Source organism: Tasmannia lanceolata, unplaced genomic scaffold, assembly GCF_043159265.1.
Source record: "Tasmannia lanceolata isolate RefF3 unplaced genomic scaffold, GAP_Taslan_0.1 ptg000024l, whole genome shotgun sequence".
Lineage (NCBI taxonomy): Eukaryota > Viridiplantae > Streptophyta > Magnoliopsida > Canellales > Winteraceae > Tasmannia > Tasmannia lanceolata.
The window spans coordinates 6,776,420-6,848,508 of record NW_027518701.1 but is presented as its reverse complement, the minus strand read 5'-3'; the positions used below and the strand labels follow the sequence as shown (position 1 = coordinate 6,848,508).

The 72,089-nt window shown below is 40.8% G+C and overlaps 3 protein-coding genes and 1 long non-coding RNA gene across 14 annotated transcripts; 1 reads left to right on the top strand and 3 right to left on the bottom strand.

Moving 5' to 3' along the window:
• The first annotated feature begins 27,235 nt into the window (after positions 1-27,235).
• On the top strand, positions 27,236-35,681 carry LOC143857306 (uncharacterized). 11 transcript variants are annotated; one of them, XR_013238589.1, is made up of 9 exons: positions 27,236-27,423; positions 31,374-31,454; positions 31,627-31,841; positions 31,933-32,098; positions 32,311-32,353; positions 33,908-33,953; positions 34,476-34,541; positions 35,095-35,340; positions 35,412-35,681. It is a non-coding gene; the product is annotated as an uncharacterized LOC143857306 (long non-coding RNA). The 11 variants fall into 11 exon arrangements; XR_013238596.1 differs by having other exon boundaries at positions 27,236-30,054; positions 31,952-32,098; positions 34,407-34,541; XR_013238590.1 differs by having other exon boundaries at positions 27,236-30,054; positions 35,095-35,197.
• A 4,111-nt stretch (positions 35,682-39,792) lies between these two features.
• On the bottom strand, positions 39,793-42,674 carry LOC143857216 (carnosic acid synthase-like). The gene is made up of 2 exons (XM_077367633.1): positions 41,719-42,674; positions 39,793-40,682 (listed from the first exon to the last, which is right to left on the bottom strand). Exons 1-2 carry the CDS (start codon positions 42,649-42,651, stop codon positions 40,053-40,055), a joined length of 1,563 nt encoding a protein of 520 aa, XP_077223748.1. The 5' UTR covers positions 42,652-42,674; the 3' UTR covers positions 39,793-40,052.
• Positions 42,675-57,236: 14,562 nt separating this feature from the next.
• LOC143856966 (uncharacterized) lies at positions 57,237-59,184 on the bottom strand. Its single transcript, XM_077367248.1, has 4 exons — positions 58,722-59,184; positions 58,348-58,613; positions 57,742-58,265; positions 57,237-57,483 (listed from the first exon to the last, which is right to left on the bottom strand). The coding sequence occupies exons 1-4, from the start codon at positions 59,182-59,184 to the stop codon at positions 57,237-57,239; spliced, it is 1,500 nt and encodes a 499-aa protein (XP_077223363.1).
• A 2,095-nt stretch (positions 59,185-61,279) lies between these two features.
• Positions 61,280-63,319, bottom strand: LOC143856965 (uncharacterized). Its single transcript, XM_077367247.1, has 2 exons — positions 61,655-63,319; positions 61,280-61,570 (listed from the first exon to the last, which is right to left on the bottom strand). The coding sequence occupies exons 1-2, from the start codon at positions 63,317-63,319 to the stop codon at positions 61,280-61,282; spliced, it is 1,956 nt and encodes a 651-aa protein (XP_077223362.1).
• Positions 63,320-72,089: the final 8,770 nt, after the last annotated feature.

The window sequence follows — 72,089 nt, the reverse complement described above, 5'->3', positions numbered from 1 at the left end:
TGATGAACCTTACAAGAGAGGTGTCTTCCCTAAAGGAAGAGGTTACTCAGTTGAAGAGCGAGAAAGCCGCTACCTCGAAGGCACCTGTCGTCCCAAATCCTCCCAATGTGATTCCAGGCTTTGTTCGGTCTGTCATCTCCCCTGAGGATGATTTCTTTGACGAGCAGTATGTAGAGGAGAACTGTCTCCCACAGTCAGTCAAGCCAGGCAAGGAGAAGGAGTTGGTTGACAAAGTTGAAAAATTGACCCAACAAGTAGAAAGCCTGCAAGTTAAGGGCCCAAAGAAGATCAATATGTCCGATTTTTCCCTTTTCCCTGGTGTCACCCTTCCTCCAAAATTCAGAATGCCAGACTTTGATAAATATGATGGAATGGGGTGCCCGTGGAGTCATCTGAGGTCGTTCATTTCAAATTTAGAAGGGTATGGGCTGTCTCTAGAGCAGATCGCCAAGGTGTTTCCGATGTCTCTAACAGGAGTAGCTAAGAAGTGGTTCCTTCATCTGAAACCCGAGAACTCGGAACTTTAGACGAAATTGCCAACAAGTTTGTGGAACAATTTTCGATGGAAGAAGGGATAGAAGTTACGAAGAGGGATCTAAAAGCAATCAAACAAGGACCTTAGGAAGCATTTACATCTTTTGTAAGAAGATGGAGGAGAAAAGCGGCCCAGATGACTAACCGCCCTTCTGAAAAAGATCAGATCAAAATTGTGGTCAAGAATTTGTCTCCGCAGTATTACCACTTCATGGCGACGCAGTATTATTCTGATTTCAATCACTTGATCAGGATAGGAACCATAACTGAAGATGCGTTGTTGAAGGGTTCTCTGGCGAAGTCATCTTTTGATCTGCGGAATGGAAAGAAGCCAATGGTAGTTTCAAAGCCTGAAGTTAACAATGTGGTTGCTGTACGCCCTATGAGAAGAGTTGTAGCAGAAACAGAGCAGCCAGCGAAGAAAGCGCCAAGCAATTTTGATCCGCTACCTTACCCTTTATCCGTCGCTCTCAAGAAGTTACTAAGAGACAAAAAGATCACTCTCTTAGAACCGAGACCTCCACCACCTATTCTCCCCAGACATTGGTGTGAAGATCAGCATTGTGCATATCATCAAGGAACAGGGCACCTAACAGATAACTGGATGGCCTTGAGGCATAAAATTCAGGATATGATAGAAGCGAAAAAAATTGCTGTATTTATGTCAAGCACTACCCGGAATCCATTACCAGCTCACGCTGCGAGCCCTCCACCTACAGTTGGGGTAGTTTTTGCTGAAGAGCCTATTCTTGACCCTGCTTCCTTGATTTGCGTTATCGCTTCCGATTCACCGACTGTCTTAGCATTTGGCGAGGAAGTTGAAGAAGTAGAGGAAGAAAAACCTTATGTGCTGGGCGGAGATGAAGATGACTATGCCGAGTCTTCTGTTGGTCCTTATATTCTTCAATGTGATGAAGAGGAAGTCCGAGATGTGGCTCCATATGTTCTTAGCTTTGACGACGATGACTTTGATTTTTTGAACGATCAATGTGACGAGGTCCGCCATGTTACTCGAGGTGGGCGAATTTTCAAACCCGCCGAGTTAAGAGCTGAGAACCCAGCTGAAGTGGTAAGTGTAACGCCCCGGATTTTTGGAAATACCAACTCGGTGCGTAGAAGAATATTACATCATCTTTCTCAAAAAATTTCATTATTCCCAAGATCTCAAATACAACAACTACGTTTAGAGGGTTTACAGAAATTAGGTCTAACTTATTACATCTTAATTCAAGACATAGTTGATACATATTTAAAACATATTTGTCCTTTAGAACAGTTCTGGATTCAACTCTAGCATTCCTCATCTTTCATCTATACTTCACCTGGGGGTTGGAACAATAAAACAAGGAAAAAAAGGGGTGAGCTCAAATAGCCCAGTAGGGTATAAACAACAAGTGATGTAGAATTGTCAAGCTCATAAGAACATGATATTTTGCAGATAGGACATCTCACATTATAAACATGGAAAGAAAGAATAAACACAATATACTTTCCAAACGTATAGAGAAAACTTACAGAACTTGATATCAAGAATTATATATAGAATTATATATATAGACTTCATTAAGCATAGATGCTTTCATTCATAGCCATATCTCGGCCCATTCATAGCCATACCTCGGCTCATAATCCTCTAGATTTACAATCTCTAGAGTCGTCTTTACCCACGTGCACATGGAGGACTATAACGCGTCCACCCGTCATCATATCATAACTCAGTCCATATTCAGAATTAGGGTATCACAAGATAAACTCTAAACATAAACATATCTCACGGAAACAAGTTTCGAGAATACAAAATATAATTATAGCTTTATCAGTAAAATCATTTATCTGAAAGAAATGGGGTCTGAAAGAAAGGATCCCCCTTGGATTCTCATCAGTTGTGGATCTTAGAAGGATAGAAACTCTTATAGCAATTGCGTATAAAGAGAATCAAAGAATATGAAATATTCGCATCCAGTATATCAAAAGAGAATCAATGGAAGAAAACCCTTACATATAGCAAAAGAGAATCAATGGAAGAAAATCCTTACATATAGCAAAAGAGAATCAATGGAAGAAAACCCTTACATATAGCAAAAGAGAATCAATGGAAGAAAACCCTTACATATAGCAAAAGAGAATCAATGGAAGAAAACCCTTACATATAGTTTTCCGGTCACAGGTTTGTTTGAGCTTACACCTTGGAGTGGATAACCTGTAAATATATTCTAATTTTATCAAATTCATGTTTTAAGGCAGTGTCCTTTCTGTCCAGGTAATGTCCATCTATGTCCAAAATAATGTTCCCTGTGTTCAGTGTTATTTCTATTAAATTTTTAAGATCATGGGGCCCAGCATGCACTATTCATATGGACCCCACATGTTACTATTCATATGGACCCCACAGGTTACTATGCTCAGCAGTTCATCATTCTTTGATTTAGTTTATTTCTTGGCTACTATGCTCAGCAGTTCGCCTTTCTTTGATTAAAGTTTACTTTACGGTTACTATGCTAGAATTTCACCGTTCAAATAAGATGGGCTACTATGTTCAGCAGTTCGCCTTTCTTTGATTAAAGTTTACTTTACGGTTACTCTGCTAGCATTTCACCGTTCAAATAAGATGATAAAACTTGCATAATCTATAGCGAGTTATCGCCTCTTATGCATGCTTTATCCTAATATTTACATAGGTGGTAGAACCAACCATAATAAATACTTTAACTATCTATATGAAAGACTTACCTTGGTAGTGATGAAGTGGATTTCCTTTTCCTTCTCCTCTCTCTCTTTTTCCCTCTCTCTCTTACTCTTTCTTCTCTCTCGTTCTCTTTTCTCTCTCTTTTTTTTATATTTTTCTTCTTCTTCTCTTCCTCTATTTATAGGTATTTTTTTTTCAACTACAGTTTTAAATTCACAACTACTCTCTTAAATGCTTTTACAAAAATATAGGAATAGTAAAGGTATAAATAAATGAATAGTAAAGGCTGCTTGAATAGTAACGGGATGATTAATATTATTTAATTATTATTTTCGTCGGTGTAGCGCAACTACTCATTAATGATAGTGGTTGTGGAGTGACACGCTTAACCAATGAGTTAATGAAAGTGGTTGCGGTGTGTCCTTCTAGTAGTGGTTCCCACTAGTGATGGGTCCCGCTGGCGTTGGGTCCCGCTATTTGTGGGTCCCACTGGTGGTAGGACCCGCTTGTGTGGGGCCCCCTGATGTGGGACCCACTGTTGGTGGGACCCGCTTGTGAATAGTACTCGGTGGGTCCTACTGTGAATAGTAATTTTGAATAGTTTATCTCAATAGTGAACTTGCATAGTATTTCTGCATAGTAATCTTACGTAGTATTTCTGCATAGTAATCTTGCACAGTGACTATTGTGAATAGTAATTATGAATAGTGACTATTGGTAATTTTTAATATGTGTAAGTATCTACTCATTTTTAGTTGACATCTGGGGCGGTGGTTTAGTGGTAGGAAGCCGTTCAATCCTCGCTCAGCGTTGGGTTCGAATCGCGTACGCCCCATTATGCCAGATGTCCTCATGCCTGATTAACTCGGGGAAAAATGAGTAATGGCCGATGATTACCCACCTATGAGGCCATTTTTATTTATTTGTATATATATATATATATATATATATATATATATATATATTTTACCGGTTATTACAGTAAGAGCCGCAGAAGCGCAGAAGCAGAGCAAGCCAAGTTGCAAAGAAGATGATGAGAATCTTTTACGTCAACTTAAAAAGACCCAGGCTAATATTTCAATTTGGGGTTTGCTTATGGCTTCCTCAAAGCACCGTCAAGTTGTACTAAGAGAGTTGAATGCTGCACAGGTATCTGTAGATATTACATCTGATGAGCTGGCTGGTTTAGTAGCGATGGCTAGGGTGTCTAAGACTCTTTCTTTCACTGATGAAGATCTGACATCTGAGGGTTGCAATCATGCACGTCCATTGAAAATCACTGTTATCTGTAACGGTAAGAAGGTCCCAGATGTATTAGTTGACAACGGGTCCGCACTGAACGTATGTCCATTAGCCACTGCTACTGTCCTGGGATTTGGGCCGAATGACTTTATCCCTTCTGAGCAAGGAATTTTGGCGTATGACGGTACGAGACGTGATGTTATTGGAACAGTAGCAACCGAAATTCTGATAGGAGGAGAAATCTTTGAAGTAGAGTTCCAAGTGCTCAATATCAAAGCGTCTTTCCTTCTCTTGCTTGGCCGACCTTGGCTCCATAAGGTTGGAGTTATCCCTTCTTCACTGCACCAGAAGCTGAAGTTCATCAGAAACAATAGGGTGATAACAGTCAAGGGTGATCGTGATTTAGAGGTAGGCCAGATTTCGCAAGAGGGTACCTCAGAAAAGAAAGGTGATGTTAGTCTAACCGGGTTCTCTGTAGAAATCACAACCATATCATTTGAGAAAGCAAAGAATGAAGAGATTTTGTTCCTCACCAGCACTAATCCCCGGATTGTAAAGATGATGCGTAAACAGGGGTACCTTCCTGTGGGACCCGATCCCGCGAGAGGGGTGGGGCGCGAGCCGCCACGCTCCCTCTTGGTCTCTCGTACCCACGCGATTGGCGTGTGCTCTTTTATTATTGATTTTAATTCATCTTTTATGTGAACTTGGGATCATTAAGGCAATCCGAATTCCACACAAAAGAGACTGACAGAGTCGCCACCTAGATGTGGGATTTAGGACCCATAATTAACCAGAAATCTAGACTCGCTACCTGGTTACAAGAATGGAAGGTATGGGGAGTTATCCACCACATGCACCATTCCTGCCCGATAATCGGTCTTCAATTCCAAAATTTAACTCTTTTAAATTTATTTTAAATGGCTCATTCAACTCTTTGTTAGTGTGCGAACTATGTGACATGCATCCTATGATCTAATTTCAGTGTAGATCCTAAATGTGTATCTTGATTTCTTAATTTGTCTGGATTCAATCTAGGTGAAAGTTCTCTTAAAATTCTAATTTCATGGAAAATCCTAAGTGATTTAATTAAGAATTTACAAGAAAATTAATATACAAAACCCCACAATTTGTTGTGGAGCCAACTCGCGGTTGGTATGCCATCAGACATCCAAGCTGCCTACGTACCCAAGCCTCACTGGGATCAGAGTCGACGTAGTTCGGTGCACCTAAGCTAAGTTACTTATGCCTAACTCAACTAAGACACCGACCTAGACGGGATTGACTGTTTCAACAGTTTTAGGAGAAGTTATTTAATTCAAGTTGAAGATTTTATTATCCTAGGATTTCATCTAAGATGCTATAAGATTCTTATCTAAATGCAAGTTGTTCCTTAGACTAATGCAGGTTAGCCTACATCCTAGTTTACTAGGCTTATCCTAGGAAAAGATTGGGTGACTAGTGTAACTAGACCTATGGAACGGTTGCTATCCATAGTAAGCGTCCGTGATGAGGCTGGACTCCTAACTCTAGGACTCCCTAAAACCTAAGACTCCCTAAAACTTAGGACACGTCACGACACCAGTGTTCCTAAATTGGGCTCTAATGGTTCTTACGACGGAAACCATAATCTAATGGTTCCGAGAGACACGAGATGAATCGATTTCAGTTCTTGAAGTTAATGAATTTTAGATTTAAAGGATTTTCAGTTTATGGACAATTAAGGAATACCAATGGTTCTAGGGTTCACCAATTTCGGCCCAGAATGGCATCCAAGGGAGGGAATCGTGCGCTTCCTTGTGCAATTTAATACTTAAGTTATAGCACCTTATTGCCTGGCATATCTCAGGATTTCTGTGGACAGTAACCTCGGAGCCAACAACATGCTATAGCTTAAATATTCAAATTGTCAAAGATCGAGTGCAATTGGGATACGATTATGGATGCACTGGTCATTTTTCCAGGGAAATCTAAAGATTCTAAAATTTCTGTTTCAATGGATTAAGGAATTAATGTGTGACAGAATTTTAAGGTTCTTTAGAAACTTTTGTGATGATTTTTAATTAATTTCGGATTTTCAATGAATCTTATCAATTTTAAACCATATGAGTGATTTTACAAGTGAAATTATTGTAAACGAATTTGAAATGAGTTGAAACTTCTACAGCAGCAAGATATGATGAGATGTATCTTACTGGAAGATTTTTACAGATTTTTACATTAAGCTCATATTTAATTTTGATTTAACAATTAATTGACCAGATTGTAAAAATAACACAGAAACTACTAGAAATAGAAATCTAAATTCATTGAAACTTCTACAGTAGTAAGATATAAGTAAACATAGCATGCTGTGAGATTTTCATGAATTTTATAAACTATTTACTATCAATTTCGGATTTTTCAATTTTCAGACTAGATTATGAATTAACACTACATCTCATAAGAAACAAGATCCAAATCATTTGAAACTTTTACAGAAATAAGAAATATGAAATATAAGACTATTGTTAAAATTTTGAGAATTGTATCTGTGATCTGATGTCAGTAAAAAGTCTCCCAAAATCTGATAATTTTCAAAGAAAGCATAAACTAATATACAAAAAAAAATCCAACAATTCTCAAAAATTCATGGAAGAATTTATGAGTATCATATTATTGTTTCAGAAAATTTCATTAATTTTGGAATCCGTTTAGTATATAATTTATTTTTCTTCGTCAAAAAGATATTTTTGAAGAGTTTTCTATTTTTAAAACACGATTTTTGAGAAAATTACGACTCCGGAAAACGTCCTTTAATCTTGTTCTGATGTGATGAACACAAGAAAAATTTAAAATTCCAAAAAATAGATCATCCTGAGATGGCTATTTTTTCGAATTTCGTAATTTCTCGGCCATTATTTTAAATAAAATTCCACTCTTCACTCAAATTCTAAAAAACCTTTGGTCCAATGTCCGATCCGATCCGATAGTTATTTTACTCTATTTAGATAGATCATTGTATTAAATTTCAAAACGAAACGGAATTGAAACACTCATGCAGATCTTGATTTTAAGCACACACATTTAATATTGAATTAAAATCATTTAAATGCTTGAAAATCATGCAAAAATCTAAAAAAATACCAAATAATTCGGGAAAAATTCGAGAACAGTGTACCTACCTGTGGTGGAGATCCCCGCCGAATCCGAGAGCTGAAGACCCGGAAAAAATATCGCCGATGCGTAACCCAATGCCCGCTTTCTTTCGTTCTCTCTTTTTTTCTTGTTTTATTTTTCACTGTGGAGCGAGAGATTGATAGGGAGAGAGTGGGAGTGGTGGAGAGTATTTGAGAGAGAGAGATAGAGAGAGAATGCGGGTAGTAGAGAGTGTAGGCTTGATGGAGTGAAAGATACAGAGAGTTAGAATGTGAGATAAGTAGAGAGATAGGCGAAAATGAGAACGGATGAGTGGGGGATTGATAGAGAGATGGGCATAGAATGAGTAAGGATGAGTGGGAGATTGATAGAGAGATGGAATTAGAGGGGGTGAACGAGTAATAGAGAGAGAGAGAGAGAGAGAGAGAGAGAGACAAAAAAACAGAGTGTTAAAAACAACGTGGAAACAACACTCTGTTTTTTGTAGTTTTTTTTTTCTTCTTCTTTTCAGCCAATCCAATGAGAGAGTTTAAGAGAGGGTTGAGAGAAAGAGAAAGTGATGGAGTTGGGTGAGAGGACAAACAGGGAGTGGGTGAGGAATAGGAAAACCCTAATGATGGGCAAGGGAGAGAGAAAACCGTGGGTGATATGGATGAAGGAGATGAGGGATAGGGAGTGGGGGTTGGACCGAAGGTGAGGAGGGGCAGAGGTAGAGGGAAAGGCCGAATGGGTGTGAGAGGATGGAGAGATGGAAAACAGAGGGTAAGGAGATGAGAGGGGATGAAACAGAGTATGGGAGATAGAAGGTTGGGAGTGGGGTAAGTTGCTGTGTGAGAGGTGAGGTTTTAGAGCCGTGTGAGAGGGATCAAGAGTGCGGGACAGCGATATATTGGGAGTGCTCTATTTTATTCTCTTCTTGAAATTCTGTTCTCGTGTTTCTGCTATTGAGAGACGAAGACTTGGGATTATGATGATCGTTCAAAGAGATCAAAAGACGAAAGGCTTGATCAAAAATCTCCCAGAGATGCAGATCCGAGGGAGCTTCTTCCCACCAGGAAATCAAAAGCTCGACTATTCTCTCCTCTATTCTTTCTTTCGTCCCTTTTTCCCTCTTTTTTTTTTATCTGTTGAAGAGGGTGAGAGAGAGTGGGAGCTGAAAGCAGAGAGTAGAGGAGGCAGAGAGAGGTTAGGACATGGAGGAGGCAGAGCGAGATTGAGAGATACAGAATGGTGTTCTCCCCCCCAGCCAACCCCCGAGAGCTCTCCTCTTTTTTTCTTTTTTTCCTTTTTTCTGCCGTGCAATGGTAATAAACGCTCACCAAAGAAAGAAAGTTTTTATCCTTCCCTTTCTCTTTTTCTTTTTAGAAGAAAAAAACCGAATTTTTAATGTAGGATATTCTCCTTTCCTCCGAAACTTTCTTTTCCTCCTAATGAAATTGTGAGATAAGGATAGCAAGTTTCATCTAATGAGAGAAGAAGGTTAGGTGTCACAAAAATCCAAATTTGAACGTTTCCAAAATTACCAACTTACATAAAGCAATTTCTACTTTTGAGAATCCCAAATCCGTCCACTCCAATTCCAACACTACCTCCTTTTATAAGATGATCTTAGCCATATATTTGACATGCTATAATGCAAACTGAGTGTGCCTGCTCCAACACTACTTTGATAAAATGATCCGAACCATCTAATCAATGGATCAAGATACAGAATGATCGCGCCCAAAAATCATTTCCATGGGATGATCTTAACCATTCAACTAACGGGCTTCAATATAAATAGATCACACCTTTCCAAAATACCTCCCATATTGCTTAATTGGTCCCCCATAAATCTTTTTTCGATGGATTTAAATATAGACCCAGAAGAATAGCATTGAATTACTTTGGGTGGGCCCCACGCATATTTAGCGGGCCACTCGATTTTGAATCCCACAACCAAATGCTAGGCCCATTTCTTAGCCGAATTTTCCATGAGATCCCTTCCTCAAAATTTTGGTGGGTCCGCTTGTTTCAATCTTAGTGAACCCCATTCCTGGTTGGACGAACATATTTTTTCTTTATAAAATTGGACCTTTGAAATTCATAATGACCTTTATAGATGATTCGAATGCTCTTTGGCTGGACCAACTTACTCTGTCCAAAGCTAATAAAAAATGCAGACTGCGGCCCCACCAAATGGGTCCAAATTCTCTCTGGCTTGGATTCTTCCGAAAAAAAACCCCTCTCAACAATTATCAGGACGACGCAAAACATGACAAAAATAACCGAAAAGATCGAGAAAACATAGGGGACGGACACTGAAATGGAGAATACTGACAAACTGACAACGAAACACTAACTTCTTTGTTGATTAAAGCGAATCAAAATGGGGGTGTCTACACTTCCCGGTGCAGGTCTGGGTCGCAATCATCAGGGGATAGTCAAATGGCCTGTAATGAGAAAGAATGAAGGGTTGTTCGGACTCGGATATGAACCTTCTCATGATGAGATCAAAGAAATGAGAGCTTACATGCGGAAATGGTCCGAGCTCCGTCGCCAGGGTCTAGGGCTGCCGATGAAATCATTTAGTCTGATCCGAAATGGTAAGTATCGCAGAGAGGGAGATGACTTTGCATTTTGTGGGTCCGCCGAGCCGTGGGTTGATGAGCTAACAGGGCAAGAGCTGCCGGGGTTTGAGATATTTTTTGATATGGAGCTGCCAGATGAGTACCCGAGTTTGCAGATTCATGAGATCGAACCAGGGGTGGATTGGGCTGATATCCTTGAGCCGTGTCTTCTGAATTCCCTGTTCCAGGTTGAGTTACCGATTGTAGCCATGATCGGAGGAGATGCGCTGATCCTTGATCCTGAAAGCCTTATCACCCCAGCCGAGGGACCTCTCACGAACTGGAGTTCCCAGGTCATACCCCAAGTCGTCATCCAATACAGTCATGTTTCTATCAAAGAGTCCGTTGTCTCTAACTATATGTCCATTTTCGAGTCAAAAATAGAGTTTGCTATATCTGATGTTTCTTTTGATGCAGGTACAGTTGTGATCGAGCCCGTTGATGAGGAGTCTTTTGATGCCGTTTTTCAGTTTGATGCAGAGTCTGTCGCATCTTCCGTTGAGTCTACTGAGTCTGTTAAGTCTGCTCATACGACAGTCCAGTTTGATGTTGAGTCTGTAAAGAGTTCTAAAGATTTCAATACTGAGCCCATTGAAGGCGCGTCAACAGATGTAACTTCGATTCGTTTGAATGAAATGAAAGACTCTTCTTTTTGTTCGCCTGTCTCTACTTCAATTTCTGCTTTTCTATCTGATCAAATTGATAATAATAATAATCAAGACTCCCCCTCTAATGAGGATGCCGACGAAACTCCCCCCGAAATCAAACACATGATTAGGCAGGAGGAGCAGCGTCGAGCAAAACCATTCGAAGAGGAAATCGAGACCATCAATATTGGTGATGAAACCCTAATTCGAGAAATTTGAATTGGCAAAACATTAACTCCCGAAGAGCGTGCAGAATTAATTGCCCTATTAAAGGAATTCAAAGAAGTTTTCGCTTGGTCCTATGATGACATGCCGGGATTAAGTGAAGACAATGTTCAACATAGGCTTCCCCTAATCCCAGGTGTCAGGCCGAAAAAGCAAAAACTTCAAAAAATGAAACCAGAGTGGGACTTGCTAGTCAGAGATGAAGTTCAGAAACAATTGGATGTTGGCTTCATACAAGTTGTTGAATACCCTGAATGGTTAGCCAACATAGTACCGGTGCTCAAAAAGGACGGAAAAGTCAGAATGTGTGTGGATTTCAGAGATCTGAACAAAGCAAGTCCGAAAGATGATTTTCCTTTGCCACACATCAACATCTTGGTGGACAACACAGCGGGCCATGCTCTCCTTTCATTTATGGATGGATTCTCAGGATACAACCAGATCAAGATGGCTCCTGAGGACATGATCAAGACTTCCTTCATCACTCAATGGGGGACATATTGTTACAGAGTTATGCCATTTGGACTCAAAAATGCTGGAGCAACATATCAGAGGGCTGCTACCACTTTACTGCATGACATGATACACAAAGAGGTCGAAGTATATGTTGATGACATGATCGTTAAAGCGAAGACCAGGGAAGAGCATGCAGGGGCATTGAGAAAGTTCTTCCAGCGAATCCAAAAGCTCAAGCTCCGTCTCAACCCGAATAAGTGTGTATTTGGGGTTACATTAGGAAAGCTGCTGGGATTCTTGGTCAGCCAGAGAGGGATTGAAGTAGATCCGCAGAAAATCAAAGCTATCCAAGAAATGGCGCCTCCAAAGACCGAGAAACAGATCCGTCGGTTCTTAGGCAAGGTTCAATACTTGAGAAGGTTCATTGCACAGTTGACAACGACCTGTGAACCGACTTTCAAGCTCTTAAAGAAGAATGCTTCAAAGAAATGGAACGAAGAGTGTCAAGAAGCTTTCGAGAAAATCAAGCAGTGTTTGGCTTTACCACCAGTTCTGTCACCCATCATACCAGGACAACCGATGTTGCTATACTTGTCTGTTACTGACATAGCGATGGGGTGTATGTTAGCGCAGCAAGACCCGGAGTCAAAGCGAGAAAGAGCCATTTACTACGTCAACAAGAAAATGTTGGAGTACGAACATAAGTATACCATCCTCGAAAAGACCTGTCTAGCACTGGTTTGGGCTACTCAGAAGCTGAGGCATTATTTGTTATTGAATAGGGTTCTTCTACTCTCACAGATGGACCCATTGAAATACTTGTTCGAGAAGCCAGCCCTCACCGGGAGAACAGCCAGGTGGTTGTTGTTATTGTCTGAGTTCGATATCACTTATGTCACACAGAAGTCAATTAAGGGGCGCATGATAGCTGAACAGTTAGCCGATTCACCAGCAGAAAATAACGAATTTTTAAAAGCAGAGTTTCCAGATGAGGAGATAATGACTGTGGAAGATGAAGTTCCAGACACAAAGTGGTTGATGTACTTTGATGGAGTAGTCAACAATCGAGGCCAAGGTGTAGGGGCGGTGTTGGTATCACCAAGAAAAGAGTATATCCCTATATCCATCAAACTTCAGTTCAAGTGCACAAACAATATGGCTAAATACGAGGCAAGTATTGCAGGTTTGGAAGCAACCATGGCCTTGCACATTCAGGACCTAGATGTATTCGGGGACTCAATTCTGATTATCTGTCAAACCAACGAAAACTGGAAAACAAGAGACGATAAGTTGATCCCGTATAATACGTACCTAGAGTCTCTAGTCAGAAAATTCAGAAATATCACATTCACTCACCTATCTTGAACAAAAAATCATTTTGCGGATGCATTAGCTACTCTGGCTTCGATGCTTGACATTTCTGCGACAATGGAGGTTCAACCATTAGAAGTAAGGCTTCAATGGGCCCCGGCACATGTTAACGCTATTGAAATAGCAGCGAGGTGTTCAGATGGCAAGCCTTGGTACACAGATATCAAAAACCTCATCTTAGGCAAAGGACATCCGCCGGAAGCTTCAGGAAAAGAGCGAAGGTCTCTTCAGAAATTGGCCTCTAACTTCGTCATCTGTGGTGAAGAGTTGTACAGAAGGTCGTTCGATGGAATCCAACTTTTGTGTATAGATGAGGATCAAGCCGCTGAGCTCATAGAGCAGACACACGAAGGGGTCTGTGGACTTCATATGAATGGGAAGATGCTGTCAAGGAAGATTCTCAGACTTGGATATTACTGGCCGACAATGGAAGCAGATTGCTACTCCTATGTGAAGAAATGTCACAAATGTCAGGTCTACGCCAATCTCATCCATGTGCTGCCTTCTCAGTTGCATTCTCTCACTTCACCGTGGCCGTTATCAGTATGGGGAATAGATATCATCGGGAAGATAAGTCCGAAGTCTTCTAGTGGGCATGAGTATATCTTGGTTGCCATTGATTACTTCACAAAGTGGATAGAAGCTGCTTCGTATGCGTCATTGACATCAGCTTCTGTTGCAAGGTTCATCAAAGCGAATATTATTTGCAGATATGGAGTACCACATGAGCTAATTTCAGACAATGGGTCCCATTTCAAGAAGGAGGTGGCGCATCTGTGTGAAGAGTTTAAGATCAAGCATCATAAGTCGTCACCCTATAGACCTCAAACGAACGGAGCTGTTGAAGCTGCTAATAAAAACATCAAAGTAATCATCAGCAAGATGACCGAGACTTACAAAGATTGGTCGAGCAAACTCCCGTATGCTTTGTGGGCCTATAGGACGTCGATCAGGTCCTCTACAGGTGCAACTCCGTATTCTTTGGTGTATGGAATGGAAGCTGTCTTGCCTGTTGAACTGCGAATTCCCTCCCTGAGAGTGATGATGGAAGCTGGGTTGCCAGAATCTGTTTGGGCTCAAGCTAGATATCAGGAGTTACGAATGATTGACGAAAAGAGGCTGAAAGCATTGTACCATGTTCAGGGGTATCAGCGCCACATCGAGAGAGCCTTCAACAAGAAAGTTCGTGTTCGAGACCTCAAGAAGGGAGATCTTGTTCTGAAATCCTTCCGGGCACCGGTATTTGATCCCAGGGGCAAATTCAAGCCGAAATGGTTAGGTCCATACATTGTTGACGAAGTCCTGCCTGGAAAAGCCGTCAGACTCCTCGATGAAAATGGAGAAAAGCTAACAGAGCCAACAAACCTTGACCAACTCAAGAAATACTATGCTTAAAGCACCAGAAGGCCTTCCTTGGCCGACCAGAGCTTCAAACCAAAAATCCTTTCGTAAAAAAAAAAAAAACATATCAAAAGAATCCTTTGCAAAACCCTTGTGAACTTACGCAAAATCAAATCCATTTTCTTGGAAAATCCATAAACTAGGGGCATTTGTGCCTTGAACTACGCGCAACCTGATCCTCATCCTTTGGAGGTACGTAGGCAGTCTGGCTAGTCTGGATTTGGTCGAAACCTTGGAAAACTTATCAAAACTCCGGTCTTTCAAACCCTAACCTACCCAAAAAGTCCTTTTGGTGCAATAGGCAAAGGTTTGTGGGTAAGAGAAAAAAAAAGAAAAAGAAAAAAAAAGGGAGTCTGGAGACCCGTTAGATTGAAAACCCGCAAGGGCAATCTAAGCAAAAGTTAGGGTCATTCACCTGCTAAGTTGAAAACCCGAAAGGGCGGCTTAGGCAAAAATCAAGGTGTGAGCCTGCTGGATTGAAAACTCGCAAGAGCAATTCAGGCAAAAATTAAGGCAAGCGGTCTGCCAGATTGAAAACCTGAAAAGGCGATCTGGTCAGTGGCAGTGATTTCTAGAGAAGCTGAACAGCTGAGGTAGACAAGACTTGTAACCCAGTAATGGCGTCATCAAAGTCTGAGTAGTGCCAGCATGACTTGCTTTGATCTTCCTCTAAATTAGGGTCATTTAAGACTAAGCGATCGAAGGGGTTTAATGACCATGACGGTAATACCGAACAGGGAATGAATCACTTTTAAGCATGGTATTCGGGTCACTCTAAGAGTGGTTAACCTTCACCATTTAAAATATTTGTCAGGTCAAGAAGCAAGTTGAGTCTTTCTTGAAATCCAAGTCCTGTGTTTGTCAATGTCTTTTACTTGTCACTTATCGAAGTCTGTCGCGTGTCAAGTCAAAATATCCAAGGTCTTGTATGGTCTGTACCTTTCCCAGAGCTGGGGTGACGGGCACCAAAGCAAGAAGTCTCTTCTCCGGAAGACAGATTAAATCAGAACAAGGTTCAGAAGAATAGCAAGCTACCAGGTCTATTGAAATTTTGTTAGCTGGCAGATTTGAAAGAGTTCTTTCAGGCAGAAATGATCTCATTGTTGTCATGTTCCTTCTGCACAGAGAGCTTTGTAAATCCAATATTCATGAAATGAAATATTTATTTCCCTGCATTCGTATTTGCTTTATTAAGAGAGTCATGGAAGTATGTGTAAGCCCAAGGGTTCCCCATGGGTTCATTCAATCAACTTGTTTTGATGATTAACAAACGCAAATTGATTAGTTGTTTATGGACTGATCATTTGCCTTGAGTGTTGTGCTTTAGACAGGTCCTACACAAGTCAAATCATACTAGCACGCACTTTGTTGGCCTATGCTTGAAGATGAACCAAACACAATGGCAAAGGAGCTTGGAACATACTTGGACCAATCACACCTTGGAAGTACCAAGGAGAAGCTCATCATCAACCATCTCAAAGCATTGAACAAACAAAGAAAGTTCATGAAGGCCAAAGGTCGAGGATCAAGAACCTAATGCAAAGGACCAAGGAGCTTGTACCACAACTTGAAGATGTCAAGCATGGAAGCTCAACCATAGAAGATCCCAGCTCAAAAGAAGAGTTCAAGAGAGTGATAGAAAGGGTAGAATGTATTCCTATCTCTCTTGCATTTCCTCTTGTCAAGGCACATTGTTTAAACCCCTAAAAATATGTTTTCCAAAGAGACTAACACACCCTTTAAGGACTTAAATGGATAAGTGAATGGCCATGGTGGTGTACCAACATGTTGGGACCCATATGGCATTCAACACAAGAATGAACAAAACAGAGTTCCGAAGCAACAACCTGGACCAGCAACTAAATCCTATCAAAACTTATTTAAAATATTTTCAAATATTTTTGAAAATATTTTTAACAGATAGCTCTCATTTTTCTCATATCCGTAGAGTATAGGAACGTCAAAATCCGACGAGAAATGAGGGAGATATGAATTTTACAAGTTCGACACTGTTTGCTGGAAACCAGTCTCGGAACTCCGAGAATTATTCTCGGAGCTCCGAGCTCGGAACTCCGAGAACATTCTCGGAACTCCGAGAAATGCACCAGATTCTAAACTTAAAGGCTCTGTTTGAATTCTCGGAACTCCGAGAATTTGCTCGGAACTCCGAGAATTTGCTCGGAACTCCGAGAAATGTTTTTCTTCAAAAAAAATATAGCCGTTCGGGTGCAACAGCTAGTTGATTTTTTGACCCAGTTTTGACTGTTTTACCCCCCAAACGGTCACATGGAGTTGGGACTTTATATATACCCATTCAAGGGTCCAAAACACTAGATGAACATTGTCCAACTTCAACAAACCCTAGAAAATCATTTGTGAATTATTTTTGGGTTAAATTCTCTCACCAACCAAACTCTTTGTGCCTTGATTTGAGAAAATCTTTTGAGATTGGTTTAGGCTTAAACTTGTTTATTCTTGAGAGCATCCTTGGAGCTTCAACTTGCATTGTAGCCTACAAAGAGGCAAAGCTTTTATCTTCTTCTTTATTCTATCGGTGGCAAGGGCATCCGTTGTTTTTAATTCCCTTGGGTGAACCGCTTAGAACTCGGCGGAGAAGGAGAGTCATTGTAAAGGTGGAAGGGCATCCTTATTTAATTCCCTTGGAGTGTAAAAGCCTTGGAGCCGGGCGTCGTGGAGGTCTCAATAGTGGAAATCCTCAAGTGCGACCTTGAGAAGAGTGGAGTAGGCTGTTTGCCGAACCACTATAAATCTTTGTGTCACTTGTGTGATTGGTATTTCTCTCACTCCCTCTCACTCTCTTATTTGATTATTTGTGCTTAGAATTGAGTGAGTAGTTAGCATTGATAATCAACCTAAATATCTTAACCTTGCTAACTAGGCTATTAAAATTACCTAATTAAGTTTGCTAATCAACAAGGATTTTGAACTTATATTAATTTGTAATATTGTTTAAGTTCAACTATTTTAAACTTAATTAAACAAGGGATAAGTCTTGGGTGAAATCTTAGGAAAAGTTTTTAAAAGGTAAAGATTTTATAAACATCCTATTCACCCCCCCTCTAGGTTGCCAAACCAAGTCACTACTTGGATTTCAATATGAAATAACTAGGGGCATCTTTTATGACTTAGTAAATCACGCCAAGTCATAAAAGCTGTCAAATCCACAAGGACAATCAGAATAAACCAATGTCTCCAGCAAGTTGAGATGAGAGAAGCTCGAGCACATCTCGAGTCAAACCTCCAAATTCCCCACCTAAGCCTACTCCATAGTCAGCTCATCGGCAAAGCTAATCCCCAATGGAGTCTAACATCTATTTCCCAGAGAGTCTGCTGGCAATTGCTCAAAGCGTTTAATTCCCAGCAAAAATCTAAAATTTTCAAAAATGGGTCAGTACCCAAAATCCCAGCAAACCATGTGAGTCCGGTCCTTAGCAAGGAACTCGCACTCCCATTTTCTCGGTAGGAGACAAAGTAATCTCCAAAGAAATCAATCCAAATCAATCAATTTAAATCAATCAATCGATCAAAAGCGTGAGAGTATCAATCTTTTCACAAGAATTTTACTCCGCGAGCAAATTTCCATCGCTTGTTATTACGTGAAGGTTCCGCATAACAACGCTTTCTCTTTTGATTAGTGCGTGAGGGTTCCGCCTAATTAAATTCCACCTTTTGTTGCTATGAGAGGATCCAAGCCCGTTTCATACGGCATCCAAGCCCGTCTCATACGGCATCCAAGCACGTCTCATACGGCATCTAAGCCCGTCTCATACGGCATCCAAGCCCGTTCTTACACGGCATCCAAGCCCGTTCTTACACGGCATCTAAGCCCGTTCTCGCACGGCATCCGCCATCCTGAGGCATTCTTTCCAAAGTCTCCTAAGACTTTCCTTCCAAAGTCCCCTGCGGCATCCTTTCCAAAGTCTCCTGAGACTTTCCTTCTAAAGTCCCATGCGGCATCTTTTCCAAAGTCCCCTGAGGCATCCACTCTGAGTAAGACCCTTGTGGCATCTGACCCTTCAAGAATTCAATCTTCACAAAATCATTTTCTTTACGTTTTCCTTCTTTAACCAAGTTTTCGGGCAGGTCAAAATGCGTTGTCCTTTTGGCTTTGGCATTCGTGCGACAAGCACCCTCTGCCAAAGAGGGACATCTGTAGACACCCTATTTTGACCTGACCCAAATTTCCCAAAAATTGAATAAATCCCGAAATCCGAGCCCTGAAGCCGAGCAAATAAGAGCTAAATGTTACCCCCCATTTTCTACCCAGACCACCCCTCGTAGTTAAAAAGAGTAGTCATAAATACACTTGAAGGGGGCTGTCCATGGAAGGAGTAGGGGCAAAAATGCCATTTCCCCTTTAAAGAGGGTCGATTAGGGCTTAAAAGGGGAGAGCCCCATTTTCTTAAAAAAAAAGAAAAAGAGGAGGAGAGACGGGCAGCCGCAAGAATACACAGAGAGAGAGAGAGAGGATATAGAGAGGCAAAAGCAGAGAAGAAGAGAGGAAGCCAACGCAACAACACCACCATCAGAACCCACCACCATCTCCTCCACCGTTTCCCATCATCAAAACCCTCTTCGTTATCCCCTTCTGCAAGCCCACCTCCATTGATTCCGGCAAGCTTGCCGGAATCCGACCACCCAAACCTCCATTGAAACCCCCTCCACCACCTCTGCATCTCCATTGAAACCCCCTCCACCGCCTCTGCACCTCCATAGCCGCCACCGTCAAACTCATTTTTCCTTTTTTTATTTTCACAAAACCCTCCACCATCCTCCACCTCCATCTCCACCCCAACACCACCCTTCGAAAACCCTCTTCCATCCTCCACCTTCACCTTCCTCAACCCCCAAAACTGAAACCCCTTTTTCTGCACCTCCAAAAACCGAAACCCACCTCCACCATCATCCACCTCCATCTCCACCCCAACACCACCCTTCGAAAACCCTCTTCCATCCTCCACCTTCACCTTCCTCAACCCCCAAAACCGAAACCCCTTTTTCTGCACCTCCAAAAACCAAAACCCATCTCCATTTCCAATCTCTGCAACCCACCCTCATTTGCATCTCCATCTCCACCATCCTACATCTCAGCCACCCGTAAACCCCTTTTCCATTTCAAAAAAAGAGAGGAGAGAAACAGAGAGAAAATCCAGAGGGAGAGAAAGAGAGAGAGAGAGAGGGGAAGGCCGATCATCTTCCCCAACCTCCCCGTCACCTCCACCCGGAATCCGGCCGGCCATCTTGCTACCTCTGATTGCTACCTCCATCATCACCACAGCCACCCCATTTCGCCCAAACACTCTTCCACCATCATCTTCTCCATTTCGCCCAAACCCTCTTCCACCGGACCACCATCACCACCCTTCACAAACCCACTGCCGACGCCTCTCACCTCACCATAACCAACTCCATCTACCCCATCCACCACCAATATCCACCATCGAAACCCCTTACCCCCAAACCCTCTTCCATTAAAAACCTAGATTAAAAAAAAAAGGGAAAACCTTTCCATCGCCACCACCCTTGGCCGACCCCTTCCATCAGAACTCCCCATCTTCATTTTTTTAGCCCATCCACCATCATCAGATCTTCATCAGACCCTCGTCTATTGAAGCCATAATCTCTAATCCCTCCACCAGAAACCCTAGATCTAATGCTCTGAATTCATCCAAACCCCCATCCGGTCATCTCTTCCATTACTACCATTTAATTTGCAGCCATCATGATTGATTTTGTGCTCTATTCAGAGGAAGGAAGGGACAGATCACTCGACAATTATTAAAAATTGCCTCTGAATTCCCACGTTGAATCAATTTCAGGTAATATCCACACCCTTCATTTGTGTAAGGTTTCCATAATTGCTTCTGTTTTAGTTTCTTCTGAAATGATGCTTGGTTCGTGGGTTTCATCTTAACTTGATTTTTTAAGCCATGACCAAATTTACATGCAAGCTGCAGGCAAGAGCACTGTTAGTTTCTACATTTCAGTTTTATATGTGCTACTGTCATAAAAAAGAAGGAGGATGAGATGCTGGTCTGAGGGGTAATTTGAAGATCGAAAATGTCTATAGGCTAGACCTTTAGAGGAAATGGAGTGGGGATGCATGTGGCAATTCAAGTGGAGCATGGCCTGTGCTATTGTTCCTAGCTAATGGCATAGATATTTACCTTTTAATATCTACAGAAAACCCTTCAAATCCTGTTTTAACTGGCAATCTCTTTAAATCTTATTTTCCGAGTAAATGTCACATATAAAGTCATTTTATTCTGGTATAGCAGAAATCCTCACTGCAAGTCTGGTCTGATGCATATTACTCGTGATGATTTGATGTCAAGGAGGGTCAAAACACCTCTTTGTATTCGAGTCATTTGGGCCTCGGATGTAACTGTGACTTACTCTCTAAGTATTGATCATCATTATTATAAGCACTCAGGCCCATTCTAATGCCACCCGAGTAGCTCCTGCATGCAAGGACATTTTGGCTATACATCAATAACACTACTGTATTTGTGACATTAATTCTAATTCAATAAATGCGCTTACAAGTTGGTCGGCTAAGAAAACCATCCTTACCAAGGGGACTTCTTCTTCTTCGGGTTCACTCCTCATTTTCCTTGGGATCCTCTTTGCATTTCGCGATCCCCATCGATTTTGGGAACACTTCGTCGGGTTTAGGTGATGACGGACGGCAACCTCTTGAGCCAAAACCCCCTTTCAATCAAAAGGGATAAAAACAACAAAAACAACAAAAATTCAAAAAACAACAAAAGCGTTTTTCGAAAAGCTGTGTCGAACTACGTTGGCTTGATCCCTTTCTACAGGGTACGTAGGCAGCTTGGGATCGTCATCCCAAGTTCAGTCAAACTTTTCAATAAAATCATTTAAACCTTTCAAAAAAATCATTTCAGCATCTAAAAGTATCTTTCAAGCTTTTCCCAAAAATACGAAAGCCAAAATGGGCAAGGATGGTGATTGCCACGTCACTCGGAGCCTCATTTTCATTTCATTTTCGATTGTGATCGTGGTTTGCCGGTTTTATCGGTTTTCCGACGTTTTATTGGGTTTTGGGATGGGCGACGATGTAGCGTGACCCCTTTACAGGGATTGTCCTCGCTGAGCCCAACGATAGGCTATGACGATCGCGAGACTTGTCCGATCTTTAGCAGATCGGGATCACCGAGCTCGATTCCTTTAGAATCGCTCCCTGAGTCTATCGTATGTCCCATTTTCTTTTCCCTGGCATTTCGGGTTTGCGCATACCGTCTATTTTCTGATTCCTTTCTTTCCTCGCATCTTTTAGCTTATCGTGTGTTTGTCTTTGGTTCCTTGTGTGTTTACTTTCAGCTTGCTTATTCCTTGTGCGTTTAGTTTCACATGCTTAGCTGTAGATATTTACTGCTTTTCTGCTTATCATATCTGCTATTACTTACTTAGCTGTAGCTGTGCATGCGGATGTTATTGCTTTCCTAGATGTGATGGGTTAGAAGTAGATGCGGTGAGGTATCTCATTTATATCGCCACCCATGCTGTGAGTGGCATTATTTCGAGAGTTCCTTGGTAGAGCTCTCCTTCACATTGTGGAGATCTTAGAGGACTGACGTGGGATCTCGTGTCCCTCGCTCGCTGTCCTCGGGATCGGGCTCTACAATGCCGTATGGCTATTCTCAAGCAATAATATTCGTTTTAGTGCTTTTGCACATTGGAGGCCTGAGTTTCCTCGAATTAACTCTGATTTCTTCATCTTTCTCTATTTTCTCTCTTCTTTTTCTTTAAGTTCTGTTTTGATAGAACGATGTTCTATCAAGATGGTATCAAAGCACTTCCTGGTGGATGCCATTGACGCGTCTTCAAAAGAACGAGCCTTGGAAGCGAGGTTGGAAGCGAAGTTCGATTGAAGATTCCAAACTTTCGAAGAGAAAATACTGAAGATGTTTAGAGAATTGGCCTTGCAAAATTCCAATCCTCCACCAACGATGGCCACCCGAGAGAGACATGATCTTGTATCTGAATCTACCATTATGCACACAGATCGATCAGATCAAGGCGCTACGAACTTCCATGATCGTTGCGTCAGTAAACGAGATAATCGGGGAGGCGGAAATTATAATGATTGAGATCAAAATTTTCCCCGCATTAAAGTAGAGTTTCCGCGATGGGATGATAGTGATCCGATTGGTTGGGTGTCCCGGGTAGAGCGTTATTTTCGATTCTATCAGACGGCAGAGCACCTTAGGGTAGAAATCGCTTCCATCAGCCTCGAGGGCGATGCTACCCAATGGTACGATTGGTTCGAAGCCACATGCCATGGAGTTCCTTCTTGGAAACAGTTCGTTGAAGGTTTATTGGTGCGATTCGGCCCCTCTTGGTACGAAGATGTTCATGGAGAGTTAGTGAAAATACGCCAAACGACAACTGTCTTGGAGTATCATGGCCGCTTCGAACGACTTTCTAATCGAGCCAGGGACTGGTTAGAGCCACAGTTGGTTGGAACAATTGTAGCAGGACTCCGTCTAGACATTAAACGAGAAGTCAAGATGTACCACCCTCGCACGATGACATCGGTTTTCTCGTACGCACGATTGCAAGAGGAAAAACTCAATGAAGATAGTCGACGTTTATATAGAGGCTCCACTAGTCGGCCTCCAGATGGGCCTCGAGATGGTCCTGTCAAATCTACGGGTCGTAACCTCCCGGTGAATCGATTGACGGAAGAAGAACTCAAGGATCGTCCGTCGAAAGGGCTGTGTTGGCATTGTGATGAGAAGTGGCAGAGGGGTCATCGTTGTAGACAAAAGCGATTGCTGATGATCGAGCCCGTGGATGATTCTGACATTGAGGACGATGGTGAATCAGATCATGAGGATGCCAATCAAGAAGGTAATGGTTATATAGTTGCTATTTCTGTACATGCCTTGGCGGGATATTCTACTCCCCAAACTATGCGGGTCAATGGATACATCAAACCCCAATCTGTGACGATTTTAAATGACTCGGGTAGTACAAATAATTTTCTTGATGTTCGGGTTGCCAAAAGACTTTCTTGCCCTGTGGAGCACTCTGATAAATTTGAGGTTAAGGTAGCAGATGGTCGAACTTTAACCAGTACGGGGAAATGCTCCTATATGAAGATTTCCGTACAAGATCAGGAGTTAGTCACCAATCTATTCCTATTGCCACTAGATGGTTGTGATCTAGTTCTGGGAGCTCAATGGTTGCGTATTTTGGGAGATATTACTTGGAATTTTTCCAAACTCATCATGTAGTTTTCGTTGAATGGAAAAAGAGTCATTATTAAGGGCAAGGGTGGAGGCAGTGTAACTACAATAAGCAATCATCGTATGGAAAAGCTGGTACAGAAAGAGCATGAGGTCTTCCTTGTGCAGCTGTGAAGACTTGAGAGTTTTGAAACTGCCACAGAAGCTGAGGCAATGGAGGTCCTTCTCTTAGAATTTGCTGAATTATTTGAAGAACCAAAGGGGCTGCCTCCTAAGCGCTCGCTTGATCATCGCATACCCGTTCTTCCAGGCAATAGTCCTGCGAATGTGAGACCGTACCGCTATCCATATATACAGAAGGCTGAGATCGAGAAAGTTGTTCGTGAAATGTTAGCACTTGGTTTTATTCGGCCTAGTGTTAGCCCCTACTCATCCCCTGTATTACTAGTGCGAAAGAAAGATGGCTCGTGGAGGATGTGTGTTGATGACCGCGCATTCATTCGCACCACTGTCAAAGATAAGTATCCAATTCCAGTGGTGGATGAATTACTTGATGAGCTTGGAGGTGCCCAATATTTTTCTAAGTTGGATTTGAGCTCCGGGTACCACCAGGTTCGTGTTCACGAGGAGGACATTCCGAAAACAACTTTTCAGACTCATGACGGTCACTATGAATTTTTAGTGATGCCGTTCGGCCTCACCAATGCTCCTTCCACATTTCAGAGCCTTATGAATGACATCTTCCGACCATATCTCCGTAAGTTTATTTTAGTTTTCTTTGACGATATTCTCATATTCAGTTCGTCTTGGGAAGATCATCTGCAACATTTACGGATTACTCTCACCCTCCTGCGGGAGCATTGTCTCTTTGTCAAAAAATCTAAATGCAGCTTTAGGAAAACTGAGGTTGAGTACCTTGGTCATATTGTCTCAAAGGATGGGGTAGCAGCAGACCCTTCAAAAATCAAAGCTATGGTCGAGTGGCCTAAACCAACCACAATCAAGGCATTGCGGGGATTTCTTGGGCTGACAGGATATTACAGAAAATTTGTGAGAGATTATGGCAAAATAAGTGCGCCCTTAACCGCTTTATTGCGGAAGGACAACTTAAAATGGGGAGCGGATGCTGATGTCTCTTTTGGGAGGTTAAAGGAGGCCATATCTGTGCCAAATTTTAATAAGGTTTTTGTCATAGAGTGTGATGCCTCTGGTATTGGTATTGGTATTGGTGGAGTACTAATGCAAGAGCATCATCCCTTAGCATTTACAAGCAAGGCCTTGTCCTCCAGGCACCAGGAGTTGTCAGTGTATGACAAGGAAATGATGGCTATCGTCCATGCAGTCACAAAGTGGAGGCCGTATTTGATTGGTTGGCATTTCAAAATACTGACAGACCACAAGAGTCTAAAGTACATAATGGAGCAACGGATTTCTTCCATAGAGCAACACAAATGGGTCTTTAAATTGATGGGTTATGACTATGAAATCATCTATAAAAAGGGGGTTGAAAACGTGGTGGCTGACGCGCTATCACGTATACCGGAGAATGCATCACTTGTAGCCCTATCCTTATCTTGTTGGGGAGTCGTAGAGCTTGTCTTTGAGCTTGTAGAAGCTTTCTTGCACAGTTCTTGTACTCTTCCTTAGAGAATTGTTGTGTAGTTGAATAGGGCCTTAACCACGCTTTTATTGTCTAGACTCTAGAGCTTGTGGATTTGACTTTAAGAAGCAACACAGGACTGAAATTCGTGCATAGGCTAGTTTGAAAAGGTTTGTAAGTGATATGAATGGTGAAAATTGGGTTTTATGAAAAACGATGTGAGTTTTGAATTGGAAGGATCAAAGCTAGTGTTTTGGCGAATTTAACCTTCCTAGGGGTTAGTTTTGGCAGTAAAGGGCTTAGAAAGAACCACAATTTGAAATGATCTCTTTGTAGTCGATTTGGACGGTTTCTATATCAGAAGTTCTGCAACTCTCAGACTTTGACATCAATCGACATGCTAAATTTTCGATCGAGAGACTAGCCCATCGATCGTGAAATCTAACTTTTGACTGCGAGTTTCTAAATTTAACATCATAGTGCTCGTCGAGATCTTTCCAACGACTCAAGAAGACCTTGATCCGATATTGAATCAGTCAGATATGTTCATTTAAAGATAGGTTTTATGGGGATGCTATGATATACTTGGATCCAAACCCTAGGTCTTTGGAAACTTTTGGACTTTGATAACAAGACTAGGATTTTTGACAGCACTTTGAAGTATCACATTTGAAAGCTCCGAATTGCTTTGGGAATTTTTTCCTAAAGGTGTTTTGCACATTAAAAAGGCTTCAAAGAGTTTTGAAATGGTGTAAACTCAAGTTTCAAATATGAGATTAATTAAATATCTTTCGGCTTGGATGTTTCGAATTGCTTTGAAATGGTTATCCTTTCAATCTATATTTAAGAGATGCTTTTGCATTTCCAACAAACACAACTGACCATCATTGGCACACATGACCTATGACTAGTGTCAAGTCAGGAAAGACAAAATGGGGTATCTACAATTACACAAATTTCAGTACTGCCGTTTGTCAAAAGATACATCATACTGTACTATTGTATGCACTATATTAAAAAGTAAAAACTATGCTATTTTCAACAATATTTATGTCTTCGCTTCTATCACATGTATATTCCTATGGCCCCATGGGATTATAATGTTGTGCCAAAAATCCCTCCCTCCAACGTCAGCTGGGTCCCCTAACTGGGGGTTCGAGGGATAGCACCCGGAAGAACAAAATAAAGGCATTTTTGTCATGTGAAAATTCCCTAGTTTCTGTGTTTCGGTGAAACTTTATTAGGATTAGAGTTGGGATTCTATATAAGATATCAGAATGTGACGAATTGCATCGTTCTTTAGGGCCCGTTTAGATACCTCATATTTTGCATTTGGAATTGGAATTGAGTTTTGAATTCAAAATGAATGGATCTGCCAGCTCATGTTGAGGGAGATAGAGAGGGAAGGGGGTACTTCCTACTGGAGGGGAGAGGCTGAGGAGAAAACAGGGTGAGGGAAAATACCAGATCTGTGGATTTTCCAATGACTTATTTCCACAGCATATTTGGAAATCTTATTTTTTTCACTGCCAGTCGCTGATTTGGAAATCCAAGGATTTGATCCGGATGCAAATCACAATGCAAAATGGGCTGCAAATGTGGGGAATCCAAATCAAAATCTTCTCGGCATCCAAACTGGCCCCTAGTGTTCTCGATTTTGGTTCATGTTGAATTTCTCTGTTTATTTGCATTTACGTCGAACACTACATCAACAATACAATATTTATATATATCTGAGGGACCTCAAATAAGCTATCTGATCTAGCCACTATAAATAGCACATCAAGCAATCTTGTTTGAGTCATCCAACCCATTTATTCCATAAAACCTAACATAGATAGGGTGTTCTGATGCAGGAGCATCCCCTTGGAAATTCTAAATTGGCCAAATTTGCTCATTAGCATAGCATTAGCATAGGTTTATCTTTGTTCATTAGAACTAAGCAAATAGGATAGCTTAGTCATTTGTGCATTTTCTTACCCTTTTTGGTCTTTTCTTAAACTAGGCGTAGTTTAGGCATAATACTGATTTGTAATTGGCTATAAGAGCCAACCTTCTTTCATTTTCTTTTCAGACCATGATATTGAAAACTTTTGGAGTTTGGAGAAACTGGATCTGGATCCCTCGTTTGGGAGTTCCTTCAACCAAGCTAAAGAAGAAGGAAGCTCTAACCAAGCAATTGCAGCGTGTAGGAGGTGTTTGAATCAGTTCTTCTCCTTGCCTCGAATTGTTTGATCCTTGTTGCAAACTAGGGGCTGAGATCATTTTCAGAAATCTGGTAAGACTCCATTTGCCCCATCTATTGGAGATAGAATTATTGGATTTCCATCTATCCTTGTATGTTCTTGTCAAATTCAAAGAGACATTTCTTGGAAAGTTCTATCAATGGTATTTTGTGCATGCTATCTTGTTCTTTTGCATTTTTTAAACAATTGGCATCAAAGATGATCGGTTGAATCTGCTATAGTTTTTTTAAGAAGGCTCCTCTGCATAGTAGGTCATTGCATGCATTGTTGATTTGAGCAAATTAAGCCAGCATCACCATCCGGTTCAGAGAAGGCATTAAAGAGAGTTGCTTACAAGGTTCGTTGATAATATCCATCAGATCCAAGACAAAACCACTTGAAACAACTGATTTGAACAGATCGTTTTGTCGAGACCGAACGATTAATTTGCCAGATCCATTGGACTAGCTACTCCTCTTTTGTTAGTTGTGCTTCCTTATGTACATATCCTGAAGTCTAATGCCTTAATTCATTTTGGAACACATCTTCAGAGGTGAAGCTAATGCTTGGTACATGTTTGTTTAAATGTCACAACCAATACAAATTGGCATGCTAGGTGTGGTGGCGAATTGGTATTAGGCCTTGTATTGGATAAGCATTGCTCAGCTTTGAGACACAACTAGTTATCAGAGTGTCATTTTATGGCCACTTAAAAGCTTACTCTCTTCAGCCAGTGCTGCGCCAATTTGCCCTACGTCAATTTGGTATCAGAGCTTTGTCACGTGGAAATTCCATCTGTCCACAGTCCTGGAGAGAACACTGATTTGCTGCAATTGAACACAATTGCTCCAGCTTGCCTTGTCTGTTTTGGAATTTCTGGAACCTACTAAATGAAGCCAACTTCAAGAACCGTTTTCCTACAGCCAAGAAGCCCATGAGAAGTTTTGGATTCAGCTTGAGATCGATAGCTTGACAGTCATTGTGACTGGGCTGTTAAATCTAGCATTGGGGAGTATATTTGATATAAGGAGGTTCAATTAACTTGGTCATTACTTTTGTGACTGTCTACATCCTAGTGTCAAAGGTACAGAGCTTCCATTATCAATTGCTAGTCTAGGCATTCAAGGTTGTTATTTGCAGCACCTAGGTGTCACAGTTCATCTCTAACAGAAGGGCACTTGAAGCTTCTTTCCCTGCTGAGTTAAAATACTCAGTTTTTGAGCTGGCATTGAAGGCTTGTTCATGGTTCCTAAAGGTTGAGATTTTGGTTCAAATTATGCACAATTTCTGCTCACCAGCAAGCTGCCTCTGACTTGAGAATTATGTCATTAAATCTTGTTGTTCAATGACGCACGGTGGCCATAAGAATTTTGTCCACTAAAGCCTTTCTCTTGTGATATTTTCAGACCTTGAGCCTGTCAAAAGAAGCTTACATTGTTGCTGCAAACAATCTCGAGCCTGTGCTGTTTGGAAGGTAGCCAAGATGAAATCCCGCACCCAAAGCAAAGCTCCAGTGCCATTTATTGAAGGTAGCCCATGGATGACCTGAAATAGTTAGAGTGAGCTGTCCTATTAAATGTCTTGTACCTCCAATTCTGCACATATACAGTGTAAGGTTACAAGATACATGTGCCTCCAAGAAGACTTGATCATTTGTTAGTCACGAGAATACTTATAAAATCACCTCTTGAAAGTACAGAATTAGTGCATGTGCTCAAGTGCAGACACCCTATACGAAATTGCAGGATTCAGGTGTTCATTTTGTTTGGCGTGGCTAAGATCAATTATAATCAACTGCTAGACCTATTGTTAGAGTATAGGAAGGGACAAGATCGATTATTGGAGTGTGTAAAGAGGCAAGGTGCATTGTTTGAGGAAGCTTGTGGCCATAACCGAAAACAGGACAAAATTGAAGCTCAACGATACCAAGCTCCTTCAATGAATAAGAAAACTTTTCAAGAAGGGGAGAGAGTTGGCAAGCGGTTGAAAGAGAAGCCAAGTGATCATCCTAAATTGAAATCAAGGCCAAGAGTGAATTGGCCTTCTTCTCCACCATCGCGGTGAACCAAGGTGAATTCCAAGCCTTCTCCTAAGGTTATCTTTACTTTCCCTTGCTTGGCACACTATGAGGACAGCCAAGACCACCAATATCCAATACATATGCATGAAAAGAAGTCCGAAGTTGATGAAATTGCTGAGGAAGGCACCCATGACAGTCCTGCACTAGTTCAATGTCAAGAAGAGGCTGAAATTGTCATTGTTTTGGAGCCGGTTGAGCATGGCATCAAACTTCATGACCCTAGTGACAATGAAGTGGCTTCCACTCATGATCAAGAGACAACTGAGCAACAGGACAGCAGGGGTTCTAAGCCTAAGCAAATAATGCACATGCAAGAAGACTTCGATGAGGAAAGTGTAGTGGTCAGTCATGAGCAAGGTGAATGCAATGAAGAGTTTGAAGAGCCTCTTATTCTATGGGAGGATGAAAGTCATGTAGATGAAGGGATTGACATCTTAGTGCTTGAGGAATGCCAAGAAAGAGCCAAAAAAAAGTAAAGCGAGAATCACGGGTTAATTTCTTCCTTCCTTCAGCTGAATCGTTAACTTTTTCTTCCTCCGCTAAATCCACGCGATTCCAAGTCCAAGCCTACGCCGTCAATCTCATACGCGAAGCTAAAACCCAAGTAATGAATCTTTGAATTTTAGGGTTTTTCGATCGTATTGCTTTCTAGGCTTTATTTTTTTCCCGTTGTCTTTTAGGTTGTAGGGTTTGGGTGCAGTTTAGGGTCTGCTTCTAAATCTTGGATTTAGGGCACGTTTGACTGCCATGAATTTGTTTTCATGATAAATCGGTTTGTCCAAGTGGAGATGAGGGTGAAGTTGCTGAAAATCAGGAAACAAATTGAGATGTGGCTACAAATTCTTGGAGTTTTTTTTTACTGATTTTTATCCTCATCTCATCGTCAGTTGGTGGTCCATGATTTTGTAAAGAAGTGGCTAATTGGCAAAAACCCCCTTTCCCCCTGAATCCCCAGTTTTTCCATGCCTCCGCATACCTTTATAAACTGTAAAAATCTCTTGGATGGCTTCCCCTTCTAATAAAAATACTTTTTTTCGGTTGATGTTCCATTTATATGATAGTTTCTTTTATTTGTTTTGTTGTGGAAGACTTGGAAATTGGATTTGTAGGTTGGCTTGCTTGATCTGGGTTTGCTTTAATATGCTTTTAAATTATGTAGAAAAACATACGTAACATGGCATGGAAATTTATTTTAATCAAATTCTACTGCCTTGCATTGTGTATTATTATTTTTTTAATCTTAAATACATAGATTTTTTTTCATCCTTTCTTTTGTTGTATTGCAAAATGGAAATTCACAATTCAATGGACGTTGTCAACATTTTTATTTGTGAATAACGATGATTTTATTCCATTCTTTTTCTTATGCCCTTCTTTTGATTTTATGCCCTTCAATGGTTGATCAGGGACTAAATGGAAAAGCTCATTTTTTTTATTTGGAGAAGATCAAAGAAGGCGGGCTTTTGGGTTTTTAGAGATGTTTTTTATCGTATGTTCTTCTTTTATTTAGATGCCTTACACTTTCTTTGTTTTTTGCTTGATTTGTATTGATTTTGATGTGGTTTGGTTTAGATATCTACAAGAAATCTGATTGGTTTTCCTCAAGCTGTATTTTCTACAACATTTACTGACATCTAAGTTTCTACGTTTCTGGATTCTACTAATGATACCAACTTCCATTGGCCATACCTCCTAAGTTTCTGTTTTGCACAAACTTGATTCATTATTAAGATTTTTTTTTTTCATTTGTCAATGTTTTACTAATTAATAACACATAGGCCATTTTCCATTAATGGGTGAATCTAAGGAATAAAAGGTTTTCCCTCTTTCTCCATTCTTCTACAGTTGTAACACTATTTTCCTTCTTTTTTTTATTTATTTTGTGAGTCGTTGCATGAATGAAATTGCATTCTCGGTCGTCAGATAGTTGGCGTCTTGGAAGATTGCCGATGAGATCTCCCTGTCAAGTGTCTTGGAAGATTGCCGATGAGATCTCCCTGTCGAGTGAGTGCTTATCTTTCGGCCATTGTTGAATGGGTATTTATTTGGATACTTTTCAGTTAAAGGATGGTGATTGCCGTAAAGGTTATATGATTTCCAATGCTATTTCTTCAAATATCAAGCAATGAGTTGCATATTCTTTCGTCTTTCCTTATCTAGCTTATACGGATCTTAGGAATGTTGGAGTATAGGCTTTTGCTCGTGGCGGTCATGGTGTTCCATTGATGTATAGCAATGGGACGGACGTTCCCTACTAATGAAGTTCCTTAACATAAAAGGTTATTGGATGAGGAGGAGGCAGGGGGGTGATTCTTTGTACGACCAACATCTCTAGATGTGGTTATACTTCCTTAGTGGGTCACCCTACTCTCACGCCTTAGTGGGCTCTAGGTATGATTTTTCACATCATCCATTTCGCTTCTCTTCTTTTTTAATATAAATTGCTAGGACTTTGCAATTAGAATTATTTTTTTGCTATCAGATCTCATATTCTCCATTAGGATACAATAAGACTGCAGAAGAATTATAACCCATCAGGAGTGCCATGAAAAGTGAGTTGAAGTTGAGATCGTGGTTGAGGTGGCTCACGAGATTATGATTATGAGGCTTTTTTCAGCCACCCAAAAGATCCAATAACTAATAACAAGGTACTTTGAAAGATGGGTATGAGATATTTCATTTTGTTTTAATCTAAAATTTTCTGCTTAATTTATGGACTGTAAATTCTTTGAGTTTTGTGAATGGTTATTTTTTCTATTAGATTGATTGTGTTGATTTTATAACAGTTTTTCCCAAATTCATAGCGTTTTCCTTTCTAATTGTCCTCATATTTTTATTTTCATTTATCATCATCTTTTAGGTATCATGACAAACAAAACATTCAAGGGAAGGAAAAAAATTAGGTATGCTCTGTCTTCAATCATTTAATTTCTAAGCTCTTTTTGGTAATTGAAGTTTCTCTTTTATTTTCTCTTCATGTCATTATGACAATTACAAAAAAAAAGAAAAAAAATAGTCAAGAAAAGTAAAATAAAAGGTCTATCCTATCACTGTTTCTATGGACTTGTTTCCCATAGAAGTATTTAATAGTTGTTTTCTTTCTCTCTCTTTCACTATGATTATGGATATAATTGAGGAATATCACTGTCGACAAAAGTGACTGTGAATTGACAAGGATGGACTCCACTAGTATAATACATTAGGAGACTCCAAATTCTTTCAAGAGCAACAGGCAAGTAAACTAATTACCATGCCAATTTTGTAAGCCATTGGCCTTTTTTATTATTTCGGATTTTCAAAAGCAACAGGTAAGTAAACTAATTACTGTGCTAAATAAATGGGTGGGATAATTCCTATAGTTTCTGCTTCCTCTTTAGGTTCTATAAATTAGGTAAATGGTCTTGTGCATGTACTTTTGCGGATTTTCCAGAGATATCTTTTCTAACTTGGAATTCCATTCTTTGTATATATATACCACTATTGGCATCCCCACTTTATCCCCATTTTCCACAAGTTTCTCCTTTTGATTTCTATTTTTAATTGTTATTATCAATAAAAAAATGGGTGAACATAGAATTTTTTGATTTTGATGTCGTGGATCACTTCCTATATGGCCTTAAATTTAGGGGGATGATATTGTACAGGTGCAGGTGCAACAGGATAATAAAATAAAATTTCAAAAAAAAAAAAATCTTAAAATTGAGTATTACTACCCAATTAATTTGGTGGCAGAAAGAACATATATATAGTGAAAATAGTATTCTCGACCCAATTACTTTGGTCGGTAATAAAACATGTATACGTTCAAGATAGTATTCACGACCAAATTAAGTTGGTCGCTACAAAGATCCGATGATTACTAGCGACACGATATGTTGGTTTGCTAACAGAGTTTTATCGTCGCAAATTATTCTTATCGCTAATAATTACTATTAGCGACCAACATATTTCATCGCTACAAATATATATTGCGACCGTGCCGACCGTCGCTAATGCTTGATTTGTTTGTCTTTTTTGGTTGCTTACAAACCTTTAGCTACGGTCGTATGATGTCATTAGTAACAGTTTCATGGGTCGCTAATGGGTAACATTTATCAACTCTCATGTTAATTTGGGTCGCTAAAGACTATTAGCGACGATCGAATTAGCGACCACACAGCGACCCAAAAAAATGGTCGCTATTACTATTAGGGACGGTATTTTTAGTATTAGCGACCCAATTTAGTGGGTTGCTAATACCAATGTTTCTTGTACTGGCATCTCTGCTTTAATCTCTGTTGGAATTGGAGGCTTGCTAAATAGGTAATATTTTTTATTGATTCAAAGCTTGGGATCTACGTTTAGTTTTATATTTGTTGATGTTGGGTTTTTTTTTTCTTAAATGGATTGTATGAATTACTTCATTGGGGGTTTAGCACTTTTCATGGTTGAGATTTTGCTTCCATGTTTCTTTACAGATACGGCATCAAATTCCATTCTTGCAGAGAAACAGCATCTGACGATGTAAGAATTTGGTCAATTTTTTTACATGTGATAGACCCTCATAATCCGGGATCTTCTATTTGTGATATGCTGCCGCTATTTGTATTTTTACCTATACAATTTTATTTTGTTCCTTCAGGGTCATTTCAATTCATTTCGCCCCTTCCCTTCTCCATTGTAGGAGTTTAGGGCAATAAGGCTACTATCAAATGTCTTATCGGTGCTTCGACTTGGAGTTCATTTTCTATTAATACATTGAACTCTCTAACAACTCTTCAACTCCCTTTGGCCCTACACATCTTTTTAAGTATCATGCATTATAATTTGATTTTGCTTTTGAAAGAAACTATTGATTATTTAGTCTAAAGCTTATATTTTGACCATGCTTAATGGCACTTTGAGTTTTCTATATGTAATTCCTCCAAATATCTAGCTGATGTTCTTATGATTTTTTTTAGCTTTATCCTTCTCCAGATTTCTTTCATATGATTTTTCATGTTTCGGATCTCTACAAGAAGAGTTTTTTCAACAATCATCTGTCAGATTACTATTCGAGGGACGTCATTTGAGGATTCAAAGATGGTGAGCGATCATGGATATGTCCGCAAGGTATGGTTTTTTTTTATCTCTTTTCTGGTATCTTTGGATAAGTGTTCTCTTTTTGTTGGCTTCATGAATTTAGGATTCGGCTGAGCATCCATAGTAAATGCCCATCTGATTATATAGATGAATGCTTGGCTACTTTTATTCCTATTTTGATTGATTGAAAATCTGTTTTTTTTTCAAGTGTTCTATAGCTTTAACACCTTGGGCTCTTAACGCAATCATAGTCATACTCCCGACTGCTTTAATGTTTAGTATTTACGTATGTAAAAAGTAATATGATCATATAGGGGTACTTTTGCTTATGTATCTTACCAAATTTTGAATCTGTATAAAACATAGTCGTAGTCATACCGATGGCTGCTTTCATGTTTAATCTATATATGTAAAATATTATATATCATCATATAAGGGGAATTTATGAATCTGCTTTTAAGGACAGTACCAAAAAACCATTTGTATCATCAAATACAAACAAATTTTGAATTTGTTAAAAAATTTGTCTTCTTTTAAATTTTTTTATTAAACTTTTGACTTTATGGATTTGTTGTTGTTGCAGCGTTTGCTTTGGCAATTGAAGAAGCTACTGTGTGTTACACAAAATGTTGGGCCTGTTGCATGTGGGCAGCCACCTCATTAATGAAGACAAAATCTGCTGAAAAGTGGGTCTCTGTGCCTGCTCTCATTCATTGAAAATTTTCATGCATTGAAAATTGATATTTTCGTTTACTATACTAACGATGGTGGTCGTGGCATGGTTTTCCATGGTTAGAAACCTCAGCATCTCCACTCAAAACTTGATCAGGTTGACTACACTCAGTTAAGACTCCATCTATCATTAATTTTACTTTTTAACTTACTGTGATTTATTTTCAGGTATGCCTACCAATTTGCCCTACCTCTATGCAGATGACCTTGTCACGGTTGAAAGAAAAAGCATGCTTCTGGAACTTATAAAAGATCAGTGTTGAAAAACTTGATTTACTTTTAACATTTTCGTAATCTAAATGACTTTCAAGGATTAATTTTAGTAATTTTATGTTGTGCTTAGGTTCCTAGGGAGTAAAATCCTGGCCTTAGGTTTGCTACATGGTTATGTACTGTATTAAACAGAAAAACTAAAAACATGAAAATTTTCATTTTAGTATTAAATTTTGTACTTAATTTGGCATGATGGATATTTGATTGCAAGTGCAATCAAATGACACCTTCGCGTGACATTTTGTAGAGGTAACTAGGGGTGTAAATGGATATTCGGAAATTCGATTACCGTCCGCATCTGAATCCGTTTAAAGCGAATATTATCCGAATCCGTTTATGAGATATTCGGCTCTTAGCGGATGCGAATCTGGTAAATGGTATATCCGATCCGTTTAACATCCGAATCCGAGAAGTAAATCCTTCTTATTTTTTATTAATAATATCATTAATATTTATTTTTAGTAATGACACACTATCTTTTGTTTCTATAAGAAAAGTGAATATTCTTTTTAGAAAAAATAAAATAAAAACAAAAATAGCCCAAATCCATTCTATCAAAATAATCCAAACCCATTCCATCATATACAAAAAAAAGGAAAAACCCAAAGACCACTACCAACACTATCATCCATCCCCATCGCCTCCCTCTCTCTGCCTTTGTTTTAAAAGGAAGAAGAGGATCTCATATATTTTAGGGTTTGAGAGTTAATTTTGTGAACAAAATAAATAGTAGAAGAGAGAGAAAGAGGAGAGAGAAAGAGAGAAAAAAGTAATGATTACACATGGCATTTCATATTCTACTCTTCTCCCCTCTAAAATTTACCAAAAACAAGGTTTGACATTGGAAAAGTAGGGGAGGCGACAATCTCGCCACATAGGCGCCACCTAAGCAAAAAGCTAATAATGATGTCTCTTCCATGTCTAGTAGTCCAATAGGATTTGAGCTAAAAAATGACAACCAAACAACATTTGGTATTTCATATTCCTAGAAATGCTCAGCCGTCTTCCCTACTTTTTGCAACCAAACAGAGCCTAGGGGAATTTTCTGTGAAAAAATCGAATTCCAAAGGGTTAGTATTTTGGCCAATTTGGGCAAATTTTGGGTTTCTAGTGGGTACATTACCATCTTAAAATTCAAAATTTCAAGTGGGATTCTCCAATATTAAAAGATTTTGAAATTCGAATAATGGGACCCATCAACGTAAGATTTTGAATCATATTTGATCACCATCAATTGGGTTCACCCGGTTAGTACTTTTGACCTTTTCGGTGTTGGGATAAAAGGAGTTATTCATTTTAATATGTTTAAGGGGAGCGCATCCAAATTACATTGTTGCCCATCTAATGAATGGTTCAGATCATTTTATGGCAACAAGTTGTGCGGTGTGACCGATTTACATTTCAACCCATTTGTGTTTTGGTTCATCCATTGGACAGCAAGGATCATCTTTTTTAGGATGTCAGTAATCATGTGTTTGTAATTTTTCTTTCGAAATAATTGAATTTGTGAGATCAAATATTAATAGTAAATCACCTACAAAATTCATAAAAATATTACAGTAATCTTTCCTTGTCAAGATGAAACTACTGTAACAAGGTGAGATTATTTGGACTAGATCTATTATAAGATACAATGTAAATCCATAATCTAACTTGAATCTTTAAAAATTGAAACTTTATAATAAATCGTATTCAAAATTCATGAAACTTTCACAGTAGGCTATATTCATTCATTCCTTGTTACTATCAAAATTATAATTGATTTGAAGTTCTATTACTAAAGGTTTCTTTGTAATTCAAATAATCTGGTCTCAATATTATTAAATCAGACATTAATAGCAAATTATCATAAGAATCAATGAAATTTTCTCAATAAGATATATTCGTTCATATAATGTTACCGTATAAATTTCAACTTGTTTGGAGTTCGTCTGCAATGGTTTGCTTTGTAAAATCACCCACTTGGTTTGAAATTGATAAAATCTTTTAAAAATCGAAATTAATCATAAACATCATAAAAACTTCCAGCAAATATTGATTTTATATCATGTATTCATTCCTTAAGCCGTTGAAATAGAAACCTCAGGGGTCATAGATTTCCTTTGTAAAATGGCCTGGATAAGATAGTTTAATTGCCAAGATTGCATTCATAATCGTATCCTAATTGCGATCAATACTTTATGATTTGCGCATTTAAATTATAGTATGTTATTGGCTCCGAGGTCCATTGTCCACGGAAATTCTCAGAAATATGTCAGGCAATAACATAATATAACTTACGTGCTAAATTATTCAAGGGTGGAAAGCACGATTCCCTTCCATGGATGCAACTCAAGGCAGAAACTTACCAATATTAGAGCCATTGGTATTCCTTAGATTTTAGGAGTCGGAAACCTTTAAAGAACTGAAAATCATTAACTTCAACAAATTGAATCAATTTACCTCATGTCTTTCGGAACCGTTGGATTGCGGTCTCAATCGTAAGAACCTTTAAAGTCTCCTTTAAGAATAATTATGTCATGTCGTGTTCTAGGTCTTAGGATATCCTAGAGTTAGGGAGTTCAGCCTCATCACTACCGATTGCTATTATTAGCAATTGAGTCATAGATCTAGTTCTACTAGTTACCCCTTTTTTTCATAGGACAAATTTAGTTACCTAGGATATAGGTCCACCTGCATTAGTCTAAGGGATGTCTTGCACTTAGATAGGATCATATAACATCTTAGATAAAGTCCTAGGATAATAAAAGCTACTCAACTTAAATTAAATGAATTCCCTTAAACTGTTGAAACAGTTAGTCCGGTCTAGATTGGTGTCCTAGATGTCTTAGACATATAGCTTAGTTTAGGCACCGAACTACGATCGACTTTGATTCCAGTGAGGCTTGGATACGTAGGCAGCTTTGGATGTCTTGAATGGCATACCAAACACGAGTCGGCGCACCACAAATGGTGAGGTTTTGTATATTAGTTTTTTCTAAATTCTTAACTAAATTAACTAAATATATAGGATTTTCCTCAAATTAGAATTTTAGGAGAACATTCACTTAAATTGAATCCAAACAAATTAAGAAAATCAAGACACATATTAGGGAATACATTGAAATTAGATTTTAGGATGCATGTCACATAGTTCGCATATTAAAAAAGAGTTAAATGAGCTATTTAAAAGTAATTCAAGAGAGTTAAATTTTGGAATTGAAGACTGGATTATTCGGCAAGAATGGTGCTTGTGGTGGTAACTCTCCATACCTTTCATTATCGTAATCAAGTAACGAATCTAGATCTCTCATCTAGGTGGCGACTATGTCATTCTCTTTTGCTTGAAGTTTGGATTGCTTTAGTCATCCCAAGTTCACAGAAAGGACAAATTAAATCAATGATAAAAGGCACGCGTCAACCGCGTGGGTACGAGAGACCAACAGAGTGTGTGGCGGCTTGCTGGCCATTCTTCTCTCGCGGGATCGGGTCTCACACTGACATGTGAAGAATTTCTTACAAAAGCTTGATGTGAAATGACTGAATTTATTTTTAGAATTTATTGAACATGTCATGTATCAATCATGCGATCATCCAAATTTTCTGGATGAATTTGCCTACTATTCGAATGTCAAAATGTTATACCCTTTTTCCTATCTAAATACAACCTAACGATTCTCACTTTGATGTTTAATTAGTTCGTAACATCCGAACTTTTTTATTCCTCATCCAGTTATCCGTCATGTATTCATCTTTTTAAGTTCATGGTAGCAACTGATCAACTGATTATTTTGATTATGTATGCACGTGCATTTTTACTAGTGGTACAAAAAGAGACGGGAGAGAGGTGAAATTTTGTGAAGTATGCCAATTTTAGATTTTTTGAGATCTCTTTTTGGAGAGAGAGAGAGAGAGAGAGAGAGAGATTTGATGGGATCCTTAAAGGAGAGAGATTTTGTCTTTTTGTGGAAAGAGAAGAGAGTGCAACGTTTGTGAAACAATCAAGGGAAACTTTATTTTTTTATGATTTTTGGGTGGCTTACTTTTGGATAGAGATGGAGGGAGATATGTTAGTTACTAAAAGAGGTGAAACAATAAAGGGGAGTTAAAAAAGTAATAAAGAAAGTTTTTGAATTAAATTTTAAGAGTGATTGGTTAAAAGAAGAAAGAAATAGATTTATTAAATGATAATCATTGGGTGTGTATGATTTTTTTAAATTTGTTAATTAAAGATTAAAAAAAAAAAAATTTAGGTGTTTACATGCGTGTAACAATGTAAATACTTCCCTTTAACCTCTGTAAAAAGGCTTTGGTAAAACTTTATTTAAAATCAAACCTCTCACACTAGAGGTGCTTTGGTAAAACTTTATTGAAAAGAAACGAGACAGGAAGCAACAACAACTAAGGCAACTGCACCACAGTGCAACGAAGAACAACATACACACCACGGTTACAAGATTAATTACCCGAATAGAGATTTACTAAAAACAATAAGCAACACTAATGTGAATAAGTCCCATGCATAGTGAAATAGAAGCAGAGGGTGTGCCAACAATGTTAAGTATAGAGCTTCGGGTTGGATAGCCTTGGAGTTGGAATGGCAACCAGTGGCACTGCCTGCCTAGTAACAATCCCAAACTTATCTTCAAATTCATAGTTTGTCCCCTCTGGCCACCTCCAATCAAACGAATGAACGAGAGAAGCTAATAAGTAAGGGTACATTCTCTCCGCCAAGGGGAGTCCTATACACGTCCTTCTCCCCGATCCAAATGGTATAAAACGATGATCCGTGCCTCTAATGTCACATTTTTTGAATTCTTCAGTTAAGAACCTCTCTGGTTTGAATACTAAAGGATCTTTCCATATCTTGGGGTCTCTGTGTATAACCCATACATTGACTAAGACTTTGGAGCCCTTGGGGACTATATATCCACCCACGACACTCGTTTTGCTTGGGCTTCGGGGGACTAAGAAAGGGATCGCAGGGTGCAAGCGGTGGGTTTCCTTCATGACTGCATCCAAGTAGTGGAGTTCATGCAAATGAGACTCCTCCACTATGTTATTCTTTCCAACAACTTGTTCTAATTCCTCCTGAACCTTTCTCATCATGTCAGGATGCTTAAGCAACTCACCTATTGACCATGCTACCATTGTTGAAGTCGTGTCGGTTCCACCAATCAAAAGGTCCTGTTAACAAGTTTGTTACATACAACAATCAATGTATTGTGATGAGAGAGAAAGGATTCAATTGCTATTTGTGTAACTAGGATCAATACGAGAATTGCAACTGTTACAACCCAGCAAAACTTTGATTTATGTTGGGGGTAAAAAAAGTTGAGCTCTAATACGATGACTACACTTAGCGTCACCATCACAACGAGGCCACTCGGCTAGGACAACAGGCAGCCTCGGAGAGGGACATCTTGTCCTAGAGCATCGAAGAAATTATATGAGGTATGGGCGTTTAAACACTTACTCATCATCCCACCCTTGATATTTTTTAAGATGCTGCTGTTGGATCAAATATCGAGGGTGGTACTTCCATCGTACCACCTTTAGGTGTTTATACGCCCATTCATCTTTTAATTTCTCTTTAATATCAAAGAGTTGTTGGGTTTTGAACCCAAAACCTGCCATGAGGGAATGACTGTGAAACACCCAATTACTCCGAAAGCTTAATGTCTTAAAGTTGGTGTTATTTAATCATTTATACTGCATCAAATACCCATAAAAGAAATGATGTAAGATTGATTTTGTAGCGCGGCGCACACATCCGATATATATATATATGGGGAAAGTGATTGTGAGTGGCCCCTCATATAAGCTTATATGAGGTGACCGCTAAAAACATGGTGGGCCCACATTTTTGGGGTGATCCGAGCCGGTCATTTGATAGGCCTTGACGTAGATAAGGGGTGCCCAAAAAATCAGCTCCATAGAATCATGCCAACCCTTCGTACTGTGGAGGTGAAAGAGGGGGAAAATGGACGGGTAAGTGGGCAAATTTATACCCGCCCATTTTCCCTTCTTTCACCTCATATAAGCGGTCACCTCATATAAGCTTATATGAGGGGCCGCTCACAATCACTTTCCCCTATATATATATATATATATATATATATATATATATATATATATATATATATATATATATATATATAGAGAGAGAGAGAGAGAGAGAGAGAGAGAGAGAGAGAGAGAGAGAGAGAGAGAGAGAGAGTACCTGTATCATTGCCTTCATGATATCTACAGTGAGAGGAGCTTTCCTGTCTTCATCCTCTGTCAACTGCAAAAGCAATTGCATGAAATCCTTGCCTTCTTTCTTCTTTTCATCACCTCCTTCTTCCCTATCCATCTTCCTCCGTCGATCGATGATGGATTCATAAATCTTGTCTATATAATTTGACAACTTAGTCATTTCTCGAACGATCCTCTGAATGTCAAACCTGGCAAGAATAGGAAAAAGATCAGAAACATTGAACCTTGTTGCTAGTTCCATAGCTTCATTGGTCCATTGCCGAAACTCTTTAGCGAGAGTACGCCTTCCTTCTCCATCCAACGTTGCACCCCAAAACGTGCTAATAAGCAAGTTCAACACCACTTGAAACGTGGTCTCCGAGAGGTCAATTGGGGTGTTGATCTTTGAATACACATCCCTCACCACCTTACGAAGCTCCCTTCGCCTTAATGGGTAGAAACTATCAAGCCCTTTGTTGCTCATCAACTCCCGGCTACAAATCCTGCGCACTAGGCGCAGGTGGGGCCCATTGGGTGCAAACCCAATGTTGATCCCGCCGTAATTCATTGCAAGCACCGCGACCGTCACGTCGCGGTTGGCAAAAACAGGGTCCTGATCTCTCAAAACCTCTCTTGCTAACTCTGGGGAGCTAACCACGATGACATTCTTGTTCAACAGTCGGACACTCATGATAGGGCCATATATCTTGGTCAATTTTTCAAATTGGCAATGGAGTTCCTTCTCGAGAAAGGGGAGGAATCCAATCAAGGGCAACCCTCGTGGGCCTGGAGGCAAAGGGAAATGTCCCTTGCTCCATTTCCTGGCCATCCATACGTACCATGCAATCAAGAATGCTGCAATGGAAACCCATGTTTTATAATTTGATATAAACTCCCTAGCAAGATCGGATTCTGCCATCTTTCCTTTGTGGTAACGTTGGAAGGAAGGCGGTGTGGAATTGAGTGTAACATGAGTCCAAATATATAGTAACAAATATCAGGGAAACAAATTATGATCTTTTTTAGAAGGGAATTGCTAGCGTCCATCACAAAAGGGATTTCGCGGCTGGTCTGTCGCACATTAGACCAGCCACCTCGTTAATGAAGACAACAACTTTTGTCTCCATTCACGAGGTGGCTGGCCTGAGATGCAACAGACCAGCCGCGAAAACCCTTTTGCGATGGACCTTAGCAAATCCCTTTTTAGAATGCATTATAGCTCAGTTGTAGGTTTTCAAATTTTCCGTGGAAAATTTTGGCCGCCCTTTCTGAATAGTTAATCTATAGTGACATATGAGCTGAGGGAGACATATTAAGACTTGAGGCTTGTGAGTAGCGTGGATAGGGCCATATATCTTGGCCAATTTTTCCACGTGACAATAGGGCCATATATCTTGGCCAATTTTTCCACGTGACAATGGAGTTCCTCTTCTAGAAAGGGAATCAAGGGCAACCCTCGTGGGCCTGGAGGCAAAGGGAAATGTCCCTTGCTCCATTTCCTGGCCATCCATGTATACGTACCATGCAATCAAGAATACTGCAACTGAAACCCACATTTTATAATTGGGAAAAATACACTTAGACCCCCTTGTGGTTTCTGACACATTCAACTTAACCCCTAATGTTTAAAAAGTTACAAATAGACCCCCTGTGGTTTCAATTTGTGTAAGGTAGACCACCCCCTCAGTTGACGGTTCGTCCACAGATTGAAGGGTTAGGATGATCCTATGGAGCTAATTTTTTGGGCACACCCTATCTATGTCAGAGCCCATCATGAACGCTTTGGATCATCCAAACAATGTGAACCCATTGTGTTTTTGGTAGTGTGGGCCCGAATCCAAACACTTCCAAAAACACAGTGGGTCCACATTGTTTGGATGATCCAAAGCGTTCATTTGATCGTCCCTAACATAGATAGGGTGCACAAAATCAACTCCATAGGATCATCCTAATCCTTCAATCTGTGGACGAACCGTCAACTGAGGGGGTCTACCTTACACAAATTGAAACCACAGGGGGTCTATTTGTAACTTTTTAAACATTAGGGGTTAAGTTGAATGTGTCAGAAACCACAGGGGTCTAAGTGTATTTTTCCCTTTATAATTTGATATAAACTCCCTAGCAAATGATGAGTATTAAATGGGGCATGGCCGTAGGATTCCACCACGTGTCACTCTCCTAGCATCAAGATCTTAGCCATGATCGCCTGCCATCGCAAAGGGTGTTAAACACGACATATCCACAGGATTCCGCCACGTGTCATCTTCTTATCGCTAAAATCTCGGCCATAATCACTCATCATCACGATTATGGGGAGGATTATACGCAAGTTTAGCAAGCCATGCACGCCGCTGATACTCTGCTGCCACCAGATTACCAGCCAATCCGAGGAAGAAAGCCTTTTCCCCAAAATGATTAAAAAAATCCACGTGGCACACAACCGAGAAGATTCACATGCAAAGAAAAAGGATAAATACTTGATCAAGCCTCCTAAAAAAGGGGATCCGATCTTTCTGGTTAGGGAAAAAAGAAAAACCTAAGCCAGACAAGAGGAAACCATTAAAGACGAGCTTTAATTGCCCACTAAAGTCACCATATCCAAAAGAGGTGCGGAAAAAGGGTGCTGGACGCCTGCTACCCCCTCTCCCTAGATCCCATAGCCAACTCGACCACCCCAATAACAGAAATAGCCTATGTTTGATTCTGGTAACCTGGTCACCCCCTCCATTAATCTTGTTGTTCATTTATGCGATTGAGCTGGAATCTGTCTTGGGTGTCGAAGTGGTCGTCCGGGACCCACCTCGGACCCCCTGACCAATTTTGTTTGTGATTGTAGATACTGGATGGAGGCTCTCTACCCACCGCACGATCACAGACCTGGATTCCGGCACCATCAGCAAGATCGGATTTTTCCATCACACATCAGACCAGCCACCTCGTTAATGAAGACAACATCTTTTGTCTCTATTCACGAGGTGGCTAGTTTGACATGCAACAGACCAGCCGCAAAAACCTTAAATTTTGGCCGCCTTTTCTGAAGAGTTAATCTATAGTGACATATGAGGGAGAGGTATTAAGACTTGAGGCTTGAGAGTAGTTTTCAAATTTTCCGCGGAAAATTTTGGCCGCCTTTTCTGAAGAGTTAATCTATAGTGACATATGAGGGAGACGTATTAAGACTTGAGGCTTGAGAGTAGTGCGGAGTTGAGGGGTACTCCATTTTTTAAATGCATTATAGCTCAGTTTTCAAATTTTCCTTAAAAAAATGTTGCTGCCTTTTTGGAAGAGTTAAATGTATAGTAGCAAATGAGGTAGAGAGATTAAGACTTGAGGCTTGTGAGTAGCGTGGAGTTGAGGGTAATCCAATTGTTGTTCAACATTAATAATACGTGGAGTAAAATTCTGGGTACCGTTTAATTGGAAGTCTCCAATCACGACTCGACTCCAAAAATTTCTAAGTGTATTTCAACCCTGCTTTCTGCAATTTATCCAATGACCACTTTGTTTTGGTTTCTTTAGTCGGTCACCTTAAGGCTCCGTTGAAATTGGGCGTAAAATTGTAGAATTTAAGACCAAAAATTACAAGACAAAGAAAGATTAAGGCTCTGTTGAAATTGGGGGTTAAATTGTAGAATTTAAGAACAGAAAATACAAAACAGAGATAGAGCGTAAGAGACTTTTTCACTGATTTTTCTTTTCTTTAATCCATATTGAGTAAGTAACACACCAGCCTTTCACCCCTTTAATGAAATAAATTTCCGTAAGTCCAACTACCCAAAAAAAATCAGAAGTTAGGATCATCCGATAGATGGTTAGGATCAACCCTCTATCATTCAGATCGGAGGGTTAGGATCAACCTGTGGGAATGATTTTTGGGGCACAACCTATTTAGGCTGTGGCCCATCTAATGGACGGTTTGGATCATCCTATGGTCCGGGTCATACTGTACTTTTAGTAAAGTGAGGAGTGCCCTCATCAAAATACAGTAGATCTGATAACATTTCCCTAAAAAAAGCAATTTGAACTAGAAAACAAGATACGAATAGACAAGCAAAATGAATCTTTCTAGAAGACTAGAAAATAGACTTGACTTAGGTGGGTCCCACTAGTTTGAATTAGGTGGTGAACAAAGATTTGATTTCCGCCATTTGTGGTAAGGATTGGTCAGTCCTCTAGGAGGCCAATGTGAGGGCTTTATTAAATGGGCCAGAAGCACACAATGACTAGTACATTATGAACTCTTGCCACGTGTATTGAAGTGTTCTTATACAGAGAAATTACATTGTGAAATGGCGTACAACCACGTAAAGGTAGAATGTCAAAGGTTTCACCCTTGATATTTGATCGAACAGCAGCTTCTCAAAAAGAGAGCTGCTGTTCGATCAAATATCAAGGGTGGGATGGCAAGTACGTGTTTTGTTGAGAAAATCCACCAGAGAAATTCGATTCGATTGTGCACAAATTAAACGGAAAGAAAAATAAACAAACAAGCCACAAGATGAACACCAAGATTTTACGTGGTTCGGCAAAGCCTACTCCACGGGTGAGAAACACGATCTTCCATTGAGGAAAAACAATATACAAGGATTAAAATGGATTTAACACAAAACCCTTTCCTTGCTTCTCTCAAACCAAGACTGTACAAGAGTAACCTGAGAGATACACACGAGAAAACCCAAGAAAAACTACAAGAGAAAACCCCGAGAAGGAACCCCAAGAAGAAACCCACGTCCTCTTTCTTCTTCTCTCTTTCTCTCATTTTCTTTCCTTCTCTCTCTCTCCCCTCACTCTTGTCCTCTTTGCAGCCTCACACACAAAGAGCCTAAAAAAAAAACACTAGCTGCACCGAGAGAGAAAAGCCTAAATAATTTTTTCACTCTTCCTATTTTGGCATCACTCCAAAATAGCATAAGCTAGCTAGCCTAGCTAAACTAAGCAATAAGAGCCATGGGTTTTAAGAAAACCCAAACTCACTTTCCTAATGTCTTTCCCACCGTTTGGTATGCTGGGAACAAGGCAACTTTCCCAACATGATTGTACTATTTCAGCATAACCATGATTTGATACATGCGCGTCTTTTAGTATTTAATTGTCTCGTAAGTGCTTTATGGGAACTGTAATAACCCTTTTACAGCTCTTTAAATACTAAAAGACAAGATAAATGAGCGCGTATGCCAAGGCATGTTTGTGGTGAAATCATTTCCCTATAATTTATCATACCACCTTTACAGGTGTTAGAAATTTTAAAGCAAAAAGCTACTTTTGTTTGACTTTAAAATTTGGAGGGAATATTCAAAGTTTGAAAGACCACTTTTGTTTTCAAAGATCTTTAGTTTTGTGGCTTACGGGGACTTGAACCCAGGACCTTAGGGTGTTTGGAGAGGGCTCTCAACTACAATGCAAAACATTTGGTCCTACACTGGAACTTTTGAGAAAGTTTCTCACCCATATAATAGGTGGACTTGGAGGAAAGGCTTAAGCCTTTCAGGAGGCATTGGAATTTGTTGGGTGACCCAGTTTTATATAAACTCAAGTTCATATATACTCAAACATGTGCTGAGCCGTGGCCATGGCCCGGGTCAGGGTTTCAATAAATTAAAAAAAGCTTTTTGGTGCAAAAACTTTTTGGCTTTTTTAATCAATTCCTAAACTGTTTTATTTCTCTAAATATTTTTTTGCTAATGACACCTATTAAATGTGGGCCGTTTGATTATTGGGAGAGAAACATTTTATCTCTTAATGGGCTTTTATTTCTCTTCCAATAGTCATATTTCTCTCTATAATAGAGAGAATATTGTACTATTTTGAAATGATTTCGGACATACTATTATGGTACAAATTTTCCACTTGCAAATCCAGATTTTGTGGACCCCGATCCAGAGGACGGCGAGGGACGAGCCCCCAACAGCCTCTAAGATCTCCACATGTGAAGGAGAGCTCTACCAAGGAACTCTCAAAAGAATGCCCCACAGCATGAGTGGCAATGTATATGAGATACCTCTTGATTCGGATACTAGCAAGGAACCAAGACGTACCTGAAACAAAGAAACAGTTGCCATCCAGGGAAGTCGGCCCTGGAACCCAAAAGATTCTTTTGTCGCAACGGAAAACCAGAGAAAACAAAGGTCCGTGCCTAGTGACGAAAGAGGAAGGTCCGAAGAGCACCCCCACCCGTCCGAGTGCAAGCACTCGGTCTCTTATGCCATTTTTATTAACTTTGAAGAGTTTTGGGTGAAAATCATATGAAATGGAAACAGATATTCCCGAGAAGACGTCTATCTAAGCATGCATGACCCAAGGATGGGTAAAAGAAAAGAAAACATCCAAGTCCTAACTTATCACATCTAATCCTAACTCATTACATCTAAGTAAGCGATAAACATACGTATGCACGGTTACAGCTAAGCAGGATATAGCAGATAAGAACAGATAATGATGAGACAAGATGAGCAGGAAAAGCAGTAAAAGAGCTACAACTAAGCATGTGATCAAGAGATAAGTAAACAGGTATGTGCTACAGCTAAGCATGTGTGTAATTAAATAAGGAAATAACCACAGTCTAAAAGAAAATACTCTGTCATGGTCTTATGCAAGAAAGAGTGATGACCACAAACATAAACCCTAAAATACTACCAACAAACCCTAAGACTCTAATTATTTTTCAGGCCCGAATCTTTGGATGATTTGATGTTCATCCGAAGCCGCCTACGTATCCCCGCCTCTTAGAGGAATCAAGGTCACGTAGTTCTCGCACACCTACTCTAAATTATGATGCCTAACACATCTAGGACAGCTATCCTAGACTTGATCAACTAGACTCGACTAGTTGTTAACAACTTCTTTTGCGGTTATTTAGGTTCAAATGGGTTTTGACTTTTAGGGCTCCCTATATGCCCTAACTAAATGCAAGTTAACCCTAAACTAATGCAGGTGGTTCCTACATCCTATGTGTAGCTACGCTGTGTCCGTAACGAAGATATGGTCTATCTAACGCATCATCTTCTAGTCATCAGTTGGCAATGCAGATCGCCAACTGACCGGACAGAGGCGAGGACATACCCCTAGCTAGGACAGACTCCTATACACTCAAGCAAACACATACAAAACAATCAAAACATCCAGGACAGGCTCCTAACTCTAAGACACCCCAAACATCTAGGACAGACTCCTAATTCTAAAGAAAGATCTTTTCGAAAATAGTTTGCGAAGTTTTACTTGGAAGCTTTCTGTGTTTTTGAATGATTTGAACATGTTTATTTTGAAAGGTTTGACTGGGCTTGGGATAAGGATCCCAAGCTGCCTACGTACCGCGTGGAAGAGGATCAAGCCAACATCGTTCGGAACAGCTTTTCGAAAAATGTTGTGTTTTTTAAGTTTTTTAACTGTTTTTGGATTTTTGTTGTTTTATATTTTTTATGTTTTTATCCCTTTTGATTGAATAAGGGATCTGGCTCAGGAGGTCGCCGTTCGTCCTTGCTTAAGCCCAACAAAGTGTTCCCATGATTGATGGAATCCCGAAACTTGAAAAGGATCTCGAGGAATGTGAAGAATGAACCCGAAAGAGAAGAGAGGAATAAACCCAAAACCCGAAAGAAAGTGATAAAACCAGAGAAGATGGAACCTCTAAGCTCTATGGAAAATCCTAAGGTGAGAAGGGGACTTGGAAAAGAAAGGGGTTAAAATGCTTTGTCAAGCAAGCTTACTTGCAAAAGGTCTAAACGGAATTTGAGCATCTACCACGACCGCACATGTTGCACTGATGACGCAAGGGAAGGGCTAGACAAAACTTTCATCCGTTGTCTACAACACCATGACATGAAACCATAGAAGAACAAGATATCCTACAAGAGGATTAGATGCCTCATGAGAATTTGGGTTTTCAACAACGAAGTAATTAGAGGAGTTTCATTTGAAGGTGCAAGACTCAATTTTCATCGAAGAAGCTCAACATGGTTTTACTTCCACACCTCGATACTCTGTGATATTCGGCCTCATATTGAAGAATTTCAAACATGTTTGTTTGGGGTGCAAAACTTTATCTCATAGTTGCTTGTGAAACACAATTAAAAATTACCCCTAGAACATCTAATTTTATCAAAATGATGAAAAGATGCCTCTAGAACTGTAATCTAAAACACATAATTGAAACCCCTTTTGCATCGGTTCAAAGCAACTAGATGCATATGCAAGACCTCATGAATAAACTAAGGTGGGTGATAACATACAACTGTGGACCCCGATCCCGAGGACGGCGGGGCGAGGGACACGAGATCCCCATGCCTGTCCTCTAAGATCTCCACAATGTGAAGGAGAGCTCTACCAAGGAACTCTCGAAATGGTGCCACTCAAAGCATGGGTGGTGATATAAATGAGATACCTCTCGATTCAAGGACTAGCCCGGAACCAAGATGTACCTATAACAAAGAAGAGTCGCCATCCAAAGAAGTAGGCCCTGGATCCCATGAAATACTCTGTTGCAACGGATAACCAGAGATACAAAAGTCCGTGCCTAATGATGAATGTGGAAGGTGTTAAGCGCCCCCAATTCGCCCAAGTGCAAGCACATGGTCTCTTATGCCATTTTTAATTAATTTTGAGGAGTTTTGGGCTAAAATCATGTGAAATGGGAACGAGCATCCCCGAGAAAACGTCTATCTAAGCATGCATGACCCGGTGATGGGCAAAAGAAAATAAACATCCAAATCCTAACTCACCGCATCTAATCCTAACCCATCACATCTAGGAAAGCAGTAACATCCGCACGCATAGCTACAGCTAAGCAGATAATCAAGATAAGATGAATAAATGCTACAACTAAGCAGGTGAGAGGACAAATAAGCACAGTAGTAAACTACCAAAGCAATAGAATAAACACACTAGCATGCGAACCTATGTAAGAGATAATGCTAAGAAAATAATAATCAATCTCATGCTAGAAAAGTAAGCAAGCTAATAATAGCACATAAGAAGTCAAAGATAAACACACAATGAGCTAAAAGATACAGGTAAAGAAATGAATCAGAAAATCAACGGTACATGAGGACCAAGAATACCAGGAAAAAAGAAAAGGGAACATACGATAGGCTCAGGGAACGATTCTAATGAATCAAGCTCAGCGATCCTGATCCGCTAAAGATCGGATGAGTCTCACGATCGTCATAGCCTATCGTTGGGCTCAGCGAGAACAATCCCTGTGAAGGGGCCACGCTACGTCATCGCCCGTCCCAAACCCCGATAAAACGTCGGAAAATCGATAAAACCGGAAAACCACGATCGAAGTCGGAAATGAAATGAAAGGAAGGCTCCGAGTGACCTGGTAATCATTCATCCTTGCCCATTTTGATTTTGGGTGTGAAAGGTTTGAAAGATTTTTTTTTTAGAAAATGCTTGAATTATTTTTTTTGAAGGGTTTAAATGATTTTATTTAAAAGTTTGACTGAACTTGGGATGACGGTCCCAAGCTGCCTACGTACCTTGTAGAAAGGGATCAAGCCAACGTAGTTCGAAACAGCTTTTCGAAAAACACTTTTGAGTGTTTTTTGGATTTTTGTTATTTGATTTTTATGTATTTTTATCCCTTTTGATTGAAAGAGGGTTTTGGCTCAAGAGGTTGCCGTCCGTCATCGCCTAAACCCGACCAATGTTCCCAAAATTGATGGGGATCCCGAAATGCAAAGAGAATCCCAAGGAACGTGTGAAACGATGAACCCGAAGAAGGAAAGAAATTAATCCCTAACCCTGTAGAAAATGATCATCTCGGAGAGGAAGGAACCCCTGAGTCCTGTAAGAAAGGATGGCCTCTAAGAAGAGAAAATCCCTAAGCCCATGAGAAATGATGGGATAAGCAAAGAGACATGAAGGGCGAAGGGATGGCTCAAGAAACATTCCGTCATCGCCTTAACCCCAAGAAGACTTTTGAAAATGAATGACGAAATTCAGAAGAAATTATAATCCAAGTCCTTAGGCAGGCACTTACAGAAATGATGGATAAAATGCAATGCCAAAATTCAACATACAACATATTCCCAGCTCTCCAAACCCAAATTCCAGAACTAATACACTCAAAGTATTGGGAAAACAAAGTCAAGATCAAGCTCAGAATCAGCTCAAGTACTTCTGTTCGATTATCCAATATTTGAAAGACCAGAGTAAACAAGAATTGGGATATGATTCCATACACACATGCTTTTTTCTCATGCAATTTCTATCAGTAGCAAACCAAGATAAAACTGAACTAGGGCTTATTACCACTAACAAACACAGAGGTGGAACAAATCCTGGAATAACAAAACCCTCATAACTTGAATCTTAAGATCGATGACACCCCACAAAGAAAACTGAGAAACCAATCACTTGGCCTGGAATCTATAGAAATACCAAGAACAAAACCTTTGTAGAGCCAAACTTATCTAATATGGAAATCAAATAAGCAGTAGATCAGATAGTTAGGACTCATGATCAATCTCATACTAGCATGAGTATCGAAACAAAATTCCATAAAAAATTAAGATCAATATGCCAAACTAGGGACTGAGATAGAAGGAAGAAATAAAGAAAAGGAATGTGTTACCTTCTTCTTCGCTCGACTTCTTCCTAAAAATGTGGGATGGCGAGGGTCGCAAGGTTGGATCCAGCGAAGAGATAGCAACAAAAAATGGTAGCGGACCCTCCTCCTTCTTTGCTCATCTCTCTACTGAGCTCATCTCAATCCCCTCTCTATTCTCTCTTTGTATCTTTCTCTAATTCTATGCCTCTCTGCAGCTCAAACCCTACTTCAATTTCCACCCTACTTCACAAACCTAATCTCTTTGACTTAGAAGGATAAAAGGGCATGAAAACAAAATAAATGTGGTTGGAGTTGGGTTCAAAGAAGATGGAGGTGGTGAAAATCAGTGGAGGAAATGGTGGTTGGTAGTGAAAGGAGAAGAGGGTTTGATGGTGGAATGGGGATGTGGGTAACAGAGATGGCTGGTGAAGAAGGAGGCCAAATTCCAGCACAATTTTGCCGGAGAAGGTGGAGTTGGGCCGGAGATCCGGCGGATTTTCCGCCAAACCCCTCTCTCTCTCTCTCTCTGTTGTTCTTCTCTTTTTTTTTCTCTTTTTTTATATGAAATGGCAGAGGGTTTGGATAGGGTTGGGTGTTGAATAGAGGGTTTTGATTTGGAGTAGGGAAGAAAAATTATGTGGCGAGAATGGGGTTTTGAGGGAGGCCGATGGTGGTCGTGGCAAGCGAAAGAGGCCGGAATCAATGGCCGGAGATGAGGTCGAGTCAAAGCGAAAAGGGTTTCAGGGAAGAGATGAGGTGGGTTTGGTGGTGATTTACAGAGGAGATAGGGTTTGATGGGATTTGGGGTAGAAAAATGGTGGAGGATGGTGGTCGGTGGCGGTGACAGAGATGGTTGGTGATGGGTTTCTGCCGGAGAAGAGGGGTTGGTCGGTGGCGGGTATGTGAAGGGAAAAAAAATAAAAATAAAAATGGATGGCTACGGTGGGATGTGGTGGTGGAGCTCAAAGGAGGGTTGGTGGTAGGAGATTCCAACGGAGGTTTTGGTGGTGGGATTCCGGAAAGCTCGCCGGAATCAACGGGGATGGTGGTTGCTGCAAATAAAAAAAAATAAAAAACAAATGGGTTTGAAGGTGAGGTGGGTTTTGATGGGATTTGACGGTGGCCGCAAGGGGAGGTAGGAGGTGGAGAGAGTGATGGAGATGGTGGTGGTGGAGTTCGATTGGTCTTTCTCCCTCCTCTGTTTCTCTCCTCTTTTTTTTTTTATAGCAAAACCCCTCCCTGGTTCCTACGAGATTTTCCATTTCTATAGTTAGGGTTGCCACCCTCTTCTAATCTCAGCCATCCATTTCCTTCCTTTCTTGATCCTATGGCCTTTGATTCCTTATCCCTCTTGCCATAATTCTATCCTAGAAACCTAGAGTGTCTAGTTGATCTAAGCCCTACACCTCATCTCTTTGATCTAATGGCCTATGCTTGTGGCTTGCAGAGGAAGCAATGGAGATTTCCAATAATGCCCTCCTGCAGATGGGAAATGATATATTATGCCCCCTTTTCCCTCATGGGCAGCCTCCCATCTAGTGTATTTTATTTCTTTCTTTTGCACTTGAGTGGGCTGCCCCAAGTAAATAAAAAAAAAAGACAAATATATCTTTCTCCTTTTAATACAAGGGTTTGGTATTGTCACACCTTCCTTGTTTAAATCAACCCCCTTCCATTTGCAAATGAAACAATCTCACCCTCGCTTTGATAATCACACAAACTCAGCTTGTCCTTTGACAAATTTAATTCGAAAATGTACCCATTTAATCACGGTCTAAACACTAAGAGACAAGGTAAGTAAGTAAAATATCAAGGAGAGGTCGAGTTAGCATCATCCACACTTGAGAAATTTGTATAGAGAGGTGCCAATACCAAAACTCAGGGGTATTTTGTAACTCTTTCAAATTTTTGCGAAAATGAGATAGAGGATCAGGGCAATTGAACGAAGGATGCCAACGGGGTTCAGAGATTACCCATGCTTTCAAACGATTTCCAAAATATATGGAAATGGGCATTTTTAAGGTTTTCAGGTTTGATTTTTCAAAAATTTTGAGATTCGGTTCCGGGATCTCGACTCAACTTTGGGATTGAGATTTTATTCGATTTCGAGAATTTATTCGATTTTGGGGAAAATGGTCCTGTCAAAATGGGGTGTCTACAGATGCCCCTCTTTGGCAGAGGACGTTTGTCGCACGAATGCCAAAGCTGAAGAGACAACACATTCTGATCGGCTTGAAATTTCAAATGAAAAGATACAAAAGGGATTGGATTTTTTTATTGAATGGCAATTTGGACTTTGAACAATCAGGCGGAACCCACACGCCCTGAAAATGAGGCTGGAATAATCAGGCGGAACCTTCACGCCCTAAAAAAAAGAATTTTTAGTTAGGCGGGACCTTCGCGCACTAACGGGATATTTGGTTAGGTGGAACCTTCACACGCTAACCACAGGGAAGCTTTGTCATGCGGAACCCTCACGTAGTAACATGCAAGAAAATTTTGTTATGTGGAACCCTCACACAGTAACAAAAGGGGGAATTTAATTAGGCGGAACCCTCACGCACTAATCAAAAGGGAAAGCTTTGTTATGCGGAACCCTCACGCGGTAACAAGCAATGAAAATTTGTTATGTGGAACCCTCACACAGTAACAAAAGGTAGAATTTTAATTAGGTGGAACCCTCACGCACTAATCAAAAGAGAAAGCTTTGTTATGCAGAACCCTCACGCAGTAACAAGCAATGGAAATTTGTTATGTGGAACCCTCACACAGTAACAAAAGGTGGAAATCTGTTATGTGGAACCTTCACACAGTAACAAAAGGGATAATTTTAATTAGACGGAGCCCTCACGCACTAATCAAAAGGGAAAGCTTTGTTATGCGGAACCCTCACGCACTAATCAAAAGGGAAAGCTTTGTTATGCGGAACCCTCACGCAGTAACAAGCAATGGAAATTTGATCGAGTAAAATTCTTATGCAAAGATTGATACTCTCCTGCCTTTGATTGATTAATTTGAATTGATTGATTTGGATAGATGGATTTGGATTGATTTCTTTGGAGATTACTTTGTCTCTCCGAAGAAGCGGGAACTTTTTTTTTTTTTGATACGCTTGCTGGATTGATTGATTGATTTGGATCGATTGATCGATTCAGATTGATTCCTTGAGAATTGCTTTGTCTCTTGCAGAGAAAAAGGGAGTGCGAGTTCCTTGCTGAGGACGGGACTCACATGATTTGCTGGAATTTTGGATATTGACCATTTTTGAAAGAATTGGATTCTGCTGGGGATTGAATTCTTTGAGCAGCTGCCAGCGGACTCTCTGGGAAATAGATGCTAGACTTCATTGGGGACTAGCTTTGCTGATGAGCTGACTATAGAGTAGGCTTAGCTGGGGAGTGCGGAGGTTTGACTCGAGATGTGCTCGAGCTTCTCTCATCTCAAGTTGCTGGAGACATTGGTTTATTCTGATTGTCCTTGTGGATTTGACAGCATTTATGACTTGGCGTGATTTGCCAAGTCATAAAAGATGTCCCTAGTTAGTTCATACTTCCATGACTAGAGTCTTAATAAAGCAATACAAATGCAGGGAAACAAATATTTCATTTCATGAATATTGGATTTACAAAGCTCTGTGTAGAGGAAACATGACAACAATGAGATCAATTCTGCCTGAAAGGTCTCTTTCAAATCTGCCAGCTGACAAAATTTCAATAGGCCTGATAACCTGCTATTCTTCTGAACCTTGTTCTGATTTAATCTGTCTTCCGGAGAAGAGACTTCTTGCTTTGGTGCCTGTCACCCCAGCTCTGGGAAAGGTACAGACCATACAAGACCTTGGAGATTTTGACTTGACACGCGACAGACTTCGACAAGTGACAAGTGACAAGTAAAAGACATTGACATGCACAGGACTTGGATTTCAAGAAAGACTCAACTTGCTTCTTCACCTGACAAATATTTTAAATTGGCGAAGGTTAACCACTCTTAGAGTGACTCGAATACCATGCTTAAAAGTGATTCATTCCCTGTTCGGTATTACCGTCATGGTCATTAAACCCATTTGATTGCTTAGTCTTAAATGCCCCTAGTTTAGAGGAAGACCAAAGCAAGTTATGCTGGCACTACTCAGACTTTGATGATGCCATTACTGGGTTACAAGTCTTGTCTGCCTCCAGTTGTTCAGCCTCTTTAGAAATCACTGCCACTGACCAGATCGCCTTTTCAAGTTTTCAATCTAGCGGACCACTTGCCTTAATTTTTACTTGAATTGCTCTTGCGAGTTTTCAATCCAGCAGGCTCGCACCTTGATTTTTGCCTAAGCCGCCCTTTCGGGTTTTCAACTTAGCAGGTGAATGACCCTAATTTTTGCTTAGATCGCCCTTGCGGGTTTTCAATCTAACGGGTCTTCAGACTCCATTTTTTTTCTTTTTTCTTTTAGCCACAAACCTTTGCCTATTGCACCAAAAGGACTTTTTAGGTAGGTTAGGGTTTGAAAGACCGGAATTTTGGTAAGTTTTCCAAGGTTTCGACCGAATCCGGACTAGCCAGACTGCCTACGTACCCCCAAAGGATGAGGATCAGGTCGTGCGTAGTTCAAGGCACAAATGCCCCTGATTTATGGGTTTTGAAAAGAGAATGATTTTGATTTTGTGTAAGCTCAAAAGGGTTTTGCAAAGGATTATTTTGATATGTTTAGTAAGGATTTTTGGTTTGAAGCTCTGGTCGGCCAAGGAAGGCCTTCTGGTGCTTTAAGCATAGTATTTCTTGAGTCGGTCAAGGTTTGTTGGCTCTGTTAGCTTTTCTGCATTTTCATCGAGGAGTCTGACGGCTTTTTCAGGCAGGACTTCGTCAACAATGTATGGACCTGACTATTTCGGCTTGAATTTACCCCTGGGATCATATACCGGTGCCCGGAAGGATTTCAGAACAAGATCTCCTTTCTTGAGGTCTCGAACTCAAACTTTCTTGTTGATGGCTCTCTCGACACGGCGTTGATACCCCTGAACATGGTACAATGCTTTCAGCCTCTTTTCGTCAATCATTTGTAACTCCTGATATCTAGCTTGAGCCCAAACGGATTCTGGCAACCCAGCTTCCATCATCACTCTCAAGGAGGGAATTCGCAGTTCAACAGGGAAGACAGCTTCCATTCCGTACACCAGAGAATACGGAGTTGCACCTGTAGAGGACCTGATCGACGTCCTATAGGCCCACAAAGCATACGGGAGCTTGTTCGACCAATCTTTGTAAGTCTCGGTCATCTTGCTGATGATCACTTTGATATTTTTGTTAGCAGCTTCAACAGCTCCATTTGTTTGAGGTCTATATGGCGAAGACTTATGATGCTTGATCTTAAACTCCTCACATAGGCGCGCCACCTCCTTCTTGAAATGGGACCCATTGTCTGAAATTAGTTCATGTGGTACTCCATATCTGCAAATAATATTTGCTTTGATGAACTTTGCAACAGAAGCAGATGTCAATGACGCATACGAAGCAGCTTCTATCCACTTTGTGAAGTAATCAATGGCAACCAAGATATGCTCATGCCCACTAGAAGACTTCGGACTTATCTTCCCAATAATGTCTATTCCCCATACCGAGAGCGGCCACGGTGAAGTGAGAGAATGCAACTGAGAAGGCGGCACATGGATGAGATTGGCATAGACCTGACATTTGTGACATTTCTTCACATAGGCGTAGCAATCTGCTTCCATTGTTGACCAGTAATAACCAAGTCTGAGAATCTTCCTTGACAGCATCTTTCCATTCATGTGAGGTCCACAAACTCCTTCGTGTGTCTGCTCTATGAGTTCAGCGGCTTGATCCTCATCTATACACAAAAGTTGGATTCCATCGAATGACCTTCTGTACAACTCCTCACCACAGATGATAAAGTTAGAAGCCAATTTCTGAAGAGACCTTCGCTCTTTTCCTGAAGCTTCCGACGGATGCCCCTTTGCCAAAGATGAGGTTTTTGATATCTGTGTACCAAGGCTTGCCATCTGAACATCTCGCTGCTATTTCAATAGCGTTAACATGTGATGGGGCCCATTGAAGCCGTACTTCTAATGGTTGAACCTCCATTGCCACAGAAATATCGAGCATTGAAGCCAGAGTAGCTAATGCGTCCGCAAAATGATTCTTTGTTCGAGATAGGTGAGTGAATGTGATATTTCTGAATTTTCTGACCAGAGACTCTAGGTACGTATTATACGGGATCAACTTATCATCTCTTGTTTTCCAGTTTTTGTTGGTTTGACAGATAATCAGAATTGAGTCCCCGAATACATCTAGGTCCTGAATGTGCAAGGCCATGGCTGCTTCCAAACCTGCAATACATGCCTCGTATTCTGCCATATTGTTTGTGCACTTGAACTGAAGTTTGATGGATATAGGGATATACTCTTTTCTTGGTGATACCAACACCGCTCCTACACCTTGGCCTCGATTGTTGACTGCTCCATCAAAGTGCATCAACCACTTTGTGTCTGGAACTTCATCTTCCACAGTCATTATGTCCTCATCTGGAAACTCTGCTTTCAAAAATTCATTATTTTCTGCTGGTGAATCGGCTAACTGTTCAGCTATCACGCGCCCCTTAATTGACTTCTGAGTGACACAAGTGATATCGAACTCAGACAATAACAACAACCACCTGGCGGTTCTTCCGGTGAGAGCTGGCTTCTCGAACAAGTATTTCAATGGGTCCATCCGTGAGAGTAGAAGAACCCTATTCGATAACAAATAATGCCTCAGCTTCTGAGTAGCCCAAAGCAGTGCTAGACAAGTCTTTTCGAGGATGGTGTACTTCTGCTCGTACTCCAACATTTTCTTGCTGATGTAGTAAATGGCTCTTTCTCGCTTTGACTCCGGGTCTTGCTGCGCTAACATACACCCCATTGCTGTGTCAGTAACAGACAAGTACATCAACATCGGTTGTCTTGGTATGATTGGTGACAAAACTGGTGGTAAAGCCAAACACTGCTTGATTTTCTCGAAAGCTTCTTGACACTCTTCGTTCCATTTCTTTGAAGCATTCTTCTTTAAGAGCTTGAAAATCGGTTCACAAGTCGTTGTCAACTGTGCAATGAACCTTCTCAAGTACTGGACCTTGCCTAAGAACCCACGGATCTGTTTCTTGGTCTTTGGAGGCGCCATTTCTTGGATAGCTTTGATTTTCTGCGGATCTACTTCAATCCCTCTCTGGCTGACCAAGAATCCCAGCAGCTTTCCTGATGTAACCCCAAATACACACTTATTCGGGTTGAGACGGAGCTTGAACTTTTGAATTCGCTGGAAGAACTTTCTCAATGCCCCTGCGTGCTCTTCCCTGGTCTTTGCTTTAACGATCATGTCATCAACATATACTTCGACCTCTTTGTGTATCATGTCATGTAGTAAAGTGGTAGCAGCCCTCTGATATGTTGCCCCAGCATTTTTGAGTCCAAATGGCATAATTCTGTAACAAAATGTCCCCCATTGAGTGATGAAGGCCGTCTTGATCATGTCTTCAGGAGCCATCTTGATCTGGTTGTATCCTGAGAATCCATCCATAAATGAAAGGAGAGCATGACTTGCTGTGTTGTCCACCAAGATGTCAATGTGTGGCAAAGGAAAATCATCTTTCGGACTTGCTTTGTTCAGATCTCTGAAATCCACACACATTCTGACTTTTCCGTCCTTCTTGGGCACCGGTACTATGTTGGCTAGCCATTCAGGGTATTCAACAACTTGTATGAAGCCAACATCCAATTGTTTCTGAACTTCATTTCTGACCAACAAGTCCCACTCTGGTTTCATTTTTCGGAGTTTTTATTTTTTCGGCCTGGCACCCGAGATTAGGGGAAGTCTATGTTGAACAATGTCTTCACTTAATCCTGGCATGTCATCATAGGACCAAGCGAAAACTTCTTTGAATTCCTTTAATAGGGCAATTAATTCCGCACGCTCTTCGGGAGTTAATGTTTTGCCAATTTGAATTTCCTGAATTAGGGTTTCATCACCAATATTGATGGTCTTGATTTCCTCTTCGAATGGTTTTGCTCGACGCTGCTCCTCCTGCCTAATCATGTGTTTGATTTCAGGGGGAGTTTCGTCGGCATCCTCATTAGAGGGGGAGTCTTGATTATTATTATTATCAATTTGATCAGATAAAGAAGCAGAAACTGAAGTAGAGACAGGCGAATAAAAAGAAGAGTCTTTTATTTCATTCAAAGAAATCGAAGTTACATCTGTTGACGCGCCTTCAATGGGCTCAGTATTGAAATCTTTAGAAATCTTTACAGACTCATCAGACTGGACTATCGTATGAACAGACTTGACAGACTCGGTAGACTCAACGGAAGATGCAACGGACTCTGCATCAGACTGAACAACGGCATCAGAAGACTCCTCATCAACGGGCTCGATCACAACTGTACCTGCATCAAAAGAAGCATCAGATATAGCAAACTCTATTTTTGACTCTGAAATGGACATATAGCTAGAGACAACGGATTCTTTGATAGAAACAGGACTGTACTGGATGCCGACTTGGGGTATGACTTGGGAACTCCAGTTCGTGAGGGGTCCCTCAGCTGGGGTGATAAGGCTTTCAGGATCAAGGATCAGCGCATCTCCTCCGATCATGGCTACAATCGGTAACTCAACCTGGAACAGCGAATTCAGAAGACACGGCTCAAGGATATCAGCCCAATCAACCTCCGGTTCGATCTCATGAATCTGCAAACTCGGGTACTCATCTGGCAGCTCCATATCAAAAAATATCTCAAACCCCGGCAGCTCTTGCCCTGTTAACTCATCAACCCACGGCTCTGCGAACCCATAGAATGCAAAGTCATCTCCCTCTCTGCGGTACTTACCATTTCTGATCAGACTAAATGATTTCATCGGCAGCTCTAGACCCTGGCGACGGAGCTCGGACCATTTCCGCATGTAATTTCTCATTTCTCTAATCTCATCACGAGAAGGTTCATATCCGAGTCCGAACAAATCTTCATTCTTTCTCATTACAGGCCATTCGACTATCCCCTGATGATTGTGCCGCACCGGGAAGGTACCCCTGTTTACGCATCATCTTTACAACCCGGGGATTAGTGCTAGTGAGGAACAAAATCTCTTCATTCTTTGCTTTCTCAAATGATATGGCTGTGACTTCTACAGAGAACCCGGCCAGACTAACATCACCTTTCTTTTCTGAGGTACCCTCTTGCAAAATTTGGCCTACCTCCAAATCAGGATCACCCTTGACTGTTATCACTCTGTTGTTTCTGATGAACTTCAGTTTCTGGTGCAGTTCAGGGATAACTCCAACCTTATGGAGCCAAGGTCGGCCAAGCAAGAGAAGGAAAGACGCTTTGATATCGAGCACTTGGAACTCTACTTCAAAGATTTCTCCTCCTATCAGAATTTCAGTTGCTAGCGTTCCAATAACATCGCGTCTGGTACCGTCATACGCCAAAATTCCTTGCTCAGAAGGGATGAAGTCATTCGGCCCAAATCCCAAGACAGTAGCAGTGGCTAACGGACATACGTTCAGTGCGGACCCGTTGTCAACTAATACATCTGAAGCCTTCTTACCGTTACAGACAACAGTGATCTTCAGTGGACGCATATGATTGTGACCCTCAGATGTCAGATTTTCATCAGTGAAAGAAAGAGTCTTGGACACCCTAGCCATTGCTACTAAACCAACCAGCTCATCAGATGTAATATCTACAGATACTTGTGCTGCATTCAACTCTCTTAGTACAACTTGACGGTGCTTTGGGGACGCCATGAGCAAACCCCAAATTGAAATATTGACCTGGGTCTTTTTAAGTTGACGTAAAAGACTCTCATCCTCCTCTTCGCAACTCGGCTTGTTCTGCTTCTGTGCTTCTGCAGCCCTTACAACTTCAGCTGGGTTCTCAGCTCTTAACTCGGCGGGTTTGAAAATTCGCCCACCTCGAGTAACATGGCGGACTTCGTCACATTGATCGTTCAAGAAATCAAAGTCATCGTCATCAAAGCTCAAAACATACGGAACCACATCTTGAACTTCCTCTTCATCGCATTGAAGGATGTAGGGACCAGTAGAAGACTCAGCATAATCATCTTTGTCTCCGCCCAGCACATAAGGTTTCTCTTCCTCTACTTCTTCAACTTCTTCGCCAAATGCCAAGACAGCCGGTGAGTCGGAAGCGATAGCACAAATTAGGGAAGCAGGGTCAAGGAAAGGCTCTTCAGTAAAAACCGCCCCAACTGTAGGTGGAGGCCGCGCAGCATGAGCTGGTAATGGATTCCGGGTAGTGTTTGGCTTAAATACAGCAATTTTTTTCGCTTCTATCATATCCTGAATTTTATGCCTCAAGGCCATGCAGTTATCTGTTAGGTGCCCTGTTCCTTGATGATATGCACAATGCTGATCTTCACGCCAATATCTTGGGAGAATAGGTGGTGGAAGTCTCGGTTCTAAGAGAGTGATCTTTTTGTCTCTTAGTAACTTCTTGAGAGCGACAGATAAAGGGTAAGGTAGCGGATCAAAATGCCTTGGCGCTTTCCTCGCTGGCTGCTCAGTCTCTGCTACAACTCTTCTCATAGGGTGCGCAGCAACCGCATTGTTAACTTCAGGCTTTGAAACTACCATTGGTTTCTTTCCATTCCTTGGATCAAAAGATGACTTCGCCAGAGAACCCTTCAGCAATGCATCTTCAGTTATGGTTCCTGTCTTGATCAAGTGATTGAAATCAGAATAATACTGCGTCGCCATGAAGTGGTAATACTGCGGAGACAAATTCTTGACCACAATTTTGATCTGATCTTCTTCAGAAGGGCGGTTAGTCATCTGGGCCGCTTTTCTCCTCCATCTTCTTACAAAAGGGGTAAACGTTTCCTGAGGTCCTTGCTTTATTGCTTTCAGATCCCTCTTCGTAACTTCAATTCCTTCTTCCATCGAAAATTGCTCAACAAACTTGTTAGCAATTTCGTTTAAAGTTCTGAGTTCTTCTGGTTTCAGATGAAGGAACCACTTCTTAGCTACTCCTGTTAGAGACATCGGAAACACCTTGGCGATCTGCTCTGGAGACAGCCCATACCCTTCTAATTTGAAATGAACGACCTCAGATGACTCCACGGGCACCCCGTCCCATCATATTTATCAAAATCTGGCATTCTGAATTTTGGAGGAAGAGTGACACTAGGGAAAAGAGAAAAGTCAGACATATTGATCTTCTTTGGGCCCTTAACTTGCATGCTTTCAACTTGCTGAGTCAATTTTTCAACTTTATCGACCAATTCCTTCTCTTTGCCTAGCTTAGCTGATTGCGGAAGACAATTCTCCTCTACATATTGCTCGTCAAAGAAATCATCTTCGGGGGAGATGACAGACCGATTAAAGCCTGGAATCACATTAGTAGGATTTTGGACGACAGGTTGTTTCGATGCAGTGGCTTTCTCACTTTTCAACTGAGTAACCTCTTCCTTTAGGGAAGATACCTCTCTTGTAAGGTTCCTCATCATGTCTCTCATTTCAGCCAACATCTCATTTGACTCAACCATTTGGTTAAGACTAGGGGAGACAAGCGGAAATAAAGCTGATGAGATAGGTGAAGAAGATCTACGACTTAGTCTTGACGTAGAAGATTGTCGGGACCAAGTAGGCTGTGAAATGGTAACTTTTTTCGAAGCAATGATTATTGCTTAACTCAGACTCCTGAAATGGAAGTAAGAACACTAATTTTAAATTAAGATAATCAGAAAGAATGTTATGCACAAATTGAAACAAGAGGTAATACGAACACATCTCTCCTCTGGGTAAGAACCAGCAGTACAACAATTGTAAGAAGGATCATGACGGCCCCTCAAACCTAAACGGATAACCATCACACTTAGAGTGTTTGAGATAAAAATCTGACAGCATAACGGCCTTACAAAAAGGATCACGGCATGGTAAACTCCTGGTTTATCACTAACACTAAAGCATAAAGCCATACTCAGAAGGTTTTAAATAAAATCCGGCAGCATAACGGCCCCATAGAAGGATCATAGTAAGGTAAGCTCATGGTTCCTCAATAACCCTAAAGAATACCGGTCGCACTCAATATATTCTGGGTAAAATCCGGCAGCATAACGACTATACAGAGAGATGTGGTAAGGTAAGTACATGGTTTAGCAACAAGCCTAAAAAGATGATGACCACACTCAGGACATTTAGAGAAAATCCGGCAGCATGACAGCTGTACTAGGAGATATGGTACGGTAAGCACATGGTTTATCAATAACCCTAAAGGATAATGGTTACGCTTAAGGTTTTTGGAGAAAATCTGGCAGCATAACGACTCTACAATGAGGGTCTTGGCAACCAAGCATAAAGAATATGCTGACATGGTCAAGATGAAACAGGGCTCTCAGCAAGAACACACACTCTGGTAGTGATAATGGCAAAGTAGACTCATAATTGGCATGCAGAGCGATCTGATCAAGATCGATCAAAGGATCAAGCTCAGGGAAGATAGATCATGGCTATAAAGATAATGATGTGAAACTAATGATCTGATCATAATCCAAAAGACGGATGGATAGGGAGAATGGATTAGATTATGAAAGAAAATCTAAATAAGCAGACCCTAATCTAGTAAATAAATATATATACATATATATACATCCTAACCAGGGGCACCAATCCTAGTCTAATCTAGCGGAGTCAAGGAAGTCTCGACTCATGACAGACAAGTGAGTGTACTCGGACCGCATTTGTAGCCACACGAGGTGAACTACCCTAGTCTATAAATGGGTCAAGGCTCCTAACTCTAAGCTCCACATGTTTAAGCAACACATGTTCATCCCCATATGAATGCAATATATACATATATAAACACGGGCACTTTCTAGTTGGGTTTCACTAAGTCAGTAAGTATATACATAATATATAAAACAAAGTAGGGCTCCGGACTCAATCTATCGGGCACTATGCGTATGAACCATACTTAATATGTATAACAAAAGTACGCCCAATGTTATACATAGTATGCTTCATTGCTCATCGGCTGCTGTAAACACAAGTACGCCTAGTGGTTACGGCTGCAGCATTGGCGCATAGCTTGGAAATAGATTCAACGGCCCATAAGGTAATGACATCCAGTCTGGTACGCGCCAAATCTATCCCGTGGAGCCAACAATAAAAACAACGAAAGAATAAAATATAATGAAAGAAATATATGATAATGCATGTTGTGCAGTGTGTGAATCCCTTGTTTTAATTTACGCACCTATTTGGTGCCCCTGGCATTCTAACGGAAAAGGTTCCCATTTAAAATGATTTTAGTCCAAATTTCTTCCAAAATTAAGAAAAATGGCATTTTTACAGAGTTAGGCAATGTTCCAAGAACTCCCCAGCAGAGTCGCCAGCCTGTGGACCCCGATCCCGAGGACGGCTGGGCGCGGGACATAAGATCCCACGCCGATCCTCTAAGATCTCCACAATGTGAAGGAGAGCTCTACCAAGGAACTCTCGAAATGGTGCCACTCACAGCATGGGTGGCGATATAAATGAGATACCTCTCGATTCAAGGACTAGCCCGGAACCAAGATGTACCTATAACAAAGAAGAGTCGCCATCCAAGAAAGTAGGCCCTGGATCCCATGAAATACTCTGTTGCAACGGATAACCAGAGATGCAAAAGTCCGTGCCTGATGACGAATGGGGAAGGTGTTAAGCGCCCCCAATTCGCCCAAGTGCAAGCACCTGGTCTCTTTTGCCATTTTTAATTAATTTTGAAGAGTTTTGGGCTAAAATCATGTGAAATGGGAACGAGCACCCCCGAAGAAACGTCTATCTAAGCATGCATGACCCGGGAATGGGCAAAAGAAAATAAACATCCAAATCCTGACTCACCGCATCTACTCCTAACCCATCACATCTACGAAAGCAATAACATCCGCATGCACAGCTACAGCTAAGCAAGTAATAGCAGATATGATAAGCAGAAAAGCAGTAAATATCTACAGCTAAGCATGTGAAACTAAACGCACAAGGAATAAGCAAGCTGAAAGTAAACACACAAGGAACCAAAGACAAACACACGATAAACTAAAAGATGCGAGGGAAGAAAGGAATCAGAAAATAGACGGTATGCGCAAACCCAAAATGCCAGAAAAAAGAAAATGGGACATACGATAGACTCAGGGAGCGATTCTAAGGGAATCGAGCTCAGTGATCCTAATCCGCTAAAGATCGGACAAGTCTCGCGATCGTCATAGCCTATCGTTAGGCTCAGCAAGGGCAACCCCCGTGAAGGGGCCACGTTACGTCCTCGCCCGTCCCAAAACCCTATAAAACGTCGGAAAACCGATAAAACCGGCAAACCACGATCAAAATCGAAAATGAAATGAAAAGAAGGGTCCGAGTGACCTGGCAATCACCATCCTTGCCCATTTTGGTTTTTGTATTTTTGAGAAAAGCTTGAAAGATATTTTTGGATGCTGAAATGATTTTTTTTGAAAGGTTGAAATGATTTTACTGAAAAATTTGACTGAACTTGGGATGACGATCCCAAGCTGCCTACGTACCCTGTAAAAAGGGATCAAGCCAACGTAGTTCGAAACAGCATTTCGAAATACGCTTTGAGTGGTTTTAGATGTTTTTTTGGATTTTTGTTATTTTATTTTTATGTATTTTTATCCCTTTTGATTGAAAGGGGGTTTTGGCTCAAGAGGTTGCCGTCCGTCATCGCCTTGACCCGAGAGAAGTAACGAAGTATTCCCAAAATCAATGGGATCCCGAAATGCAAAGAGTATCCCAAAGAACGTGAAAAGAGTAGTCCCAAGAAGAAGACAAGGTGGAACCCCTGAATCCTATAAGAAATGATGACCTCAGAAAAAACGGAAAACCCCTATACCCTGTAAGAATCCTAAGAAGGGAAAGAGGATGTGAAGGGCAAAGGGTTGGCTCATGAATCATTCTGTCATCACCGTAACTCGACGGAAGTGTTCACGAAAGTCGGTGGAATCCCTACACTCGATGAAAGTTCCGAAACATAATGAGAGGAACCTCGAAATGGGCTCTTTAATTCAATAAATGGCCAATACAATCTCAAAATTAGAGGGATTCTCGCATACATTATAACAACACCGTCCTCAAGGGAGCCTCTATGATGTATGAATTTAAGGCTCCTTGAGCAACCTAAGGGTCATGGAAGATTAGTTAGGACAGTAGAAACACATTCGGCTGGTGCACTTATTAAACATAATAGTGCCTATATCATCAGCTAAAGCAATGACATGGGCCACCCTTGTTTCGATAATTGCACTACTATCATTACAGATCGATGTGCTTCACGACATTTTCTTTTGGGACTAAATCCAACAGAGAACATCAAGCAATTTGTATGTAAGTAATAAAGCCTTGGTGGTATCAGCAATCCACATATGAGAAAAGGAAAAATTCTCTAATTACTCAAGGACAATGATTCAACTAACTCTTTCACTCCACAAGGTTATTAAACAACCTACTGAATAGAGAGGCCCAACTCTGGCCATGGAAACAGACAATGAAGATGGTCATGGAATAACAAGCAATGGGGATAAGAAACGAGAAATGAGCATCAACCAACAAGCAGTAAAACAAATAGAAAACCATCATAGAACCCGCACTCTGATTAACGAATTGAAACAAAACAAAAACAAAAAAAGAACAGAAGATCACCTTGTGTTGGGCGATGAGTCCTCTTTGCTGCCGGATCTGATGGGATCCGTCAGACTTGACGAAGATCGCCGGTGATGGAACAAGAGATGATGGTAACACCAGTAGCGAGAGCTTGTACTGATTGATGGCGATCGGAATTGAAGCGAAGGGGGTGCCGGTGAGATCGGATGATACGATCGGAGAAGGAATATGGCCTAAGGAAATTGAAGTGGGGGATTTGAAATGGGTTTCAAAGGGATTTACAATGTCGGCTGCTATGGAAAAGAAGGACGAGGTTAGATTTGTGGAAAATGGGTAATGGGTTGTGAGGATGGCGATAAACGAGGAGATGGAGAAGTAAATGGTCGGAACAGGGAAGTGGGTTGAAGATGATAATTTGAGTTGCAGAAATGGGGCGTGAAATGGGGTTGGAATTAATGGAGATTTGCCGGAGGGAATGGTCGAAGAAGACAAAGTGGCTGGCAAAAATGGTTGCTCTGGTGTAGGTTTGTAAATAAAAACAAAAAAACAAAAATGGGTTAGATGGTGGTTGGATGGAGGAGAGGGGTTTTCGAAGTGGGTTTGGGGTGGGAATGGTGATGGGGTTGAATTTTGATGTGGGTTTCAAGGGGTGGTGGATGAGGAGATGGCTGCGTCGGATTTGGGGTTCGGATTCCGGAGCTCCAGCAAGATTGCCGAGGAAGACGATGGGGATCTCTTTCTCCTTCTCCTTCTGCTCTCTCCTACTCTCTCTGTTGCTCTGTTTTTTTCTTTTAAAAATAGATGAAGGAGAAGAAGTTGGACGTGAGGTGGAGGAGATGGTGGTTGGAGAAGGGTGGAAGAGGAAGAGGGTTTGGGTTGTTGGTGGATGACGGTGGTGGTGGAGATTGGCCGGCGGATCCGGTCGGAGGTAGAGATTTGCAGAGATGGGTTTTGATTTGGGTTAGGAGGTAAACAAAACAAAACAAAAAAAATGGGGTCTGCTGAGGGTTGGTACCGGAATCCGGTGGCTGGATTCCGGTGGACGAGGTTGGAAGAAGGGTTTGGGTTGTTGGTGGATGACGATGGTGGTGGTGATTGGGTGGTTCGGTTGGAGGAGGAGTTGGGAAAAATAAAATGGGTTTGGTGATAAGGGTAAAGGAAATGGTGGGGGATTTCAATGGAGGTGGAGGTTGAGGTGGTGGTGCTGGATTCCGGTAAGGCCACCGGAATCAATGGAGGTTGGGGGTTGTTTGAAATGGGTTTAGATGTTGAAAATTGAGGAGGTAGGGGGTGGCTGCGGTAAGAGGGTTTGGTGGTGGAAGGGTTGGGTGGTGGTGGAGCTGAGGATGGTGGTGGTGGTTGGTGGTGGCCGGTCTCCTCCTTTTCTGCTACTCTCTTTCTTTTCTTTTTTCTCCCCTCCTCTGTGTATCCTCCTCTCCCTCTGCTATTCTCCGTTTTTCTTTTAGAAAAATCTTTGCCTCCCTCCCGTTACCCACGAGATTTTCTATTTTTATAGCTAGGGTTAAAACCCTCCTCCTAATCTCAGCCATCCATTTCATTCCCTTCTCATCTCAGCCATCCATCTCTCTCTTTTAGCCTTAATGCCCTCCTAGAAACCCTAAAACCTAGAATATTCTAGTTGATCTAAGCCCTACACTTCACCTCTTTGATCTAATGGCCTATGCTTGTGGCTTGTATAGGAAGCAATGGAAATTTCCAATAATGCCCCTTTGTAAATGGGAAATGATATATTATGCCCCCTTCTCTCTCACGGGCAGTCCCCCATCTAGTGTATTTTATTTCTTTCTTTTGCACTTGAGTGGGCTGCCCCAAGTAATAAAAAAAGAAGACAAATATATCTTTCTCTTTTTAATACAAGGGTTTGGTATTGTCACACCTTCCTTGTTTAAATCAACCCCCTTCCATTTGCAAATGAAACAACCTCACCCTCGCTTTGATAATCACACAAACTCAGCGTGTCCTTTGACAGATTTTAATTCAAAAATGTACCCATTTAATCACGGTCTAAACACTAAGAGACAAGGTAAGTTAGTAAAATATCAAGGAGAGGTCGAGTTAGCATCATCCACACTTGAGAAATTTGTATAGAGAGGTGCCAATACCAAAACTCAGGGGTATTTTGTAACTCTTTCAAATTTTTACGAAAATGAGATAGAGGATCAGGGCAATTGAACGAAGGATGCCAATGGGGTTCAGAGATCACCTAGGCTTTCAAACGATTTCCAAAATATATGGAAATGGGCATTTTTAGGGTTTTCGGGTTTGATTTTTCGAAAATTTTGAGATTCGGTTCCGGGATCTCGACTCAACTTCGGGATTGGGATTTTATTCGATTTCGAGAATTTATTCGATTTTGGGGAAAATGGTCCGGGCAAAATGGGATGTCTACAACAACCTACCAGCTCCCAAAGGCGATAAATCCTTTCACTCTAAGTCTTACCAGTGAGAAAACCCCTTCCAAAGGAAGACTTTAATGGCCTTTAGAGTATGAATTGATTGGTAACAGGGGAAAAAAAGATAGAATGGGTTTGCATAGTTAACTAAGCATAATTGTGTTGGTATCAATTCTAAACGGAATATCATTCCGTAAAAGAGAGAGAGAGAGAAGTTGACCCAAATTCCTTACAAAACACGTACAAGCTGAACAAAGTTTTTTTACTCCAATGAAGGTTAGATAGAATTCATCGATTCCTCAACATGACTGACCAAAATGATCCCCTTCATTGCCCATGTTTTAAACTTAATCCAAGAAGCAGATATGATTTGTACGAGAACTGTTTACACACTGCCTCGACTAAGAGCAAACAAATCTGAGTTCACATTATTAGCCTTGAGCTAATTAAGATACTTGAAATGACTGGTCTCAAGATGAATGAGCCACATGAGTCTTGATTTTTGTATGAAATGGCATATGGTAGGGAAATCGAAGCTGTAAATGACAAGACCGCAACCAATCCCAAAACAAATGACAAAGATTATAACCCAAAACAAATGCTTAAATGGGACAGAGAAAAGATCGAAGAAATCTCAGGGTATTAAACTAAACACAATATAACCAAATCAATTTATAAGCCAAAACTATTTAGTAATCACAGATCACTACCCAAGCAATTTATAATCACAGACCTCAAGGTTAGAACTTTGCCTGATATTAAAATCCAGTAGAGACCAAATTCAACTCTCGAAGACTAAATTCATAAGGGTATTCAACAATCAGAGCATGGAGACACAACAAGAAATGATTCATCTTGGGTGACCTGTGTCAAATCCTTTTAGAAGCTATGGAATTGCCGGAGAAAGCTTGGAAAATGGCAATTAGATCTTCCTCGCTTCCTCAGCTCCACCTCGTTATGGAGAGAAAGAAAATTATTAGGGTGTTGGGGGTAAAAATCGGCATTCACGGTACCGACCCTCAAACCCCTTCTCCACCATTTAACTGAATCAATACAACCCCCGCAGCAATACTCCGTAGTGAATATTGATCGAATCGCGTTGATACTTCTCCCTTGACTGGTACTGAGGTACCAGGGAAATCAAGCACAATCGCGGGGATCTCGTCTCCAAGTGACTAATCCGGCCGACCGTTATACGCAAGGCGCGACTTTTAAATTCAAAACATCCCACCTAAATCACCATCCAAGATCTCCGCCCAGAATCATCGGAAATCGTATCTCCACGATTTTATTCTCCATCCATCACGCTCCACGTGGGCTAAATTAAAGGCCTAATTGATATCTCCAAGATGGTGCCCCTCCCTATAAAAAGGGGTCTACACACTCAAGCAAAAGGCAATTCCATTCTCCTTCTCCTCCTTTGGTCTGGTAACTTATCTTAGCCCTCCCCCTATCCACCGCTCATTGTCTATGATTGCCTGTCTCTGACTTGAGTGTCAAAGTGGGCTTCCGGAGCCACAACCCCGGGCCCACTGACGCTTTCTCTGTGAGCGCAGGATTATAGGTTCTGCGAAGCTAGTTCGTACAGTCAGATTTCGGGCATCATCATAGGGCTTGTGATGATCTGAGAGGAAGAGATGAGTTTGATGAGAAAATGAGATTGGGCTAGAGGAGATGGGGGTCTGATGGTGAGGATAATTGAGGTGGTTGATGAGGAAATTACAGGGGATTTGGGGTTAAAATGAAGT

Coding starts and splice junctions, on each gene's coding strand:
- LOC143856965 (XM_077367247.1), bottom strand. CDS start 63,319: ATGTCTCTAACAGGAGTAGCTAAGAAGTGGTTCCTTCATCTGAAACCA. Junction 61,571..61,654: donor TCTTTGAAGTAGAGTTCCAA/GTGCTCGATATC, acceptor GAACTGCACCAG/AAACTGAAGTTCATCAGAAA.
- LOC143857216 (XM_077367633.1), bottom strand. CDS start 42,651: ATGGCAGAATCCGATCTTGCTAGGGAGTTTATATCAAATTATAAAACA. Junction 40,683..41,718: donor TCATGAAGGCAATGATACAG/GTACTCTCTCTC, acceptor ACTTGTTAACAG/GACCTTTTGATTGGTGGAAC.
- LOC143856966 (XM_077367248.1), bottom strand. CDS start 59,184: ATGGGGTGTATGTTAGCGCAGCAAGACCCGGAGTCAAAGCGAGAAAGA. Junction 58,266..58,347: donor TGGAGGTTCAACCATTAGAA/GTACGGCTTCAA, acceptor CTTGGTACACAG/ATATCAAAAACCTCATCTTT. Junction 57,484..57,741: donor ACATCTGCTTCTGTTGCAAA/GTTCATCAAAGC, acceptor GTGGGCCTATAG/GACGTCGATCAGGTCCTCTA.